The 72,089-nt window shown below is 44.6% G+C and overlaps 2 protein-coding genes across 2 annotated transcripts; both read left to right on the top strand.

Annotated features, from left to right (window-relative positions):
• The first annotated feature begins 4,924 nt into the window (after positions 1–4,924).
• Positions 4,925–22,574, top strand: LOC142814128 (uncharacterized). Its single transcript, XM_075892058.1, has 6 exons — positions 4,925–5,038; positions 6,341–6,445; positions 8,643–8,906; positions 13,405–13,609; positions 17,437–17,593; positions 22,407–22,574. Exons 1-6 carry the CDS (start codon positions 4,999–5,001, stop codon positions 22,572–22,574), a joined length of 939 nt encoding a protein of 312 aa, XP_075748173.1. The 5' UTR covers positions 4,925–4,998.
• Positions 22,575–24,152: 1,578 nt separating this feature from the next.
• On the top strand, positions 24,153–35,272 carry LOC142813860 (uncharacterized). The gene is made up of 4 exons (XM_075891821.1): positions 24,153–24,278; positions 25,296–25,466; positions 26,456–26,569; positions 34,746–35,272. The coding sequence occupies exons 1-4, from the start codon at positions 24,261–24,263 to the stop codon at positions 34,887–34,889; spliced, it is 447 nt and encodes a 148-aa protein (XP_075747936.1). The 5' UTR covers positions 24,153–24,260; the 3' UTR covers positions 34,890–35,272.
• The last annotated feature ends 36,817 nt before the right edge of the window (positions 35,273–72,089 follow it).

The raw sequence follows: 72,089 nt of genomic DNA on the forward strand, positions 1-72,089 counted from the left end.
TGCTGGGATCTTCACTGCCGCGTGTGTGAATGGCAGCGTGCCTTAGCACTGATCAGATTACCACGTATGCGCATATATATTGTGCACTTTGAGTGTCATTATAATTTTTTTTGTGTAGCTTTGCCCAATAAAGATATCAATCACTTTCAGCGTTGATTTATTTCTTCATAATTGCAGCCACATGCTAATATTTCAGAAACGGTCATTCGAGAAAAAATAATTTAATGTATTAAAAATCACTCATTACAGTAACATTTCGCAAAATAATGTACTTTCCTTTCAAAGTGTAACATTCCAAAGAAATGGTTTTAATGTGCTTTATACGCAGTGGTGAAAATTCAGAAAGGTGCACAAGGGGGACAAAAATAAGGGCGGCCATTTTATCTTTAAAATATGTGTTCTTTTCATATACACAAGAATCAAAACATGCTTTCAAATAAAACTTTAAAAAACTAGCATGGGGTCCAAGCCCGAGTATAGCTGCATTGTTCCATTCCGTCTTCTTTGAACCAGTTGAGAATATTTTGCGATTTCTATTGTCTCACACAGCCGAGTGGTATTGAACAGAGGTAGAATCTAAAAATAATCAGCCGTTAAGCATAGTTGAATATACTTAAGTGTCTAGTAAGTCAAACGTCGCAGGGGGGGGGGGGGGCACTTGCAAAAGATTTCCCTCAGCCCTAACACAAGGGGAGCCCGGACCCATCTGACCCTTGCATGATATACGCCTGTGCTCATATGTATTTCTGTTTGGTCGGCAGAGACATTGTTGTGCCAATAAAGGGCGCTTCAGATTCAGAACACGTATACGTTCCTATATGTGTAGTAAACAAATATATGTAGAACAGTTCGCTATATAGGTACCTGTTTTATTTTTCAACAATTCAGCCATGGCCTTCCGATAAAACATTGCATTTGAACGGCAGAAGCATCGTTTCTGCAGCCTTATCTTCTACCATCAATTTACCCTCTTATTGGTAAAACGTTAGCGGTATCACGGCATCTTGCTTATGAAAACTAGCTTATTACGTGTACGGTAGTGCCTTACGCTTTTGAGTATTGGTGGCGTTTGCAATTTCATTTTTTTTTTCAAAACTAGGGAACGGTTATGTTTGCTTGGCCTTTCATGAAAATAAAATGGCACGTTGGGTGGCTAGTTAGAGTAACGTTTGCTCCGTGAATGACATCACTGGCGAATTGCTGTAACGACAGTATTTAGGAAACATATACATTGCTCTTTAAACTTTTATATGAAAGAACAGTTTAAGTCAATAATAACTATGCCCGTCTTTATTTATCAATTCATTGTCGATCTTTTCGCTGCTCACCAATTTTGGCTAAACCACTTTTTATTTTTTTAATGAAGCACCTAGACAAAAGCACCTGCCACATTAGGAAAGTTTTTTAAAAACATAGAAAATCATGTGCAATGTTAACTTGATTTAGCCAACAAGCTTGCTCTTGTGGAGAACTCATAGCTGTTCTTCGGTCATGTGTCTGCTCAAATGTTTGCACCTCATGATAGAAGACGGAGTTTTGGTCACCATTTTCTCCTTGTGTCGTTTTGTTTTCTCGCTGTAAAACACGAATGTTAATGTATTCTATTCCTATTCAGTTATTATCATTTTATTAACGTTTTGGTTTTTCTCATATAATATGCGTCGCAGCATTATCGTTGTTTAGATAAGGGAATGCTTTAGCTCGAGGGATCCTACATAAACAAAAACGAGAAGTTGCTTTTCTCGGTAACCGGCGCACCGATTTGGACGAGGTTTGTTTTTGAAATCTAGCTACTGCGAATGTAAGTTTTCTTTTATACAACACTCTTCTACGCCTTTAAAAGTTATTGAAAGAAGGAACAGTTTGAAAACTAAAATATCAAATTTACAGTTTTGCAGCAAAAAAATGCAAACAAAAATGATATATCACTATATATGCTGTTGCGGACCGGGGTCTGCCCAGTCTTTTTTGGTAGCGTGGTGTAGCTTCGGGTTGAGGGAACGAACGCTGACAAGATGGGGATACGAAAAACAAACAGGTTTATGGTACTATTTACACTTGTTTACAGCATAGAGAGGTTGAGAGTTTCACAAACCACGAGCGTGGTGGTTGAAGCGTTACACAGTTCAGAGCCACGTCCTGCACTCTGCAGCGTCGTTTTAAACCCTTTCGGGCTCCTCCTCCTTGATTGCGACGTCAATCACACACACACAGGACACAGCCCACAGAGCATAATTCAGTAGCACATGGTCCGCCGAATAGTTATTGCCCCTCTTGACGCAATGCTCTGAGGATAGGGGAAATGGGGTTCCTTCCCGGAACAATTTGGCGGTTCGGTTGCTTCTTCCGCCTTTCCCAGGAAGGGCAGCCAGGGAGTAAACACTTGAATCGCGGAGACACGACCTGTGCTGTTGGTCTGCTTCGCCGTCTCGCTAAACAAGCCTGCCTGGAGGAATCGCTTGTAGGCTCACGGACCGTCTTCTAATCCCTTTGTCGCTCCCTGCCGCTGGACGCTGGTTCCGAGAGAACTGGGGTTCCAGGCGTGAGAGCGCTGCCCGGCTACGTTTCTCAGCGACAGCATGGCGCCTACTGACGACGGTCATAACAATGCGCAAACAAAAAAATCCTTGAGAAGTCGCTGCGTCGAAGAAGACAATACCACTTGTCGTAACATAGGCTCTATAACAATGCCCCGTGTTTAAGAAATTTTTCATCGCTTCAAGCCTCCATCTTAATATTTTTATTTTGCATCATTTATACGCGTACACATTAGGCACAAATTAATGCTTTTAAATCCAACATAAAAAAATTACCGCGAATTTATGAGCATAATTATTCCTTAGCTCTTTTAAACAGTGAAGAAGTTTTAATAGAGCTTAATGTATCGAAACGTTTTTTTTTTAAAGCGGGAATCATCGATCGCGTTTTTAAAAGACTTACATTGTTTTCACTCTCTATTTCTGGGTGATTGTACACACGACCTCTGTACTATGAACAGAGGTCGTGTGTGTATTAAAAGGTGTTGACGAAACATTCGCGCCATTTCCATATATCTCCATCATATTTTTATTACCACGAGCACTACGATTCATTTTCCGTGCAGATATTTCACGTCTCCCACATGTTTTCGATACTTATATGTTTTACCCGCCACATGGCACGGAATCTTAGGCCTCTATACAGCCACATACAATTATCATGGTTCGCACCCCTTACCATAGTTCACATCCATCCTAAATCATGGATTGTTGTTCTTCTTTCATCTTTCTCATGACGCTTTCGGTCAAGCATGACCCTTGCGCTACTAAAAGCCAAATATATTTAATATATCAGAACTGAATTCCTCTTACATATGCAGTTGGCAGAATAGCAGTGTTTGCATATGGCGAAGAGTTACATACTTATAGCCGCGGGGCTCGTATGTTTTGAAGTTTACTAAGTTGTACAAGTTTTGTAAACCATTTAACGTACGTAACCTCTGGTAATGCAGTGTGTTAAAATATACCAGCCTCGTAAATGCTGCTAATTTAATTAAACTAGGCTCTGTTGTTGTGTTATAACTATATTTCTTCATTTTACGTGTGCTTGAATATAAAAATAGGAGGTGAAGTACAATTGAAGCTTTCAAGCTTACATAATTTGAGATAATCGGGTACAGTGTCGTGCTAAATGTTGACGGCTTTTAGCACAACACTGCTTAACACACTCTGCTTAACAAGTTTAACTATAAACATGTCACTGCTGCTCCTAGTGTGTGAAGAAGTGAACAATCTACATTATACTCCTCCATGTCTCGTAGAACAGTGAACGATTAGAGAAAAGAAATAAAGTCAATGTTTGCGAAGCATGATGACGTCTAAATTAGGCTGTAACATTATCCAAAGTGTTTGCTATACTCGTTTTCGCAAACATTTGGGCCTCATTAATTTTCGGGCACTAAAAAAACTCTTGAAAAGTGTAATTGTGGCGAATATGCACTCACACAGTTCACAAGAGCCAGGTTTTTTTTTGTTTGTTGTTGCACTTTTTTTTTGCTGCGAATCAACAGGGAGTCGGTAAGTAGACGAAACATCTTACTTATGGTACATTACATCATTGCAGCAATGAGACCAGTCCTTCTCATTCATGTTGCTGGCTTTTCATAGTAACGTCTAGAGAGAGAGAGAGAGAGAGAGAGAGGTAATGATGCAAAGAAAGGCAGGGAGGTTAACCAGACGCACATCCGGTTTGCTACACTGCACTGGGGAAGGGATAAAGGGGAGAAAAGAGGTTGCAGAGAGATGAGAAGGTACACACAATCACGAGCACACTCGGGGAGCACACACAGTCTACAGGCGGTCGCTCAGGTTTGTTGACTTTAGGTAAAGTAGCAGTGCTTTAGTTGCTTTCTGCGCAACTGAGGCAGATGCCCAAGGTCCTAGAATATTCTGCCCACAAAATGGTCTGGAGTCAAGTTGATTCAGAATCATCCGGAGCTGGCATCGCTGTGTGTCGTAACAAGCGCAGCTGCAGAGGACGTGTTCGATGGTCTCTTCAGCTCCGCAGTAGTCGCATGTAGGAGTGTCTGCCATACCAATGCGAAAGGAGTACACCTTTGTAAATGCAACACCCAACCAAAGGCGGCATAACAGTGTCGCATCGGAGCGGGAAAGTTGTGATGGTAGCTTTAGCTTGAGCGAAGGATCCAGTCCATAAAATTGACACCTAGTAACGTCTAAATGATAATTGTAAGATATATGCTGAAGAATCAATCAGGCTTGAATAGAAAAAGCTTACTGTTACGTCTTTTAAATGACGCGGAATATATGTACAAGCTCTGATGCCTCATGCTTGCTTCAGTGACGTCGCTCGTCAGAATCGTCTAAGAGGCTCTGACAGGACCACATTGAGTTGTACTCTGTGCGAACGCCGTGTCGCAGGCTGCACGGCAGAAGTAGCCCGGCCTCGCTAACCATCATTTTCATTGTCCTGGTTGCGGCGATTGCGCTGGCTGCGAGGATGATTTCACCAGCCACAGCGTCAGAAACTGCGACTTCCGGTAAGCCAACATTTGTGACAAAATAAACGTAAACAACTTGTTGATATAAGTTCTAATATTGCGAGTGAAGTGTTTGATTGTTGATCTGAGTCATCATCAGGTGGGTCCGTAGGCAGAATTTTTTTTTCTGGGAGGGGAGGACACTTGCGGAAGACCTTGACAACAGGAGAAAAAAATCTATTTGAATCTGTTTGTATCACATATTTTCTGTACCACCTTTCCCCTCCATGAGACTTTTGGTGTGTGCGTGTGGGGGGGGGGGGGGGGAGACTAGGGCATATTTATGAATACGAGCCTGTCAACGGGGTATCAGTATGAACTGCTAGAATAAATTCAGCTATGCGTGGTGGGGGCTCGAAGCCCATGACGTTTTGTGAAATATATAGCTCAAGGCTGCGGCTTCGGGTATGACAGTTATATATAGACCGAATAATCAAATATGCTTGAAACATAGCTAGTAAATAGGTGTATGCATATATATGTGTATAAATATGTGCATAAGTTCAGCAAAGGACAAATCTACAGCGACAAGTGAGGAAAGTTTCATATTTCCTGTCTTAGCTGTTCATAAAAAAAGAGAGAGAAAAAAAAGGAAAGACACACATATGATTAAAAACAAAATCCAGAATGTGACGTACTTCATAGGCTGTTTGGACTTTCAACAAAATAGATGAAATAAATAAAATCACAAAAAACTTAACTAAATGAAGGGCAATGATTATATAAATATAATGATTCATACCACGTATAAATACATTATTGGACTTTAACGTGAAAGAAGCTTTGATGAGCTCTGCAGTGTTCTTGATTACTTCTTTCTCAGCTAGATTTCATGAGGTCATGAAGTGTCCTATGCTGTAACTAGAATATTAATTACTGTTGGGGGCCCGGAGTGCACGTCAAGGCAAGGCGAATTAAAAAAAAAAAACGTCGAAAAAAGTGGCTGTGCTGTGTATGACTGCTTAAAGGTCGCCTATAGGCATACAGCCTTTGTTTGAATTTTAAAGAGCTCATGCTTAGGTGAGGCACTGTGCATAAAACATGTGCATAGCATGCTAAACGTTTGTTTAATTACTGTTATTCCTGTGCTATTGCTTGAACGCTTTACCTAGACTTCATGAAGGCGTAACGCTCAGGGAAAAATATATTCATAAGTTCTGTGTGGCAGCACATGCTATCGAATATAAATTAAAAGGCACAATGTTTTGTATTAAGTTTGATGCTACAAATATCTTGCAAAACTGCAAAACAAGAAGCCCTATTCAAGTCAACCGACATAATTACGCTATTTTGTACATGCAGGGGACGATAGAGAAACTGTAGCTGATCGGTATTTTCACGTGAGTAAACGCAAAAACAAGGGTGAGGCACCTCCTGAAAATCGAGAGAAAACTGAAGCCCTCCCCGGTAAGTACATTTCCATCGCAAGTGCATTTTGCAACTTCCTGAGAGTGAAGCGCGAACAGTATACATCTGAGCTGTCGTTTGTACTTTATTATTGTGTCCATTGTTGTACGCTGTTACACGAAGCCACGGTTACTATCGCAATGGGAGATAAAAATTTTTTGTTCTAAAGTAAAAAGTAAAAACAGCGCAAAATAGAAGAGATGAACTACGAAGAAATAATAGGCAGGACAATCGCTCGTCATGTCTGTTATTTCTTCGTACTTCGTTGATTGATTTGTACGGTTTAACGTCCCAAAACCCCGATATGATTATGAGAGACGCCGTAGTGGAGGGCTCCGGAAATTTCGACCACCTGGGGTTCTTTAACGTGCGCCCAAATCTGAGCACACGGGCCTACAACATTTCCGCCTCCATCGGAAATGCAGCCGCCGCAGCCGGGATTCGAACCCGCGACCTGCGGGTCAGCAGCCGAGTACCTTAGCCACTAGACCACCGCGGCGGGGCTTCTTCGTACTTCGTCTCTTCTAGGTTGCGCTGCTTTTACCTTTTACAGCGTTTGACCAACTAGCCCAGCGAAACACACCTATGGTGTTTTGAAATACCGGTATTTTACCGGATACTGCGGTAATTTTTTCAGGAAACTTTCTCAGACACTCTGAAATTCCACCATATTATCCGGTTTCATTATTCCGAGTTTCAAGCCAATTAGAGAGGCCGCGTAGCAGCTTTCTGGGCAAATCAGTGTTGACCGACGACAAAATTTGACAGTATGGCGGAATTTTAACGATGTCGAGATTTGTACCCAGGTCGACAGCGCCTCTCAAGTGAGCTTTGAATTATATTTATTAATAGAACCACGTGGAACGAGATGCCTTTAGTCGTAAATTTGTCACGTGACACATGGTAATGCGTTATTATCGGAAATATGCGCCGTTATGACGTCGTGAGAGATATATGAAATGACACCACTTTATCGATAAAAATTGTCGTCGTCAGCACACGGTTTCACACGACGTCCCCGAAAGAAATTGTTTTCAGGCACTTCTAGACATCTTTCCGCGCCATTTCAAAGATGCGACCCCGAATAAGCATTAGCTCCCTTGTTACACATGCACATATCTGCGTCCATAGGTCCGCAGTGCTAGCACCCGGAGCACAATAAAAAAAAAAGAAAAAGAACGGTAACCTTGACTCTTAAAACGCTGAAGCTTCTGCGCCAGTCCTGTTCACGATAGACAGCGATAAGCGAGAGTAGCAGATGGTAATTGCCATGGCGACGAGACTATGTTCACCATTAAAAAACACATTATTGTCTCGCAGAAATTATGGTGTTGGCGTCTTTGGTTGTGAGCGAAAAAGCATTGACCGTGAGCGCAAATTCGAGGTAGATGCAATGAAGTAAGAACCAAAGGGGGTTAGCCCCTTGGTCTTCCTTGCGGCACTAACCCCCGTGTTCAGAAACGCTCCTGGACTCGACTTTCACCCTTCACTTGACTGAGTTAAGCACTGCACCACCGCTCGGCTGAAAATGATGCTGCGCCACTCAAGAATCGCAGCAGAATATCGCTGATATGCAGTGACGTGCAGTGTCTAGAGACGGCGCTCCCATCGGCTTTCTCAAGTGAAGGTGAAGCGTTGAGTGAAAGGACGTTCTAGAATACGGGGGTGCAGTATGTTTTCACCGAGAAACGGAGCTACGCTAGCGATTGGGTGTGTGTGCGCGTGCGCGTGTAAGCGTGCGTGTGGATATCGTTGTCGTGTTCATCTCTTGAATGCGAAACCTGCGCATTTCATTTTTTTTCTTTTGTGTGACTTTTTGATGCGGCGCTTTTTCGGCGGTGATCATATCAGCACGCATGCTGACGTGAGTTAGCCATAAAGACCGGGTGGGCAAACACTGACTCTATGCATTGCCTGGGCGTGCGCATGTCCTTAATCTCTCTTGTGTCGGTGTTTGCCCGCCAAAGTTTTTTCACGTGAATATGTATCAATCGCCGAGCAGCTAATCATAAGCTTTCTAAGCAACTTAACCTCCCTTCCTCCGCATTCTTCCCGGTCAGCCCTTCGCGCGCGAATGTGAATACATCATGACGAGGTACAAATGCGTGTGGATAGCGTGAAGGAACCGGTCTACCACATATTCTCATGTTTCGTTGGAGCTTCTTGAGTTTATTCTGTAACTGATGATTGCCTTCAGATATTCCCGAGTCTAGTGCGGAGGAAACTACGACCAGTGTTCCAAAAGCAAGGTCAACTAAAGGGGACGTTGAGAGCGCAACGGAAGAGGAAAATCAGAGTGAAACCCATACTTCGAAGACGACCAGCGAAAAAACGACAAGAGCTGTTGCCAAAAGCCGTCCACCCGAAACTCCCTTCGTGACGAAGAAAGAAACGACGGCTGGGTCAAGGACACGGGAAGGCTTTGTTACTCGTACCAAGGACGCTGCAGAGACTGCGAAGGGTGAGGTCTGCTTTTGAGTCCTTTCTCTGCGAGTGGAACTAACGCACATGTAGTGATCTAAACTGTACAGTATGTAAGTCGACGCTACAGAACTCATGTTTGACGTGGCAATATTGCACTTATCATTGATTTTTTTTGCAGGTTAGTAATGCTTTCTAATTTTATTGAGACAGTGGTTCAGAACGTAATAATTGTTGGAATATTACGTCACAAAACAACGTAATGATAATGAGGGAGGCCACAGGGGAAGGCTCCGCATATTTAGAGAACCAGGAGTTTGTTATTTTTATTTTTATTTTTTATTTTTATTTTTACAATACTGCAGGCCTAGGGCGGCCCAAGCAGGAGTGGTTTGTTTGTATATCAATGATGAAAACCAGATTTAAACAAAAAAGAATTACAAATTGAGAGCAAGAAGAAATAAGCAAGAAATAAGCAAAACACCAGAGAACAGGAGAGGACTAATCAAACGAAGCAAGGCAGCAATGATCATAACAGTAGCGTAGCACAGATTTTACACAACTAGATATGGGAAACCAATCACAGGATAAAGGCACCGTTTTTATTCTGCGAGCTGGTTAAACAACTGAAGAACATTATTTGATAAGAAGGTTTCAGATGGTAAGGCATTCCAATCACTTATAGTGCGCGGGAAAAAGGAATGTTTGAATATGTTTGTGCGTGCAAAAATCGAGTTAAATTTAAAAGGGTGAAAGTTCCTGGTGGGTCTATGGGGCAAAAGGTTTAGATAAGGAGCGGGGTTGAGTGCAAGTTTACGGTTCCAAAGCTGATAAAGAAATTTTAGTCTTGTTATTTTACGGCGGCTCTGTAAGGTCATGATGTTGTTTGTTTGCATTAAAGAGGTAGGCGAGTCATGTCGGCGGTAACGATTATACATGAACCGTACAGCCAGCCTCTGAATTTGTTCAAGTTTGTTAATGTCTTTTTTAGTGAACGGGTCCCAAACGATACACGCGTATTCAAGACGAGGCCTGATTAGCGTGTTATATGCAAGAAGTTTAACATGGGAGGGGGATTTTTTTTAGTTTGTGACGTAAGAGGCCGAGCTTACGCCGAGTTGATGCACAGATTTTGTCGATATGCATTGACCAGGTTAGATTATTTGTAAATGTTAAACCGAGATATTTAAAGCTATTGGTTTGAGAAATTTCGACTCCCTTTACAGAGTAATTGAACATAAGAGGACATTTTTTATTAGTTATGCGCATGTACACCGTTTTAGTTTGGTTAAGCTTCATTCCCCAAGTGTCGCACCAATTAGATATTAAATTCAGGCTGTCGTTGAGGGTAATTTGGTCATTAGTTGATTCAACAGCTCTGTACAGAAGACAGTCGTCCGCAAATAAACGAATAGCAACGCTTTCGTGCACACAAGAGGTTATGTCGTTTATATATACCAGAAATAATAAAGGCCCCAGGACACTTCCCTGAGGCACTCCGGAGTTAACTGATCCAAGATCTGAAACGTGACCACCGACATCAACAAATTGTTTTCTATGTTCAAGGTATGAGGCAATCCACTTTATTAGAAGATGCGGGACATTAAGTGTATTAAGTTTAAAGAGAAGACCTGAATGGGAAACCCTGTCGAATGCTTTGCTTAGATCTAGGAATACTGCGTCAACTTGGCCGGACTTATCGAGAACTGAAGAAAAGGTATGCACAATAGAAACGAGTTGAGTGGTAGTAGATAGGCCCTTACGGAAACCATGCTGGAAGGGTGTTAAAATATTGCGGGAATTTAAAAAGTCGACCAGATAGTTGGAAATAATATGCTCCATGAGTTTGCTGCAGGAATTGAGAAGCGAAATAGGGCGATAGTTAGTAACGATGGCTCGATCGCCAGTTTTAAAAACAGGAACTGTACGTGCAATACGCCACTTGGCGGGGAATGCCACTTATCGTGCTCCTAAATAAAAGTGCACGGGCTTCCAGCCTTCCGACTTCATCAAAATGCGACCGCCGTGGTCGGGGCTCAATAAACTGTGCCATCTAATACTGTAAACAAAGCATAACAGCCATGCGACTATATAAAAAAGATGCGATAATACACAACAGATATCTCCCGTATATTCACCAGCCGAGAGCTTATTTCATACTGACCTCACGTGAACAAACTGCCGGAATCACGAATCGTGCAGCAAAGACAGCAAAAGCCGGGAGAGAATGACGCGCTCGTTCTTCGTATTTCCAAAGGTGGTTCAGGGGCCCTTTGAGGTGTCTACAAACGTGTCAGATTTAAAGAGGAAAAACGTGCTTAAATCGTGAAAAACCATGTGAAGCACCTAACTTCAAACATGCTGTCATACAGAGCATATCATGAGATGGAACACGGTCACTCACCAAGCCTGATGAAATTATCTGACGTTTTGGGAGCGCATATGAGTGTATTGTTCACTGAACAGTCCAGCAGTGCAGCTCAGTGGACAAGGAACCCGCATGGCGTCCCGAAACGCCAGATAATTTCATCAGACTTTGTCAGTGACCGTGTTCTATCTAATCCGATGCCTGAACAGACGAACTTTCATCGAACCCCTCGACTAGAAGATATCCTGTGTCACGTGTTAGTACGTCTCTTGTATTTTTGACGTACGCGCATTCACGATGCCACTGGCCATGACGAGTTCACAATCCGTTCTCGTAACTGTCGTACAGCGCGTGAGCATCTTTACCGAATGTGGACTGCGCACTCATACGGCCGTGGAATTGTATTTAGTTGCCAAAGTAGTTAATGAATCATGAATGAACGTAGCAAACGACTCGTAACGGGAATACTGCGGCGAAACATTGATGCCCAGCGGCCGTCATAAAGTACAACTGTTCGATTTGGACTGGTTTAGTAAGCTCACCGCTCTACATGATATATGGCGTAATACCCGCGCGCATACATGTAATAGCGTAACTCGCGCCATGCAAACATTCAGACAATATCAAGACAACCTCAGAGCTTCGAGTAGCTTGGCAAAACAGAAATTAACCACCGCTAGGGTGCTTTTCAGTTTAGTTTGTTCTCTATGAAATACCTAATGAGTTTTCTGTGCATGTTTTTGTGGAAACAGTGTACTGTTCGAAGGGTGTCATTGTTGAGGCAATTGAAACTAAATGGCGCAAGCTTCGTGTATAATCAAAGATCGAGTACAGGCAGTGCTTTGGGTCATTCTTTTTGTCACGTTGTATCAGAACACCCAACACTGTTTACACAGAATATATGCATAGCTACTACATAAATACAATCGCATTATAAATGAACTAAGCATGGTTGACGATTTCAACTTTATGAGTGGCTGTGGTTGATGATATGTGGGGTTTAATGTCCCAACACCACCACATCATTATGAGAGACGCCGTAGTGGAGGGCTCTGAAAATTTCTACCACCTGGGGTTCTTTAACGTGCACCCAAATCTGAGCACATGGGCCCGCAGCATTTTCGCCTCGATCAAAAATGCAGCCGCCGCAGCCGGGATTCGATCCCGCGAACTGCAGGTCAGCAGCCGAGTACCTCAGCCACTAGACCACTGCGGTGGGGCAGTGGGTGTGGTTTTAGACTCGACCAGCACTGCCGAGGTATGTAAGAATGCATTTGCTGATGTTGTAAGGCCTCGCGCTTGGCCACGAGCGCGAGTAAAGGTTGGTCATTGTTGTAAACACGACCATGCCAGCCATGAGCGATGGCTGATGACCAGCATTTATTTTTTTTTTATATGTGGGGTTTAACGTCCCAAAACCACCATATGATTATGAGAGACGCCGTAGTGGAGGGCTCCGGAAATTTTGACCACCTGGGGTTCTTTAACGTGCACCCGATGACCAGCATAAAATTAGGCATAAGACATCGCTTTAGGATACCGGCCCTGGCTAATCGTGGCCTTGTTATATCGTGAAACTCGCTTAGATTGTAGAGCGCTCCGTCACCGTGGTCTAGTGGCTAAGGTATTGGATGCTGACGAGCAGGTCGCGGGATGTAATACCGGTTGCGGCGGCTACATTTTCGATGGATGCGAAAATGCTGGATGCTCGTGTGCTCAGCTTTGGGTGCACGTTAAAGAACTTCAGGTGGTAGAAATTTCCGAAGCCCTCCACTTCAACGTCTCTCATAATAATATGGTGGTTTCGGGACATTGAACCCCGCTTATCAATCAATTAGATTGTAGAGCATTTCTTTTCGCGCTTCTACTTTGATTTTGTCATTGTTTTTGCGATTTGATCATATCGTTCTTATTTACTTTCATTATTTTTATTTTTATCTACTATACAATAGATGAAGACAATAGGAGCATATGAAACCGGAAAATAGTCAACCAATCTTGGCAAACAATGAGAAAAGTTTATTTACCTCCTTCCTGAAAAAATGCAGGTCTTGTCTCCACCAGGAGCAGTTAATGATCAACTGATGGAGACAACACCGGCACAATGATGAAAAAGTATGCTCAGGCTGAATTTAATTGACTTCTCGTTTCTAATCTGGCTACGCGACAGGCATGCTCCTGTGCACAGCGGGTGACTTTGCCGTTGAAAAGGACATGTTTCCTACGGACGGGCTGTGCGAGCTGCTCTTCTACACGGATGTTCGGTTTCTTGGAGATGACTTCCGAGGCCGTTACAACGAGAAGAGCTGGAGAACGTTCAGGCGCTTGGCACCGGCCTCTCGAAAGACGGGCTTCGGCATGTCCGTCAGCTATCGGTGCGTTAAGCGGTAGAGTTGGGTTTGATGACTGTTCACACTGCATGATCGCTCTCTAGTTCGTATAGACACACCCATGAAGGGCGTAACTTTTCCTGTCGAAGACGATGCGAAAGCGGCGCATATTGAGAAACGGAGGAAGGCGGCTCGAGTGTTAAGGGCCTATAAGTTGTAACACAATAATAGGTTGTACAGTTGTACAAAATAGGTTGTACAAGATAGGTTGTACAGGAGCCGGTTTTTGCTCTGCGGGGCGAAACCTCGCGGCAGTTTCGGGCTTTGAAGTGCTGTGTCAGAAGCATGTGAGGCCTAGCTGTCAGACTGACCACATTAGAGCCCGAAAATGTCACGAGGTTTTGTCCCGCGGAGCCAGTGAGTGAGTATGAACTTTATTAAGGTCCTGAGAGGAAAGAAAGCGGTGCCGAAAGCCCCGCCATCAATCCGGCGGCTCCACCCAGGTCGGGACCGGTAGACAGAGTCTCTCGGCGACGGCCCGGGCCCTCTGGACAGCCTTGAGCTGGCCCGCGGAGCCAAAACTGGCTCCTGACGCGCTCTACCCAGACGCGGCTGCGGCTGTACACCCCATATGGCGTAACTGCCCCTGCCACGGACGAAGTGATAACCACACAGTGAAATGGAGAAGGGTGGCTTGAGCGTGTATAAATAAGGTCGTCTTACTAAAACCACTTGCCATTTACGGCGTGATGGTCTCAATCATCAACGAAGCGGTAATCACAAGGGAAACAAAGAGATGAGGAGAATGTAGGAGTTTTATTGACATATATAGGGTCTATTTTCTTCTGTACACTGTAAGCAAAAGTTAGCCGAGATGGGAGTTTCTCCAGCACATGAACCCACAAAACTCCCCTGCCCCAATTATTTACTCCCTGGTAGGGAGTGAACTCGGCACATGTCATCGTAAAACGCCCCCTACTTAATCACAGAGTTTATGAACGACATGACCTTGTTAAACTCCCCAGGGAGTTTCAGGTCACGTTGGGACAAACTCCCTATAGGAGCTTTAAAAACCCTCTTTGGGCGTGACGTGTTTGTGTGTGTGTGTGTGTGTGTGTGTGTGTGTGTGTGTGTGTGTGTGTGTGTGTGTGTGTGTGTGTCTGTGTCTGTGTGTGTGTGTGTGTGTGTGTGTGTGTGTGTGTGTGTGTGTGTGTGTGTGTGTGTGTGTGTGTGTGTACGGGCATATGTTTGCACGTCGGTGTGAAACACATGTGCTTTGTGTGGCTAACCGTGTAAGCATCTGTCAACAGCCAACGAAATTATCAGTGCAGCGAAGAATAGCAACGACCGGTTGGTATTTACTGGGAACATTTCAATATATTTCGCACCGTTAAACCACGTTGCACATCGGTCCGATTCCTCAACGAAACGTCGTGAATGCCGCGTTTCAAAGGGCCGAGTAACAAAAAACTTCGAAGAATAAATTAATGGTAGCAAAAGTAAGCTGTTACGATCGTCAGCGGCTGCTCCTGGAGTTTCACCATCAGAAACTTCGAAGTGGTCTGAAGTAGGCTTCGCTCGACTACGGCAGGCTGGCCGGCAACCGGTCTGAGAGTTGCGCCGGCGACGCGCTCGCCCCGTCTCCGCCGATAGTGGCTTCTCGGAGTGTCACCGGTATTTCACCGGCTGTAACATCTAAGTGGTAAGAAGGCCTCGCTATGCCGTCGGTATCAAGCCGGCATCGTATCGAACTCGCACTGCGCGCCGGCCACCGCGGCAAGCGCTACGAGCTAGCACCGACCACCGGCGATGCAAAGAATGTGTTTCACAAAAAATGAAGGCTGCTGGGATGTATAACAGTCTTCTGCGCCTTGCGACCGCAGCTGTCAATGACTAACTACAAGGCGAGCGCCGAACGAGGCGGAGTACGATCGTCAGCGATTGCACCGTAAAACTTCGAAGCGGTTCGAAGTAGGCTTCGCTCGACTACGGCAGGCTGGCCGGCAACCGGTCTGAGAGTTGCGCCGGCGACGCGCTCGCCCCGTCTCCGCCGATAGTGACTTCTCGGAGTGTCACCGGTATTTCACCGGCTGCAACATATAAGCGGTAGGAAGGCCTCGCTATGGCGTCGTTATCAAGCCGGCATCGTATCGAGCTCGCACTGCGCACCGGCCGCCGTGGCGAGCTCTGCGAGGTATACATGCAATGCATGCGAGCAAAGGGAACAGCGGCTGCGAACCGTCTCATTCGTTTAAGTCTATCGCTCCGTAGCTTAAACTGCGTGGATAGCGGGCACCTACCTCTGTGCATGGGAAAAACGAGACGTAAACTGCAAATCAGCAAGCATTTTGTGATCGCCAGCTGTCATTCATCGAATCGCCGTGCTACAGTATAACCGTGCCGTACTCGTGAGTGAGGCCTAGTCGTCGAACGCGGTAGCGGCGGTCTACCTCGGTTCATCGCTGGAGCTGCTAAATGTGCCTCGTTAATGTGCTCATTCAAGGCCGCGCGCACTTTGTGTATGATTCCGTGCATTTTACGGGTCCACAAACAGTACTGCTAATGCAAATTCAGCCCGTACGACAGAGCGTCAACTGATGAAACTTTTTCGCTATAGTAAAAAAATAATAAATATTAGGCAGGCTTAGGATAAAAGGCATGTGTGTTGAAGTGCTTACATCAGACCACCGCAAGTTCATACTTACGCCGTGCGTATTTATTGCCTAATTAACAGCAAAAAAAGGCTTTCACCAGGGCGACATGGGAGGTAAAAATGTGGTGCATATATATACCCGGTGACTATATGGTAGGTGTGTACTGCGTGTGGCAAGCTGTGGTGAGTGCGAGTGTTGTGGAACCTTGTGATAATGTTTGTGTACTGTAATCATTGTTGTACTCATTAAATGTTATGTAATTAAAGTTACGCTAGCGCATGGTACGGCTGCTGACGTAATTTTTTTCTTTGTCGATGCAAAAAATTTACTCCCATACTGACCTGAAAAAGTTCCCCAATGGATGTAAATAAAAACCCCCCTGGCACCATGCAAAAACCCCCTACGGATGGGGAGTAAATTTTTTACTCCCAACGGAGGGGTTTGTAAAACTCCCATCTGGGTGTGCGCTAGAGGACAAGGTCATTTACTCCCATCTCGGCTTATTTCTGTTTACAGTGTACTTGCATTTGCTGACTTTTATTTGCGTTGTGGTAAAACATAATTTTGATGTGTGTGTGTGTGTGTTTTACTACCGTAACAAGTTTCGGACGTGCACACTCTCAGAACCTTTTTTAAAGCACAAGAAGGTTCAATTTATTTTGACAAACAACACAATCTGTAGTATATTTGTCTTTTTTATGATTTACTCGTTCTTATCTTTTTGCTAAAAATGAAAGGCAACATGACAACACAGCACAGGAAAGAAGGAAAGACGTCAGGATCTTCGCAGTAAATTGTCAGAATGTGCGCTACCATGATATCTGTATATGTATGGCCAAACATGCGGGGCGCTGTCAGTCTCATGCGCATTGACACCCAGGATATCTTTGTCAGATTTAGCACTAGATGTTTCTTTGAGAAATGCTTCTCTTATTGGTTGTAACATCCCGGTATCGAGTCTGAAGCTTCCTAATCATTAAACCAGATTGATCTTAGTAGTTTGTTTTACTCTAGTCTCTGCATGCTACCACAGTCGGATGCACTGGGCAAAACGCAGTGTGGCTGTGAACAAAACCTTTCATACCTTTGTTGTTTTCTTTCTTTACTCTCTCATGTCACAACATATTAGATTAAATATGATGCAAAGTTCCTGCCTTCGCGATTTGGTCTGTATGCTGTCTTGCTTGTGCGACGGGGAATATCTGCGCGCCGTTTCAGTGAGGCCGATGATGTGAGGAAAGCTATGAGTTCAACCGGGAGAAAGAAGCTTCTGCAGCTGTACAAAGGAAAAATACGACACCATGGCATTCTGAGAGCAACTTGCGACTCCAAAACGCTTAAATCAGACTTGACTGATAAGCTAAGGCTAATAAATGTAAGTAGACTGCTTTGATATCTCCGCATATCTCTTAGCAGCAATTCTGAATAAAAACTATATGGTGGCATTTTATGACCATCTAACTCGGCATTATAGCGGTATGTATCGTTTTACACGTATGTTCTAGTTTTAGCTCTGTAATATAGTTCATAGTATTTAAAAAACCTGACTGGAAGTTTATTATAAATTTAAAATAGTAATCGATATCGTAGCGCTTGCGTAAAATGTCATGTTTTTATTATGAGCTGTAGTAGAGACACATATATAAGGAAACATAATGCACACTTTTCTTTTATATACCGTTAGTATATTATTTCGCGCTAAGATTACCGGCACTGGCCTGTCGATCGTTCAATTTTCGCAGGAATTATGAATAGTTTTCAAGGTTTCTTTTGCTTAACTTACTGCTACAGACTTGCTGAAAAAGCACATTTCGTGATTTCACAATTATTAATTCAGCTTCAGAGCTGCTCTACGCCAACTTGCTTTGTTGAGGCGCGTGTATATTTCTCATAAAATGCTGGATGTGTATTTACTATGTCATCCATGGATAAATACGGGCATGCTAATAAGGTCACTTTATTGAACTTAGGCGACAGTGTGTACAGCAAATAAGGTAAAAGGAGGGTTAATATTTTAGTGCGTTTACTATTTTCCTGCTTGACGGTTATTAATTGTTTGTGAAAGTAAAATAATGCACTTAATACAGCAGAATTTGCTTTGTTTTATCAGAAATCAAACTTGACAAGGTTGTATTTAATCGTTCCTGAAGCAGCAATGGAAATGGCGAAACCTCAATAACAACCAACCAATAATGAAGCCGGAAAGTACGGGAAATTTTATTTGGATTCGCAGGTCGTGGGTTCGAATCCCGGCTCCCGTGGCTGGATTTCCGATGGAGGCGGAAATGTTGTAGGCCCGTGTGCTCAGATTTGGGTGCACGTTAAAGAACCCCAGGCGGTCGAAATTTCCGGAGCCCTCCACTACGGCGTCTCTCATAATCATATTGTGGTTTTGGGACGTTAAACCCCACAAATCAATCAAATTTTATTTGCACTGCTTTAAGCGTATTGTAGTAATGAGTATGTAATACACATAATTACTCATTTCAAGTGCTTGTATCATTGATGCAGTACTCTCGAAACGGTACAATTAACGTTCCACCCCCTTGGCTTCACTGTCTGTTGTTCTTGATTAAGGTGGACGAAAATGGTCCGTGCAGCTAGAAATCGTAGCCTCGTCACACCAGCAGCATTGATGACAAGTAACGGACAATAATGCCAGGGAAAGCATAAGGGATGTTATTAGAAGTAACTCTAATGTAAATTCGAAGCAAAAAGTGGACAATGCTGTGTGGCGGTCATCTTCCCGTCCATTTTATGTGCATTTGAACGTGAGAGCGTCAGTCAGCGCCACGTGACTGCATGACTGACGCTTCCTCGTTTAAATGTACATACATACCCTTTAAGAAGGACGGGAGATGGCCGTAACTCAGTGGTAGAGCCCCGCACGCGTTATTCGAAGGTCGGAAGTTCGAATCCTGCCGGTAGCAAGTTATCTTTTCGTCCACTTTTCTTTCTTCACATTTACATTACAATTACTTCTAATAACATCCCTTATACTTGTGTCTAACAAAAAAAGCGAGCCTTTCAATTTATACTTTCCTTCATTCACAGCTTTGATAGCAACACGACCTTTACTTTGAAGCTGTTATAGCACAATTCATCGCAACGTGACGGCCGTGGAAAATGGCGCATGTGTTCTGCCATACCCGTTCTTATGTTATACGATGTAGACTGGCGTTACAACTACACTATAACCAGTTCCTTCACTTTTTGACACCAATATCTGCTTATGCCACTCACAATGTCCAAAACCTGAGCTGCACTTGGTGGCTAATGGTGTAGTGTGTACTACTTGTATAACCACGTGATGGCGCTGCATTCTGTCTGTTGGCATCGGGCAAACGGCAGCGAAAGCGGTGGCTGGTCAGTGCAAAGTATCGCGGCAAGTCAGCCCGCACTTTACAGCTTATACGTCCTGTATTGTATAGTGTGTAGCCACTGAAGGTTACAAAGAACGCCGCGTATACCTGCTGCGTGTCTGAGCTAAGCCCAATGCTACAGCACATCCTTCGTCCTACTCGAGTCAGCGTAACCATCATGACACATGGATTGTATACCTAAGATCGGCATTGGCATCTAGAATGCAGTAAACTGAAGCTGAAACACACTGACAGCCAAAATTAGGCTACAACAATTAAATGAATAAAATAAATAAATAAATAAATAAATAAATAAATAAATAAATAAACACATAAAAGGTATAGACTACTCAGCCTCGTTCCACTTACACGCTCGCCTTCACTACCTGCTCGGGATGGCTTCTAGTCAACTCTTCCTATTTGTAAAAGCCGCTGCCGAGGTTAAGTATTCTTTCCCCTATTAACAATGCTTCCGTAAAGTAAGAGAAATAGTTCGGACAGCTTGCACTAAGCCGCGCACACTTGGGCACAGCGAAGCACGGGCTCGTCGTACTCCCCATCGACTGACACGCCTACGGCTTCCTCGTCGAGAGTACACACTTTCTTAGGACGCCCCGTAGAGAGACAATCGGACGCAGCCAAGCCAAGTGGTGTGCTATCTGGCTGCGAGACAGCTTGGCAGTAAGCGCTCGGGGTTATACTGCTTCAGATAGCTTTTTTTTTCGTCTGTCATGAACCGGGCCCGCTTGTGGCGCTAGATCTCGCAAACCGAACCGCAATAAAAGTTGTTTTATAACCACTGGACTTGAGCTGTTACAGTGCCTCTAGCCAATCAGTTTTACATGTATTACAGAAGGGAGTATGGTATGATTATACTAATACTTTTTGGTGTTTCACGCCCCGAAACCACGATATCATGATGATAGAAGCCATAGTGGAGAGCTCTGGTGATTTCGACCACCTGGGGTTCTTTAACGTGTAACGTGCACCTCAATTTTAGTACATGGGCCTCTAGAATTTCATCTCCATCAAAATGCTGTTTCCGCGGCTGGGATTCAATACCGCGACCTTCGCTTCAGCTATCAAGTGGTATACGATGACTAGAACCATGCACTATACAGCGGGTTGGGCTTACTTCATACGTGCGTGTCACTATTCACAAAGAAGTAATCAACTAATCACTTTCTATTTGACGTTGTTCGAATAATAAATGCACTTTTCTATTGCTAGGCGATCATGCACGCTATAAGTGATATTAAAACAGACAGCGGTGCTTACAAAGAAAAATGCTCTTAACAAGCTCATGTCACTTCGCCTAAACGCTGAAAAAAGTTAAAAAAAAACAATTTTTTTTTTTCATCAGCAAGATTGCGTCAAGTGCCATGACGGGCTGTACTCTCTGGAAACATTTTAGTTGTCTCTCCACGTGTTGCTAGTGTACGCGACTCGTCTTTTCTTGCCACCGCTAAGTGCAGTTCATCACGATTAACGTGCTTAATTATGCATTTGCAGCTGCGTAATGGAATCTTCAATTCCAATGTCAATGCACGCCCAGGAAATCGACTTTATTTGCGCGAACTTCTAGCTTAAAATCTGTTCTCTCTCAGATAAGTAAGCGAGTTATTAATTTCACCTCTTGGCTAAGCATTTTAGAGAGTTCCGCAGAGCTCTGTTAAGTTGTCCATATCCATACAGACCTACGTGAAAGTCGTATAGGGCCAGAATTTTGAGGAGTGCAAGTATCCTTCGAACACAATTATATGTGCCAAAAATTATTTCATACATCATATATGAATTTTAAGCGACTGTTATTTGTTTCACGACTTTTCCTTTTTTTGCATGCACCTATTACTTGTTTAGAATGCTCTCTTAAACATTTTCCTACGCACATGTTTTTTTTTTACTGGAGAGCAATTTACTTCGGCAGGAATAGTTGCTGACATTTCACCTTCTCCAATTACCTCAGACTGTAACAACTCGTCAGACGAATATACAAAACGTACTCATGATACATCAAGAACGGACTGGTATATGAATGATTCGAGTATGGGCTGAGGGTGGCGGAGGTGGTAAATAAGGGAAGCCGACGTACGCAAGTTCTGTAACAAAGTACAGTCACGTGTTTCAGCTGGAATACATTATTCGCTACACTCTTAATCAGGCACGGCTTAAATTCTGGTCATGATAAGGGAACTAGAAGAATGTACAATTTCCTGGCTGTAACTAGCGCTTTAAGCGGGACGGGATTATAATAGTGTAAACAAGCAAGGAAAATTGATAACCACCGTAGCACGAAGTTACTAAAAAATCCTGATGGATTTCTCAAAGAAAGGTTCTTAGTTGTCGGAAAACTCATTCTGGTTTTTACGTGCTTCGAGTTGTTGATGAATCGGTTCTCGCGTTGCCGCCTGGCTAGCTTTATCGTTGGCTCAACTGAAAGAGCGACCGCACAGAAAAATCGTGGTTCACGGGTTTGATCCCCATACCAGGACGTCTTTTGGCAACTAAGGAACTTTCTCCAGGAGAAGTCCATATAGATTTTCCAGCGGCTTTTTGCTTCAAACGAGTGGTTACCAATCTTAACTTCTCAACCCTTAAGTCACCGTGCGGGATTTCGTAAAACTGATTTGAAAAAAGTTCTTCACTTTAACTCCATCAGAGTTAAGTATATGGAAGACTTCGTAAATACATAAACTTGTACGTATGATGTTGCTCGTCCAGAATGAATAAGCAGCCGTGGTAAATGCGATGCCGTTTTTATTCGCGAAACCAATGAGTTCGTCTCGATGTTATTTTTTCGCAATCAATATCACTTCTTGTCCGCAGGAACTCAAGGAGTTCCAGAACAACCTGCATGGTTCGCAGACAGGAAGCGTTAGCACACCCGAGTTGGTGTTGGGCATCCGATTTTCTGACTATCTGGACGAGGCGGAGGTGGCGCATCACCCGTCGGCAATAGAGGACCTGACAAGGAAAGACATATTTTGTCTGTAGACATTCGTTAACACTGACTGATTGATTTGTAAGGTTTAACGTCCCAAAACCACCATATGGTTATGAGAGACGCCGTAGTGGAGGGCTCCGGAAATTTCGACCACCTGGGGTTTTTTAACGTGCACCCAAATCTGAGCACACGGGCCTACAGCATTTTCACCACCATCAGAAATGCAGCCGCCGCAGCCGGGATTCGATCCCGTGACCTGCGGGTCAGCATACGAGTATCTTAGCCACTAGACCACCGTAGTGGGACAACACTACCAGTGTATATTTGCACACGGTGAATTAATTAATAAATAATTAAATCACGAACTTGTAATGCTACCAAATATTTATTAATTAAACATTTAAATAAACAGATTGTGAAATCAATCAAAAAAGTATTGCTGCGGCATTGCGTGGCTATGCTTCAAAACCTTGCCATAAAAAACTCTCTCTATATATATAGCCTGAGTGTCGGCCCAGCAGTATTGAGAATATTAGAAAACCTGTCAAGAAATATAAAACTAGGTTTTATGGTAATGATGTCGGATGTATCTCGATATTGCATATAAGTAAGCGGAAGTATTTGAAGTATTTGAAGCTTTTAAACACCTCCGGGAGAACGTGTGAAACACGTAATAAAATAGTGGCTGTATTCATTATTGCGGAATGTGCAGTAGTACTTTGATTTCATGGAAGTGGTATTTAATAAACGTTCTGATCAGAGAGGTAATACTACAGCACTGTAGTTCATTGTTTACTGGTAAGTTCCTTAAAAATTAGCTGGATAACCTCTCCATCCTTTCTCCTTCCTTCATACTCCTCTTTCAGAATTTATAGAGGAAACAATATAAAAAAAGCTGTCCAAAGGAAGGAAACAACACGAAAAATTAGAAACCAGACAAAGAAGGAGACATGCAGAGTGCTGACTTACAACATAAATTTTATTCTTCAAACTACGCATATATACCTATGCAGTAATTGAAAGAAGAAGAAACAACAGTGATAGTCAAAGATAGATATAAAATGAACATCTTAAAGCCGTTCTCAAAGTGCGGGCAAATAACTTCTGTTCGTGTCCTTCTTTGTCTGGCTTCTCGTTTTTCGTGCTGTTTCCTTCCAATATGTCATATATACCAACACGCTCAAGCAACAACTTTAGCTGTTTAAAGAAATGATTATACAGTAACTCTGTTGGGCAAATCTAATTTCCGCAATTTCAATAGAACGCAGTCTTCACAGAGGACAATATTATGACGTTTCAATAAAAAAAAAGCTATTTATGCTGTTTTGACTGAGTAAACACAGTTTGTACCACTTCTTGTTTTTATGATAGTCGTCAAATGACGCACAAATTTGCAGTTCCTCTTTTTCTGCGCACGTTCGTGCTTGTGGCTGTGCAAGATCTACACGCCGGCTGAATTTTCTACCTTTCAATAAAGAGTTTTTTTGGTCTCTCTCTTTAATACAGTTCTAATGACTCACTCCTCTTTTGTGTGTTGTTGAAATCTTAACTGCTTATGTGTAGTACGATAAGTTGAACCTTGCTTCTCCAAGTGAAATAATGAATGTTATTGTTTGCTTTGCAGACATCTTCCCATCAGCATTTTAGTTGTCCAAACACACATTGATCGTCGGGTGGGAAGCGTTCCCGTGATTGGCACTTTGTTGGGCAAGTTAGAAGGTACACGTGGCAAGTCCATGAACGTGCCAACGTTGGTGAGTACGCTGTTATCACGAAAGGTGTCGACGTTCAGCTTTTGCGGATGAGTGAAAACGTAGAGTATATGTAAAGTATGCCCAGCAGTACGCTGCATCAATATGTAATTGCAGCCGAGATCCTCAGTTCTGACAGCATCTTGTGATGCAGTTCTCGCTGGAAGCTTGTTGACAACACTGCATTGTGGTGAAGATGCTTGGTAGCGGCAGATTTAGGCAAAAGTAGCTTCATTCAGAGATGCTTTACGAGGTTGAAGTCACTTTTGCATTTTATTTGTTCAATCGTATACAAATACAAAGCTTCGTGGCACCATGTGATGATGTTTACCATATATTTGGAATAAGATAGGTATAGTAAAGGTGATTCCAATGTGTTTTTTAGATGCGAAACGCGCAAGAATTTGTCATTACAAAATTTTTCGAAATTCGTTCTTGCAATGTTCTCGTTTGATCATATATTTAAGAAAACATGTGCATTGATATGTAGCCCATATTTTGATTGAAAGCACAGGCGATGGGAGCGGGGTTGATATTGTTGCAACAGAGCTTGGGCGCCAGTATTTCGTTTTTTTCCCCTTTACTGCTGCGTTCACATTTCCACGAGCTGATTAGAGACGATGTTCATGATGGGTTGCCATAGCTCGGAAACGTCTGGACGAAGGACAAAATGAACGCGACTCATATATGAAATAATGTTACAAATGGGTATTTGTTATTGGGGCACATCCTTATAAACGACACCATGCGTCGGCACTATAATCTTCGGGCATTGGGATATCGTATTACCTCTGAGTGTGTAGATGTACATTTCACAAAGTGGTTCGGTTTAAGAACAACTTTGAGAATTTAGCGGCTTCAAAAGAAGCTTTTGTGACTCCCTTCAGTACTGTCCCTCACGACTAACGGTTATAATTTATGTTTGAGAAATAATTACCGTCATTACTGCAGTAAATACAAGAAATAATATTCATAATGAGCATTTATGCACTAACGCAAGTGTGTCTGATGCTTTCTTAGACCAATGCGATCTCTAGTCTCAAGGCTGCCAATATTACGGGCGACGTGAGAGTGCTGCTGTCGTTCACTATGATCGTTGGACACTTCCATCTGAACCATAGCTTTAGCCTACCCGCACGACCCTCAACCAACTGGGAAGCGATGTCGTGGACCATGGATGGTTTTCAAAAGGTACACAGCTTAATGTCAGTGAAATTTGCTGTACAAGGGCTGTAAAAGTGCTGTATAAATGATTTATAAGGGCAATACTGCATGCATTACCATAGAAGAACTGTATTTAACTGAGAAAATTGACTGAAAAGTTGTCTAAATACTGCATAAGGGCTGCATAGAAAAGCTATATGTACTGTATAAATGCTGTATGAGGGCTGTACTGCATAAGTAACGTAAATAAGCATGGATGCTTTTCAAAGCTTGGTGCTGCTTGAAACACAGCTTGGGGCTTGTAGGCGATAGTACAAAGGCTGTAGAAGTTTAGTATATGCATTTTAATGTGGCATTACTGCATAAGTTACTGTGAAAAGGACTGTATTTATACTAATGGGTCGTGTAAATACTTTATAAGGGCTGCCTAAGTACTTTATAAATACTGTGTGCGACGTTAAAATTCTTATGTTAGGGTGTTACTGCGTAAATTATTGCAGAAAGGCTGCATGCAAATGTGCATGGATAGTTTTAAAAAGGTACACAGCCTGGGGCTTGGAGAAGTTACTTTATAAGGGATGTATGAGTATACTGTATAAGGTCTACATAAGTGATCTGTAAAGACGTTGCTACATTAGTTACTCTAGAAAGGCTGCATATAACTGAGCATGTCTACTAAAGAGCTTTCATGTAGAGCCAGCCACATTAATTGACATATGCTGGTTATGGTTCCTGTAGTGTTTAATGCCATGATTAGCTGCAGTCCACACCCTGATTTTTGCTCCTGTTGCATGAATTTTTAATCAACAGCTTCCGTTGTAAACTTGCTTCGCCATCTAAAGGTTTCTAAGCGACTCTCGTATTATGCAATATGGCAGTTTTCCAAGGTTGGCGCTCACTAATGAAAACAAGTTTTTTCGTTATGAAAACGCAAAAGACACTGTTTACCACACCGCAGAGATCATTTTTCCTTAAAGCTGAAAGTTTTATCGAGGCCATGTTTTTAAAACCGGCAGACATGCAAGAACAACGCTACTTTTGATGTTGTCGGAGACGGAATTCTACGATACGAGGGAATAAAGGGCACGGAAGTCTTCTGTTTTGAAGACATCTCCACAATCACCCAAAAGGTGAGTATGCTGCAACAGGTGGGTGGTGGTCGATTCTTAACGCTCCATCCGCTGCGTGTCTCGAGTAATGTAAGACACACTGTTATTTTATTCTATTTACTCAGTTGTTGACCATGTATATTATCGTAAATGAAGGCAGCACACACACACACACACACACACACACACACACACACACACACACACACACACACACACACACACACACACACACACACACACACACACACACACACACACACACACACACACACACACACACACACACATATATATATATATATATATATATATATATATATATATATATATATATATATATATATATATATATATATATATATATATATATATATATATATATATATATATATATTGCCACGTTCCATTTCCCAAGTTTTCATTATCGTCCCAAAACACCACACGATTCTCAGCGCAAACCGCCCCTGCCGTTTTCGAGAAGGTTTCGGACTGTAGTAGATCATTTCGATAAGATCACGCCCACTGTGCGAACGGTACAGATTGTTCTGGAACCTACGCCACCGCCAGCGATAAGGCTAGAACATTCGACGGCAAGAGTATAAATGCCGACGCGCTTCGCCGCTTGTCAGTTGTTGAACGAAGGCCGATGCTCCGTTCGCCGCTATCAGTCCGAGACTGCTATCTGTGCGAGACTGCTGCTGTAATCGGACTTTCCGTTTACTGGGCACAGGTTCGCCCAAATAAACAGTTAAATCCCAACACGAAGTCTCCTGTCTTCGGCCACGTCACGACCCCGTGACATCTGGTGGAGGTGCTGCTTCGTTCATGTACCGGACGCCCCCGTCAAGCCGTGAACCCAGCCCACGTCGCGGAGAAGACACCGACGCCAACCAAGAGCAGCGAACAAGCCGCCGACAGTAAGGTCTCCCACCGGAGTACGGGCTTCTACAAGACAAGCCGCGGAAAGCCAAGGCCATGACCTCTACTGCAGCGACTATGACAACCGGAGCGTCCCAGCCCGCGATCGTCATTCATCAACCCAGGGAACCACCAACGTTTCATGGGTCATCGTTTGAAGACCCGGAAACCTGGCTAGAAACATACGACCGTGTGGCCGCCCTCAACCACTGGGACAACGAAGAAAAGCTCCGTCGTGTGTACTTCTACCTGGAAGACACCGCAAGGACCTGGCTAGAGAATCGGGAGTCCACTCTCCGAACGTGGGATGTCTTCTGCGGCGCATTTCTGCAAACGTTCGCGAGCGTCGCTCGCAAAGAGAGGGCCGCTGCTCTACTAGAGACCCGGGTTCAGCTACCAAATGAAAAGGTTGGAATTTTTACAGAGGAGATGACCCGCCTATTTCGTCACGCTGACCCAGACATGCCTGAGGAGAAGAAAGTTCGTTTCCTCATGCGAGGGGTCAAACAGGAGCTGTTCGCGGGACTAGTGAGGAATCCACCGAACACTGTCCAAGAATTTGTATCCGAGGCGACCACCATCGAAAAAACCCTGGACATGCGCACCAGACAGTACAATCGTCGCCTGACTCCAGAATGCGCTGCTGCTCAAGCCAGTGACTCCGACAACCTGCGTGAAACGATCCGAGCGATCGTGCGGGAAGAGCTGCGCAAACTGTTGCCTTCGGCGCAACCTCAAGTGGATTCGATCGCCGACATTGTGCGAGAAGAAGTTCGGCAATCGCTTCGAATTCCCCAAACACCGCTGCCCGAGCCAGAAACTATGAGCTACGCCGCTACAGTGCGCCACAACGCTCCTCCCCGTCCACGCCGAAACGCCGCCCCGTCGCACTTCCGTCGCCAGGCACCACCGCCGCCACCACCCCCACCGACGACCTACCGTTCGCCAGCGGGCCAGCGCAGTGCACCGAGGAAAACCGACGTTTGGCGCACTCCTGATCACCGCCCACTGTGGTACCACTGCGGCGAGGCCGGGCACACTTACCGCCGTTGCCAGTACCGACAGATGGGACTGCGTGGCTTCGCCGTCGATGCACCACGTCCGCAGCCAGGCGAACGGCCACGTGACATCGCCGACTACCTGACAGCAACTCAATGGACACCACGAAGTCCTTCCCGTTTGCCGTCGCCCAGCCGCCGCATGTCACCGCACCCCCGGCAGTACTCCGGCACAACGCGGGGCCGGTCTTCTAGCCCGTATCCGGGAAACTAAGGGCAGCAACCGGTGGAGGTGCGGTTGCTGTGCGACGAACTACCGAAGATCCTCCGACGACGACGACGCCGCGACGGAGCTTTCCGAACACAACGCCAACCAGGCAAAGCCCTGACTGCGAAAGCTCACTTACCGAAGGTGGCCTGACGACGCAACATGGAAGCAGCGGAACAAGCCGACGCAGCCGTGACCCGACGCCACGCCCTAACTGTAATGCGAGACGGTGAACTAGCGACCTCGACGTTCTTATCGACGGCCACAGTGTGACCGCTCTCGTCGATACTGGAGCTGACTATTCTGTCATCAGTGGGTCGTTCGCCGCGAAGTTAAAGAAAGTTAGGACAGCTTGGAAAGGCCCTGAGATCCGCACAGCTGGAGGTCATCTCGTAACGCCTGCAGGAATCTGCACAGAGAGAGTCACCATTAACGGCCGTATTTATCCTACAGACTTCGTAGTCCTACAGCGTTGCTCGAGAGATGTCATCCTTGGCATGGACTCCTTATGCCTCCATGGTGCTGTCATCAACCTAAAAACAAAGTCGATAACGTTATCCACAGAAGAAGCACTACCGCCGCGCACGCCGTCAGGACACCATGCCTTGAATGTGCTGGAAGAACAAGTCACTATTCCGCCTCGCTCAAGCATCATTATTTCAGTCGGCGCTCCTAAATCACCTGACTTGGAAGGCGTCGTTGAAGGCAGTCAGCATCTGTTGGTTACCCGAAATATTTGCGTCGCAAGAGGAATGGCATAGCTGCGGGGAGGCAAAACAACGGTTATGCTCACGAATTTCAGCAATGAGTACAAACATGTGAACAAAGGAACAATGGTCGCATACATCGAAGAAATTGTCGAAGCCACCAGTGCTTTCGCCCTCGCCGATTCTGCGGAACTTGCTCAGAGGAACCAAGCCCCTCCCATAGCTTTCGACGTCAATCCCAGACTTCCGAACGATAAGCAAGAACAGCTCAAGGCCCTGCTCCTGCAATACGAAGATTGCTTTTCGTCGTCATCGAAAATTCGGCAGACCCCAATCACGAAACATCGCATCATAACCGAAGAAAATGCCAGACCACTCCGTCAGAGTCCGTACAGGGTTTCGACGCGACAACGTGAGGCCATGAAGAGACAAGTTGATGAAATGCTTCGGGATGACATTATCCAGCCGTCCAAGAGCCCATGGGCATCCCCCGTGGTGTTAGTGAAGAAAAAGGACGGGACCCTACGTTTCTGCGTCGATTATCGCCGCCTGAACAAAATCACAAGAAAGGACGTGTATCCTCTCCCACGAATAGACGACGCACTTGATCGGCTCCATAACGCCAAGTACTTTTCGTCAATGGACCTCAAGACTGGCTATTGGCAAATCGAAGTCGACCAAAGAGACCGAGAGAAGACCGCGTTTATAACACCGGACGGCCTCTTCGAGTTTAAGGTGATGCCCTTCGGCCTTTGCTCAGCGCCTGCAACTTTTCAACGCGTTATGGATACAGTACTGGCAGGATTGAAGTGGCAGACTTGCCTTGTGTACTCGGACGACGTCGTCGTGTTTTCCTCGAGTTTCGACGAGCATCTTCGGCGCCTTGAAGCTGTACTTCAAGCCATCAAGACGTCCGGACTCACACTGAAGCCAGAAAAGTGCAGATTTGCGTATGAGGAGCTCTTGTTTCTGGGGCACGTTATCAGCAAGTCTGGAGTTCGTCCCGATCCACGGAAAACAGCCGCCATCGCCGACTTCCCGCCACCCACTGACAAGAAGGCCGTGCGCCGATTTCTGGGCCTGTGCGCCTATTATAGGCGGTTCGTGAGAAACTTCGCCCGCATCGCCGATCCTCTCACTAACCTTACCAAGGCCGACGTGGAGTTTAAGTGGGAAACGCCGCAGGAACACGCTTTCCAGGAGCTTAAACATCGCCTCCAGACGCCTCCGTTACTTGCCCATTTCGACGAATTCGCCGAGACAGAAATACATACTGACGCAAGCAGCGTAGGTCTTGGCGCCGTTCTTGTGCAGAGGGCTGACGGACTTGAAAGGGTTATTAGTTACGCCAGCCGATCGCTATCCAAAGCAGAAGCAAATTATTCCACAACAGAAAAGGAGTGCCTCGCCATCATCTGGGCTACGTCGAAATTTCGCCCCTACCTCTACGGCAGGCCCTTCAAAGTTGTGAGCGACCACCACGCCTTGTGTTGGCTAGCCACCTTGAAGGACCCTTCAGGTCGCCTCGCACGATGGAGCCTGAGACTTCAAGAATATGACATTACTGTCATTTACAAGTCCGGCAAAAACACTCCGACGCCGACTGTCTCTCTCGTGCGCCTGTCGACCAACCGCTACCAGACGACCCGGATGACGACTACTTCTTGGGAACGATAACTACAGACGACTTCGCTGAACGACAGCGGGCCAACCCGGAACTTAAGGCCCTAATAGAATACCTCGAAGGCAGGACCGCCGAAGTCCCCAAGGTATTCAAGCGCGCACTTGCGTCGTTCTTCCTACGAAACGGTCTTCTACAAAAGAAAAACTTTTCACCGCTTCGAGCCCAGTACCTCCTTGTGGTGCCTTCAGCTCTGCGACCAGAACTCCTGCAGGCCCTGCACGACGATTCGACGGCAGGGCACCTCGGTGTTTCTCGCACGCTCGCGAGGATACAAGAAAGGTACTACTGGCCACGTCTTACCACCGACGTCACTCGTTATGTGAGGACATGCCGGGACTGTCAGCGACGCAAGACACCGCCGACAAGGCCAGCGGGACTTCTGCAGCCAATTCATCCACCTTGCCGACCTTTCCAGCAGATTGGTATGGACCTACTAGGGCCGTTCCCGACGTCGGCTTTCGGAAACAAGGGGATCGTGGTAGCTACCGACTACCTCACCCGCTACGCCGAGACAAAAGCCCTGCCAAAAGGCAGTGCATCCGAGGTAGCTAAGTTCTTCGTCGAAAATATCGTCCTAGGTCACGGCGCCCCGGAGGTCCTTATCACCGACAGAGGAACGGCATTCACTACCGACTTAACTCAAGCGATCTTGGCATACAGCCAAACAAACCACCGCCGGACGACAGCGTACCACCCACAGACCAACGGCCTCACCGAGCGGCTTAACAAGACGATCGCCGACATGCTGTCAATGTACGTCGATGTCGAACACAAGACGTGGGACGCCATTCTTCCGTATGTGACCTTCGCATACAACACGGCGGTGCAGGAGACGACGCAGATATCTCCATACAAATTGGTCTACGGAAGGAGCCCGGCAACGACGCTCGATGCCATGTTACCCAACGTCACTGACGAAGAAAGCCTCGATGTGAGCGAGTACCTTGAACGTGCCAAAGAAGCCCGACAACTTGCGCGTCTTCGTATCAAGAATCAACAGACGACAGACAGCCACCGTTACAACCTTCGACGACGCTTCGTGGAATACCAGCCCGGTGAACGTGTTTGGGTGTGGACGCCGATACGCCGACGTGGACTAAGTGAAAAGCTTCTGCGACGCTACTTCGGACCGTACAGGGTGGTTCGACGTCTCGGCCCACTTGATTACGAGGTTGTCCCCGACGGCATCACGAACTCTCAACGACGTCGATCGCGACCTGAAGTCGTGCATGTCGCGCGCCTCAAGCCGTTTCATGCGCGTTAACAAACTGAAACCGTGCTTTTTTGTATTATTGTTTCATCGTAATTTATTCATTGTACTTTCTTGCATTATTATTGTACCTTCATCTTTAGTTAAAGCATCGGGACGATGCCTTTTTTCAGAGGGGGGCAATGCCACGTTCCATTTCCCAAGTTTTCATTATCGTCCCAAAACACCACACGATTCTCAGCGCAAACCGCCCCTGCAGTTTTCGAGAAGGTTTCGGACTGTAGTAGATCATTTCGATAAGATCACGCCCACTGTGCGAACGGTACAGATTGTTCTGGAACCTACGCCACCGCCAGCGATAAGGCTAGAACATTCGACGGCAAGAGTATAAATGCCGACGCGCTTCACCGCTTGTCAGTTGTTGAACGAAGGCCGACGCTCCGTTCGCCGCTATCTGTCCGAGACTGCTATCTGTGCGAGACTGCTGCTGTAATCGGACTTTCCGTATACCGGGCACAGGTTCGCCCAAATAAACAGTTAAATCCCAACACGGTCTCCTGTCTTCGGCCACGTCACGACCCCGTGACAATATATATATATATATATATATATATATATATATATATATATATATATATATATATATATATATATATATATATATATATATATATATATATATATATATATATATATATATATATATATATATATATATATATACTACTCCCACCTTTGGCCCACCCCATTCGACCCTCTATAGTGCAAACATATGCAGGACCCCTCAAGAAACTAACTCATCACGGGTGTCCCCCACAAGTAAAATAATGTTAGCGCCGCCACTGAGTTTGAACATCGAGGGGCCGCGGTTTGAACATGAAGCTGTACAAACTATTCCAAATTGCTACACCGTGCGAAAATGTTTCGAAGTAAATGGCCATGAAAAATCGTTTCGGATTCTGCAGCGACTTGACAAAAACGTTCTTGGTGCATCAGTATACGTCAGTGGCTTACGCTGACATTAACTGCTGATCGACAAATATTATGCTGCGACAGAAATAATGAAAGTTCTCGTGTGTTTTTGCAGTATATAGAAGACTTATGACTAAAAACGTGTCAAAGACGTCACTATTATAATTGATTATCGCTACAACTAGACGTTGGAACATTCTCGGACAGTACTCCTGACATGTACTACATTTGTATCTTCGATGCTTTATGAAATACACAGCGCAGGTAACTAATTATTGGGACACATGGAGGAAACACACACAGCACTACCTTGCAACAATTTGTTAGATCATTTCTTCCTCACATACATACAGGGAACAAGCCACTTAGATGCCCGTGTCAATAGTAGACGCTTCCCGGCATCTTGGAAATTAAAAGCGAATGCATTCCACCTATTCATTCAATGACATGATTAACGACGAATTGATACACTCATCACACAACCTCTGAATCTTCATGCTTCTGTTATTTCCACACATGTTTGTCCCCACGCTTGCTTACTACGCCAGTTTCTTGAAAGATTGGTTTACCCGTGCAGCCCTCGCAATGTAGAGCGGGAAGGCCTCCCTATATAGCCTTTCGTGACGTCGCTTAGCATGCTCCCCGAATCTCTCAATGATACATCGGTCAGCTGTGCCCATATAATGCTTCTCACAACTTAGCGGTATAGCCCACACTATACTAACTGAGCAATTTTGAAACTGAACTCGGTGTTTCATTATACAAGAATTTGCCTCATCCCCATCTCTGTTAGGTTAGGTTAGCCAACGCAAGCCCCGCCGCGGTGGTCTAGTGGCTAAGGTACTCGGCTGCTGACCCGCAGGGCGCGGGTTCGAATCCCGGCTGCGGCGGCTGCATTTCCGATGGAGGCGGAAATGTTGTAGGCCCGTGTGCTCAGATTTGGGTGCACGTTAAAGAACCCCAGGTGGTCTAAATTTCCGGAGCCCTCCACTACGGCGTCTCTCATAATCATATAGTGGTTTTGGGACGTTAAACCCCACATATCATTATCATTAGCCAACGCAAGGAGTCTAACTTCAGCCGAGCATGATTAGCGTCGGGATGCTTAAGCAAGGCCATTGCATCCTGATTTATTTTGTACTCGGTATGTTCGTGTAATCATTTTGCAGGAACGAGTTTAATGTCCGACAGATACTGTTTTTATGTTCTTCCTGCATCTTTTTGATGGTTGTCATCGTAAGAACACTGACGTCGTAATCGATAAACGTTGGTTTTTCGTAACGTTCACACTGTCCCACCTTAAACTAGAAACACTCAATCAAAGTAAGTGATCGTTAACATGTTTATAGTGTGTTAGAATAACTTATTGCAAATAAGTTAAGCGCTATGAAGCACCTTTGCGTTGGCTGGACTCTACACCTCTCTGCGTTTCTGCAGGTGAAGCAAGTGAACCTCGACTACAAGGTAATGCGAAGCTGGGCAGTATTCGACACGGAGTTCGAAGACTATAAGAATGTTTGTGGCAAAGGAACTTTTCACAGAATCTCCAAACTGAAAGAATATCTTCAGACACTTTTTTAGTACATTGTCAACCTCCGAAAGGGACGATGGTGTAAATACGTTCAAAATGGGAAGTCTACATATCGGAGAAAGGAGAGCGCATGCTGGTATGATTTCCAAGTGTGATTTATTTTTTACGTGCGGATTCCTTCAATGTTTACTCGCGTTTATGTGTCAGCCAAAATAGCTACAGTTACAAAGGGCCTTTTGGACTCTGGCTCAAGTGAGAATATTTTACTAAACGGCTCTCGCTATTAAACACACGCAAATCTTAAGACATGCTAGTACATTATTCAGAACTAGACAATAAAGCCAAGGAATGTATAGGCGATGGGGCTTGTAGTGATTGTAATGTAAACGTGAAGAAACAAAGTGGACGAAAACAAAAAAGAATACTTGCCACCAGCAGGGACCGAACGTGCGACTTTCGGATAACGCGTCCGATGCTCTACCAGTTGAGATATGGTGATGGTCCCCCTACTGTCTACCTATTTTAGTACTGTTACGTGCATCTTCAGTGAGACAATAAATACGGCTGTCAGTGACCCAATTAAGTTAGATTTGATAATTAACTTTTCAGGTACTGCAGCAAGTGGGCATATTTGTATTTAAAAGTTGCCCCACCGCGGTGGTCTAGTGGCTAAGGTACTCGGCTGCTGACCCGCAGGTTGCGGGATTGAATCCCGGCGGCGGTGGCTGCATTTTCGATGGAGGCGAAAATGCTGTAGGGCCGTGTGCTCAGATTTGGGTGCACGTTAAAGAACCCCAGGTGGTCGAAATTTCCGGAGCACTCTACTACGGCGTCTCTCATAATCATATGGTGGTTTTGGGACGTTAAACCCCATTGTTACAAGCTGCCACTCTAGCGTCGCCAGCGCGAAGTCGGCGACGGGAATGACAGCAGGTTGGTTCGTTCCGTACGCAAGCAGAGACAGTGAAGAGATCAGAGACGTGGGAAAACAAAACAAACTTTACTCTAGTGATATTGCAGCAACACGGGATCTAATACAACACTTCAATACAACTAACAAAATATATCGACACTTGATACAATTAAAGAAATATATAACAGAAACAATAAATCAGCTTACGAGAGAGAACTATTACAAGCTACACAAACTAACAACAATAGAACTACGGATGAGAAAGTTCGAAGATATAAACAGGTGAAGGCATACGTGTGATGACCGGCAGCGTTGTGTCCCCGACGATCGGATGCGAGAAGTCGAAGAGAGTTCTGGCACGACTGCGATGTCGGCGGTGTTGCAACGCTGGTGGCTCCGGGAGGCTAGTGCTTGCAGGTGACTTCGAGCAGGTTGAGCTAACTCGAGGCGAATTCCCGATGTCTACGTTGCAGACGTTAATATCGCGTCACAACTAGACGAACGGCTAAGTTTAGGTGGCCAGCCGATACAGAGCCACACTAAAAACTTCTAGAAGAGATGCTTGTTGATCTGTTTCTACACCATCTTGGTCAGCGACTAGTCTGCCTAGCAGGGCAAAATCCTGCGCTTAAATCCCCCTCGTGTCTCCTCGCTCTCTTCCTTGGGGACAAGAGACCTCTACCTGGGTCCAATCATGCGCGTTTAATTGATGGGAAACTCCGCCCCAAAATATTTTGACCCCACCCCTTTTTAATTGGGAGAGGGTCCTCAACTAGCGAGAGTGACAACCTGTCGGGTTGTTGTCATACGGCTTGGCCACCAGAGCGTTTCCCACGCTTTTCGCCGTGGGAACGGTCAACCATTTAGCTCTCAGCCGGCGTGTCTCGTAGTCTAATCCTTTTTCGGGGTATACCGCGGCCTTCTACGACCTTGCAGACGCCGCCACAGTTACAAAAGGATTAACCGTCGGCGGCGACGTTCTAAGAAGAGCACCCCATTTTGCACTTCTCGGCTCCCTTTCAGGCGCCGCCGTTTCTCACGGTCAGTCGGGGAGTACGGCGCCCGTTAATTGCCGTGACGCGGTGTCGCCAAAAATGGCCGTCCGTGACACCCATATATTAATCAATATCTGAATGGCTTCCAGTAGGTTAGTTAGGCTGGCTGCTGAATGATTGATGCATATTCTCTTGAAAGTGCACAAGAAAATTTTATGCGTGAAGCCTGGTGTCCCTGTCGGCCAGATGTAAGCGTCGTTTGAGAAAGCAAAGTTTCTTCAGCGTTCTACAAGTGATATATTTTACGTGGTCAGTCCAAGTTTGATTCAAATTGATAAGGACGCCGAGGTATCTAACCATTGTAACGGTGTCTACTATTATTCCATTTAGTATTTTTCTACTATTGGACAGTCTCTATGAAGGTACCTGCATGGCATCTTGTCTCTCTTGGCCGGCAAGACTGAAACTCGCCTTCGAAACACAAATGACTTCAAAGCAAGACGAATAGTTTAGATGTGGACACAGATGAGGTACTTGTTTTTCTTATTTTCGATTCCCTTTTTGTAAGCGTTTCCATTGACCTTTTTGTACAGAAACTTCCATGCATTTTCAGAAATAATCACACTAAAAAGACACAGCCCGTTCACACACGCAAACATTCCCACATACGAGCACCAAACACGGACAGCACTTACTTCAACCAAATGAACTTTCCACTAGCCCAAAAACAGGTTCTCTCACAATACACTTCCAATAAATTCTTGTACAATGGTGAATTCCACAGATAATTATTACGTACCACTATTGGAACATCATTTTCAGTAATGACTGCAAATATAACAACAGAAGCAATTGACACAAGACATCGGCATAATTTCTGCTATGAGCCGATGTATTTCTGGGATGCATCCATGACAGCTTCTGCGCTGCAAAAAAGAATGTTCAACCTTTCCTAGGTTGCATAATGTCATCGGGATCGCCACTAGGTTCCCTGTGGCGGAAGAAAAAGACGGTTGCCTCCCTTTTTTGGATGCACTTGTAAAGCGGGCCCCCACAAGTCCCATGCCCAGCCGTGGTGGTCTAGTAGCTAAGGTACTCGAATGCTGACCCGCAGGTCACGGCATCAAATCTCGGCTGCGGCGGCTGCATTTTCGATGGAGGTGAAAATGTTGTAGGCCCATGTGTTCAGATTTGGGGGTACGATAAAGAACGCCACGTGGCCGAAATTTCTGGAACCCTTCTCTACGGATTTCTCATAATTATATGGTGGTTTTGGGACGTTTGACCCCACACAATCAATCAATCAATCAATCAATCAATCAATCAATCAATCAATCAATCAATCAATCAATCAATCAGTTAAACAATCAATCACATGCCCCGTCAATGGCGCGTACCGAAAGCGAAACCACCCTTGTAGATACTTTCACTTAAGTCAGTTAATCCGGTAGCTCACAAGCTTTCAGTGGTTCGTTCTTAGGTTCAAAGAGCCTTTCGCCCCTGTGCCTATGCAAGCAGCCTGCAGGAGGAGCTCCAGATCATTGAAAGTGAGCTAATCAAGAATGAGCAGCTAAAATATTTTATGAAAAAAAAAACAACCACCAACTTCACCATGCATAACTGCAGCGTTCAGCAGTCAAGCCATGCACATTATAGAGCCAACACTCTAAGCGGACGGTGGTTCCGTGCATTCGAAGTGTGAGTGAAGTCATTGTTCTCGATTGATTGATTTGTGGGGTTTAACGTCCCAAAACCACCATTTGATTATGAGAGACGCCGTAGTGGAGGGCTCCGGAAATTTTGACCACCTGGGGTTCTTTAACGTGCACCCAAATCTGAGCACACGGGCCTACAACATTTCCGCCTCCATCGGAAATGCAGCCGCCGCAGCAAGTCATTGTTCTCGTCCTCAAAAAACGTGGTCTGCAGATCACGCATGGGCCAGCAAGCAATAGGCTTAAGTTGATTTGCTAACTGAGAAGGATCCTCTCCCTCGGCAACGTATCACTGGTGCGGTATACATCGGTATACATAAGCGGAAATTTCTGGCGGCGTCTGACGCAGCCCAAGAAGGACGTCACGAAGGAGACAAGTGCACTCACAGGGCATGCCGAGAAGAGGGGACACGAGATAAGCTAAGGCAACGCGCGCATCGTGGCCACTGAGAAGAGTTTGGCAATGAAGCTCAATTTTCAATCACTAATAATTCAGACATGCAACACAATCAGCAGTCCATCTGACCGACTAAACCACATATACTTCCGAACTTGCGCTCATGCACTCAACGCCACGTAGAAACCTGCTACTCAGTCATCATTCAATTGTAAAGAAAGTGTCCGTATGGATACCGAAACGTCTTTTTGTTTAAGGATACCTCTATTTGACCAGACGGTATTCCGCCGAACTCTTGACTATGCCTGTCATAAATTAAAAAAAAAACCCTTTCAGCAGAAATAAATTACATGCTTCTGCTCGAACACCAATACAAATACCGAAAATGTTCTTTTTTCCCCTGAGAAAATTCGAACGCGTAGCTAAACATGAAACGCTGATCGACCCCATGATGTTTTCTTGGTCGTCTGCAGTTTATGCCGTCTCTCTGTTTCTCTTTCTGTGTTCGTGAAAGAAGAGAGGAAACGAAACTGTAGGAGATATCCGTATAAAGCCGCTGGGACAAATATAACATAAACATAAGAAAAAGAGGAAAAGGTTAGGTTGGTGGTCGGTACGAGTGGAGTAAAAAAATACATCCTCGCCATGTGTGGCAAATTTACTAGCTTCCCGAAATAGCAGTTTCTTCGCCATTAATGCCACGTGTGCTGTATATTCTTGGAAGTCGTCAGATTGAGCCATTGTTCTTGCATTTGTTCGTGGTAGCCTCTCGCATTGCTTAACAGGCCAGGGCTTCGGTGGTGTGGGCGCACTGTATTTAGATTCCCACCGGTCCCCTTCCAGCTTCACGGTAATAAGTTAACTTCGTCTTCTCGGGTGTAGTATTTATCAGCTTAAGCACGTGTCTTGTGTAGGCTATTATGTTTTTTTATTACATGTACCGCTGTAATGTGCCCGACAACTCTGCCTTTTACGTGAACATGAAGCGCCGGCTCGTTAACAAGCCTTCCTACAGAAATAGTCTCGCCAAGAAAGGCTCATGTACATGTGCACAATCAAGCTCCTTCAACATACTTAACTTTGTGGATATGGTGGTTATTTTGTTTATCAATAAGAACTACGCATATAAACACTAGCACATTAAAGTTGTTTTTAATAGTAAACACTGGCAGACACCGTCAAAATCTGGGACGTAATAGCTATTAGTGCGGTAACTTCAATGTGGTGTCACCACCCATATATTTTTTTGCGTGCTTGCTCGCTAACTTACCGAGCGTCCTCTGGCAGCAAGCGAGGCAGTTTTGATTAACTGAAACAGTGATATACCAATACGTCTTGACTGATCCTTCAACCTCCCTACATATCACCTTCCTTCCGTTTCTTTTTCTCATTAAAGATAAAGTACTACATGTGGACAAGCCAACCTGTATAGTTCTAATTCATGTTAGCACGTTTTCTACGCCCTAGAGCTTGCCTCTCGGCGTAGAAGTTAATTATGAGGCTGGTCGTGTTACAGTGTCATGAATAGCTCCGCGATTGTTTCAAGTTGCTTACATAAGCCATCTGGTAAGGAGCATAATGTGGTTAATCTATGAGCATCGTATTTCCGATAACGAATAGTGCTGACCTGGAATACATTCACGACTCCCATGTGCGCAAGGATCAGAAAAAAAAAAAGAAAATAAGGAGTGCATATTAAGTAGAAACACGAACATAAATAAAAAATGACAGGCAGTAGTTAGTTTTTCAGCTGCAGGACAAAGTCTTTTGGGTTTTGCTTAACTTGCAAAAATGGGCTGCTTGCGCAAGCTATTGTATAACAAACCATTTTTCATCTCAGTAATTTGTTTTCATGACTGACAGCTGACGTAAAGCCGCTGTACGGTGCCATTTATTCATTAGAAGAAAAAAAGCAAGCTTGGAGAAAAACTGGTACGAAAATTGGCCCTTTATCTGCATGTTACACTGCAAATGTCGTCGAAAGACAATAGTATTACGTCTGGAGAGAGTGGACAAAACGTTTATTTGATGTTCTGCGTAAGAAAATTTGTGAATGGTACTCTGGAGGCGCTGCGTCAGAGTGCCTCGAGTGTGCAGAGGAGGCGAACGAGCGCATCGCGTCACATTACATGTGAGACACGAGCGCTATCTGGAAGTTATTTTGGAAAACGAAGCGCGCGGCGTGCACGCCCGTCTTGGAGGCAATAAGGTGTAGAACGCAACGCGACGGGTAGGTGCCGCCACCATGTCGTCTTAGCACAGCATTGGAAACACTTGCCTTTTTGTGCAAGCGTTGCATTATCAGCACAGTGTGATAAACACTAAGGTCCTTAGAATTACTTTTGTATGCTTTTTCTAGTATAAAGACACACATACAGAATATTGACGTGTTGTTATGGTGCCTCAGATATGTGCAATAATTGCTTTTTAATTGACAGTCGCACAAGCATGAACGCTAAAGCTTGAGCAATATTGGTGGGCGCTGCGGATGGGGTCCGCTGTTTCGGGTATTGTTTGATGTCGTTTGGGGCACCATCAATGGCGGACAAACAGACAAATGTACAGACAGACGTCAGCCCAAAATTTTTGCGCCGAAGGTCTCCAAGAAAGACTATCGTGTTTAAAAAAGGTTTCTATACAGCGCAAACGTACGCTCATGCGAACAGGCGCACACATGCGCTGGCGCATTATGGCCGATATTTATTTATTTATTTATTTATTTATTTATTTATAATTAAATAAATAATTATGGTTCGTTTGCGTTGGTACCGTATCCTCGAGGCTGAAGTACTTACTGAAACATTAAGAGGAATTGTGTATACCGTTGAAACATTGGAGAAACACCATATATTATAGCATTAAGCATATATGACAACATTACAGGACTGGCGAAGTGAAAGCTGGGTTTTCTGAGAAGGAAACTCCGTAATGCAATGCCCTCTGTTAAATTGTTGGCGTATAAGACTATTGTTAGACCAACGCTGGAGTACGCATCTATCATCTGGGATCCGCATACTAAAACTGAAATTAACAAACTTGAACGAGTACAAAGATTGGCCGCGAGGTTTATTTATTCAAATTACATGAGAACACAGTCTGTATCACTTTTGCTTGCTAGGGCTGACATTCAATCGTTAGCTACACGTAGAAAAATAGCTCGCTTAAAATTTATTTATGACCTGTATCATAAGAACTACAAGCTGGATCCCAGTGTATACCTGCGCCCCCCAGGACGAGTGTCGGCTCGTACCAATCACTCATTTTCTGTCCAAGCTTATGTACCGCGGGTGGATGTATTTAAGTTTTCGTTTCTGGTGCGATCTATTGTTGACTGGAATGCGCTTCCTCCCGAGGTACTTACAGGATGTAGATCCTCACAGGATTTTCAACGACGGCTGGACTTGTTTTTTGCCTAACATTGTTTGTGTATTGTTCACCTGTTCACCTCCCACCCCTGCTACAGCCCGCAAGGGCTAGCAGTATTGTAAATAAATAAATAAATAAATAAATAAATAAATAAATAAATAAATAAATAAATAAATAAATAAATAAATAAATAAATAAATATATACTTTACGAATAATAGATTTTAAAAGGTACTTGACATTCCCCGAACAACGTTTGCCAGGTAGTCGCTCATTTGTACAAAAAATTTGTAGAGCGATAAATTGTAAAGTTTATATAATGAGGTGACCTCTACCAAGCGTGCGCGATTAGCTCTGGTAAACTGGTGGTAAATACTAAATTCTCTCTGTGTGGACATCTCACCTGTCTCCTTGGTAACTTCAAGATTACATTCAATCCATGCTCATGAATTTGCATGTCAGTGATTATATCCGTGATAACATATTTGTACCTTTTTATGGACATCGAGCGTTGACGACAATATTCCATCGGTGCGGGGAGATTTTTAAAATAAAGTGCATCTAGCAAAGACATCATCACGCCCTCTCTACAGCACACATAATCACACACATCAACGCCTACAAAGGGCTCACATTTGTATTTGATCAGGCTGCATACCAGATTACCTGCGCCAAACTCTGTGACTGAGCATCACCTCCACACGAAAGGATAACTGCGCCTCTGGCAAGAGTCATAATGTCATATTCGTTTCTTCCTCTTGTGTCAGAAATATTAATATGATAGCGTTAAGAGCTCGTTACGCAGGAATTCCACTGTCAGCGTCGTTGGTTGTGAGCCAGAAAAAGTGCTGTCCGTGAGAGGAAACTTGAGAAGGATGTAGGATAAATAAAGAATAAGAATGTATGGTTACACCTAGAACTAAACCCAGGTCATCTGCATAGCAAAAAAGTGTTCTACCACAGATTCACGTCATTGCTCGAAACGTCCTCGAAAAAAAAAACACTGTATAATTGTCATGTAGTTGGATGAATCTCCCTAATGCCTGCAACATTACGTGGCAGAATTGTAGAATCACACCAGCTGGCAAAACGTGTGAATTGCGCTTCAATTGGGTGTTCAAAGGGTACACCTCTTACAAATAGCTGACAGGTATTTAATCTTCACCTTCATCAAAAGCATCAACAAAGTCAACAGCTGCATGGGTTCACTTGTTGCCTTACAAACGCGTAGTGGCGCTTTCTCTAATTCACAAAATCCACTGTGAGCTTTGCCAATTTGCATACTTCTGTTTTTTTTCAGAGCTACATATTGTTTATTCTGTGAAATTATTGTTAAAACAAGAGCGAAGCCGCCTCACTTGTTTAGAACGTGCAAGCAAAGAAATAAGCTAGTAATATTGTCACCCACCTGAAGCCTTTCACACGGTCCGGAGGCAGCAGGGACGCCTGGAAGAGAAATGTTGCCGAGTGTCGATGCTAATGGAAAATTTGGAATGCGATGAGAGAGAATATACACGACGATGTTTTATGGATGCCTTAGGCTCTTACATTTGAGTGCAAACACGCATCGCTTTATACAAGAATTGCCGAAAATAGGTAGTTACGAAATCTATTAAGGCACTCTGTATATTTTTTCTTTTATCATAGCGTGGTCACCATCGTCATTGTCATAAAAGAGTAAGAGAAAAAGAACGATATAGATACAGAATTTGTCTGATCGCAATATTGTTCGTTTTCACGTTTCACCGCCATAAGCACAACCCCTCTTACTTTTGTATTTAGTTTGAAGAGCCTTTGCACTTTGTTCATTCAGAACACACGTACGCATCCATTATTCTCCTTCGTCGCTGTCTGTCAGTGATAGCGGCAACAAGCAAGCTCTAATGCTTATGAGGTGATCCTTTGCCTTGACTATTATATTGCTCTTATCACGGTGCACACTACAAAGGCCATGAATAGACTGAAAGGAAAGTCTCTGCTCATCAATGCGTCGCTCGCATACGATACCACGCATGGAGCTCCACAGCGAGCGAATGAATCTCAAAGGGAGCTTTGCTATTCATCTTCCCACCTTATCTTTTCTGGCTCAATGCGGCATTTATGGCTCAGTGACATGTCAGAAGTAAATGATTTGTTTGTCATAATGTCACAGAGTTCTTCATACCGTGACAAATTCTAAAAAAAAAGAAAGAATTGAAAAATACACACGAGTAAATCTACTGAAAGCAGTGTACTTACAAAGCCGTTGGCGATGTGTTTACTAGATATACTGGCACCACACGTGCATTGCCTGTATACCTTAACTATTTCATGCACAGAACTTCATTTTGGGAGAGTTTTATTGAAAAAAAAAAGGTGAAACTTTTGGCGGAAACTGATGTTTTCACAAAAAAAAAACAAAAAAGTTCGCAATTTTAGGTCAAAAGATATGAGGTGGTCACCTAGCTGAAGCAACCACTATGCAGTTAGGGTCCACTCTACTGGTCACTTACGGTGCAAGTACAACTCCTCATTCATATAGTCATTAGCGTTAGCTGCTCGTAAAATATGCTCTCCTGCACTATCAACGTTGTAGCAATGGTGTATAGGACTCGTTCTCTAGATTTTTTGCCGACCGGTTGTGCCCCCGCGATCTCCGACGACAGCGCAGCTCTAGCCGACTGGCTCGCCCTATGCCATCTCTTGCCGCTGACAAGAGCTCTTGCTGAGTGGTGCCCCGTCCTCGGACTCCTGCGACCATGTCCATCTTTCCTATCTCCTCTTTACTTCCCTCATTTTCTGTGGTTCGTTGTCCCTACGCCTCGCTCTCTCCTTCCTCTCTTTATCTATTTACCTTTTAATCATATCCTTTTAGTCCCTCCTTTACTCCCATTCCTAGTGAGCTACTGTTGAGGTGTCGCACTCTGATGCAGACAGTTACGGGGCTCACTTTTCTCTTCTTTTCTCTTTAAGAATCACATAAGCAATGGCATATACCGGCACAGAACAGAACAAGAACAGCCTGCCCAGCATGCGGGCGTTGTCTCTTGGTTCTCTCTGTCGCAGTTGTTACAATGGCGCAGTCGTGATGCAGGGAGTCATCGTCGCTAGACGTCAACACACCTATATATATATATATTTATTTACAGATAATATGTTAATATATATATATATATATATATATATATATATATATATATATATATATATATATATATATATATATATATATATATATATATATATATATATATATATATATATATATATATATATAGCGTTTCATGCTTGGATGACGAGCTCGCGTGCAGCGAAGCGGCATTTTTTCAGGTTAAGCTGCAGGCCAGCGTTGGTCAGACAAGTCAAAACGTGCCTGAGGCGAAGGAGGTGCGTAGGAAAGTCATGGGAGAAAACCACGACATCGTCGAGATAACATAGGCACATATTCCATTTGAGGCCACGTAGCGTATTATCCATAAGACGTTCAAACGTGGCAGGTGCGTTACAAAGCCCAAAGGCACGATGTTCAATTCGTATAGTCCGTCTAGTGTAATAAATGCCATTTTTTGGCGATTGGCTTCAGCCATTGGGACCTGCCAGTAGCCAGACCACAACTCTAGCGACGAGAAGAATGCCGCTCCGTGAAGGGTGTCAATGGCGTCATCAATGCGCGGCAAAGGATATACGTCCTTGCGGGTTATCTTATTCAAACGACGATAGTCCACGCAAAATCGGATAGATCCGTCTTTCTTACGCACCAGGACGACGGGAGACGCCCAGGGACTGTGAGATGGTCGAATGACGTCTCTATGAAGCATATCTTCGACTTGATCGTTGATCACGCGGCACTCTTCAGCGGAGACACGGTATGGTCTTTGACGCAGTGGCTGGTGTAGGCTGGTGTCAACATGATGTTTGACTTGTGACGTGTGGCCCAGTTGAGGTTGCGACACATCGAAAGAACTCCTGAACTCATGCAGAAGATCCAGCAGGGCGGCATGTTCGGTGGGTGTGAGAGTGTCGGTGATGGCGCTGGAAAACGTATCATTGGACGACTCCCCGAGTGCCGACAGTAGTTTTGGGTGGTCGCAGTAGTCATCCGGGACATCAACCAAAGACGAAGGGTCGAGATCCTGCACGCGGTCGAGACATTCCCCCGCAAGCAAAGTGACAGGTGTGGAAAGCGGATTGCTTACGAACATGTTGCTTCTTCCGGCGGCAAGGTCAATTGTTGCGAAAGGCAGCGGCAAAGCTCGACGACATTTGAAGATATCGGAAGGCATAAAATGGACTGTAGCGTCAGCGTAGGCGTTGCATGAAACGGGAACAAGTGCGAAATTTCCAGGCGGAATATCGGTATCTTCATGAACGAGCAACTTCGGCGGCTGATGAAGAGCGTCCAGTAATGGGACAACACACAAGGGTGAAAACTCAACTTCGGCGCGTGCGAGGCCTATGACGGCATTATGGCGGGATAGGAAGTGCCACCCGAGGATGACGTCATGTGAACAGACAGCGAGAACAATAAACTCCACGATGTAAAGAATGCCTTCGATGGACACTCTTGCAGTGCAGGCTGCAAGAGGCGTTACTTGCTGTGCGCTTGCGGTGTGAAGCGACAGTGCCGAAAGCGGCGTCGTAACTTTGCGTAATAAACGGCAGAGATTAGCGCCAATAACAGAAACAGCGGCGCCGGTGTCCACAAGGGCGAAAGTACAATAACCTTCAACAGTTACTGCGACCACGTTAGCAGGAGAGGAGCGAGGGCTTAGACAGTTCGAAAACGGCGCAGTTCTTGCCTCTTGAACTGCGGTGCTTAGTTTTCCTGGTCGGAGGGTCCGGGCCGGCGACGCATGGGGGAGGGTGATCACCGACGAGGAGAGGGTGCGCGTTGCGGCTGGAAGTCAAGGTGGTCAGTAGGGGCATAGCGAGGTGACGAGACCGGCCCGTATTGGGCGAGGGGTTGGCTGCCGGGTTGCGACGACCGGACATAGTTGCCGAACGTCTGAGGTCGACGGCGGCAGTAGCGGGCAACGGTGTCCGGAAGTGAAGCAGGCGTAGCAAATCGGTCGGTTATCGGGCGTCCTCCAAGGATTGGCGACTGGTGCTGCCGCCCAAGGTGCAGTATAAGCAGCCGGGTGTGCGGGCTGTGAGCGCGTGGTGTAGGGAGGTTGCGCGAGCCTACGTACAGCGTCTGCATATGTGAGCGGCGTGGCTACGGGCTGCATCTCTTGCGAACAGGCGACCGGAGGAGCCACAGGCTGCGCTGCATAAGTTAGGGGCGCGGCCACAGGCTGAACGGCTGGCGGATGGGCGACAGGAGCGCCTACCGGCTGTGCGACCCGGGCAGTGACCACAGCTAGATAGAGGTGGCTCGTAGTGCGCAAGGGGAACAGCTTGTGCAACCTCTTCCGATATAGCAGTGCGAAGCGGGGCAGGTAGACGGGTGGTGGTGATTGATTGATTGATTTGTGGGGTTTAACGTCCCAAAACCACCATATGATTATGAGAGACGCCGTAGTGGAGGGCTCCGGAAATTTCGACCACCTGGGGTTCTTTAACGTGCACCCAAATCTGAGTACACGGGCCTACAACATTTCCGCCTCCATCGTAAATGCAGCCGCCACAACCGGGATTTGAACCCGCGACCTGTGGGTAAGCAGCCGAGTACCTTAGCCACTAGACCACCGTGGCGGGGCAGACGGGTGGTGGTCTCGTGAGTAAAGGGCACTAGGGAAAGTTGGCGGGCGACTTCCTCACGGACGAAGGCTCGGACTTGCTGAAGCGATGGTGAATTGTTAGGCATGGAGTCGAAACTGGACAGCGACTCACCACCAGGCTGAGGCTGCCGAGTCAGAGTGCGTTGCTTCTTCAACTCGTCGTAGCTCTGACACAAGCTGACGACTTCAGAAACTGTGCTTGGATTCCTAGCCAAGAGCATTTGAAAGCGCCATCGTCGATGCCCTTCAGGATGTGTTTGACCTTGTCCGACTCGGGCATGGTGTCATTCGCGCGTCGACAAAGGTCGACGACATCCTCAATATAGCTGGTAAAATTTTCTCCAGTCTGCTGAGAGCGGACGCGCAAGCGCTGTTCTGCTCGCTGCTTGCGGACAGCCGGCCGACCGAACACTTCGGCACATGACGTCTTGAAGACGCTCCATGTGGGAATGTTGTGTTTGTGGTTGTTAAACCACAATTCTGCGACGCCAGTGAAATAAAACATGACGTGGCCCAGCTTGTCGGCTTCATCCCACTTGTTATTGGCGCTCACCAGCTCGCAGTGCTCGAGCCAGTCTTCCACGTCGGTCCCATCCGCACCGCTGAAGACCTTGGGGTCCCGTAGCCTAGGATGGCCGGGACAGTTGAACTGGGGCGACGACGCCGATGCGTTGGCGTTGTCAGTCATGACGGGTGGTAGCGTGCGGCTTCGCAGCTCCAGGCTGTAGCGACGGGGATAAACAGCACCCTCCACCAAATGTGAAGAGGTTTATTAGTCGTTAACGACAACGGCAAGACAGCGTAATGAACCGTCCAGCAGAGACCGGCACAGCAGCGAACCGAAGCACGAGCAGAGAGAGCCTGGCGTTGGCCATGCTGCTCGCTGCAGGCAAATCTTCTTCTTCACAGTACCGTATTCCTCGACACCATACATTGCATGCCATACATATGTAGAGTGGCGTCTTTTTATGGAAATTTGAAGAAAAATGGTGACTTTTCGCGAAATTTCTCTCATCGTTAGGCGAATTTCACTCGAAAGTCAGTGGCAACCCTGGCCTACATAAGGCTTCACAATACAGCATGTAATATTGCAGTAACATTACGCGGTGAAAGCTTACATGGCCATCGGGCGTCGGAACAGGTGAATATTATAACGACTTCATTTTTCAAAGCCTGCCACCATCACAAAAGGCTCGGGTGTATTCCTTTAAAACGACGTAGAGGGTGCATAACAAGTTCAAAAACATTTCAAGTGCGCAATCGCTCGTGGTTTAAGGCATGCTACCCATTCAACAGAACGTAGCCATATGCGAAATATTCCATCTAGCAGCTTCTAAATCTTCTTTCCCCCTTTTTTCTGTGATAAACATTTTTTGAATCCAATACTTCACCGACACATGTCACTTTCAGCTTTATTGATTACATTGTAGTAACCCACAATTTAAACTTCTCGACTAACGTCATAAAAATAAAACGTGTGCACTGAGTGGTTGAATTGCACACTAGGTACATGATATCGCTAGCGTTGATCTATTAAAGGCGAAGCTTAAGGATCCCCCGTTTCATTGAAGAAGAGCATCGCTTGTGAAAAAAGAACCACAAGAATGAGTACAGTGATTGCATATGTATAGTAACATGAACTATTGAAAACAATGTTTCCCACTGTGTAATGTGAACCTACCTATCATATTCGTAAAACGAATAGAACGAAGCATTTCTTGAAATGATATTTTTGACGATGCTTCAAGGCTCGTGTTTTAAAATTGCAGAAACCAACTGCCCAACTGCCATATTGTGCTTAGTGCTTACAGTACTCTGGTAACATTGTAATGAAGTAAAAAAGGAGTAAAGGATATCAACTTACGGTACGCAATCATCAGCTAAGAAGCAAATTTTGACACTAACAAAACTTGCTGATATAATTCTGTAATCTGTTTAGCGTAACAACACAGAAAAATTTTGTTCCTTGCTCTTGTTTTGGCCTGACGTAACCGAAGCTTAGTTATAAGGGCAGGAAAAAAAAAAAAAACACGCTGAGCAGTTCTCTGGGACGTCATCTTCGAAATTATTTGGCATGCACCGAAGAGCTCATTCTGAGACCTGAAATGGGCTCAGTCAAGTCAGAAACTTTCTATAACTTGAAGAAGTCAAGCGCGTTGTTACGCAAAGCAACTGCAGTTAATGTCGGCTGAGAGTCGACTGTTCTCACGCGTTTTCATTATTTCTTTTACTTGCGATTAGTTGTGTAGCCTACTCTCTTTCATCTTTAGCTCTTAGACCGAATCTGTTCGCCCATGAAGACAGCTTATCAGCTAGAATATTTTCTCACAGTGCTGGTAAGGCCGGCTCGACGCCAGCGTTATACTAAGAAAAAAGGCGTAAGTGAAGAAAAAAAAATGAATGCTTTAAGCGCGACAGAGTTCCTCGAGTTCCCTAAATGAAGTCTGGTACAAAACATCTTTCTAACTAAGTCGTTCAGATGAGGCTTATGCACTGTTCTGTGACGTCGAGACTAGCATGAGCGGTATGCGCTCCACTAGGCAAACCTCTCCGGATTTCATTAAGAGAGGTATTCTTCATCCGTGACGTCAGTCCTGCGTGCCGAACGTTAAACATAAAAAGTAAGGAGCTACCCTCAGACGATACTTTTACTGTACTTCACCCAGTTTAAAAGATAAGCTACAACTCAAATCATAATGGTGAAAACATTATAAAATGCTGCTGCCAATGCGAATTCGATATGTCGAAAGAACATTCTAGTGTCAATGCTTCACGAGTGAGCCTAGCTGATATTAGTTAAATTGAGTTAGATTTCTCTTACAGGGTGCCAAAAAATAAAAAATATTCTCAAAAAATCTTTTTCCTCTAAGATATACTTATAACAATAAAGAAATAAACTGTTATAGATGAAAGAGCGTTAAGTACAGAGACTAGAGGTAAGAGAATAAATGCGACTTCTGAGTGAAGATGTATCTAGTCTGCTTCAGTAGAAATTTGCTTGAAACGTAAGAAAACCTGAACCAAGTGAATAGACATTCCATGGACAACCGAGAGGACGAAGTATAAAAGTCCAAACTTGCCCACAAGAAGCGAATTCACATGCTTTGTTTGCAGAGGCGATTGTGGCCGCAAAAGCCAATAACAGCTCGCCGGGGCTCATTATTTCTTTCGGGAGGATCTCGTTTTGTCACCATCGACAGGAACGGTTCTTGAAACACTGTCGTAACCCCTCGTTTCCGTGTTTTCTGGCAACTCGTTCATTTGTATGCTACGTATGTTGAGTTCCTTTATATTGTTTTTACCGAAAGAGCAAGACGGGCAGAAAAAAAAAAAACAGTCTGGTTGGGACGTCGGAATGCCGATCTAATAAAGCTATAGAGGCACCGTGGTCGGACGGGCTTCGAAGTAATGAGAAAAGAAGACGGATATTCAATGTCGACTTTGGGTAGACTTATCAGCCAGTGACAGCTTGCGTTTCAAAGCTTTCAACGTGCGAACTATGACAGTATCATTAGCGAACAAATCTGACCACGTCAAATGTGCAGTGGCTGACTGAGCCTATGGCTCATTGTTCTGCAGATAACTATGCCCACACAGTTCTGAAACAGAAAATTTGGAGGATGTTACTGACCTTCAGGAATGCGAACAGTAAATGTGCTTAAAAAAAAGAAGGCATGCATTCATTTGCCATGTAGGGCATACTTTATCGACATTGCTCGTGAATATTAGTTTTATTTATTTGTAATTAACATTCTGCCAAACTTTATATAAAATCCAGTAACACTAACACGGACCTCTGGCGATGTACCGCTCTTTGACACATATACATTTCATGCCTATATTTGGATAAATGGGCGATTCTTATTGCTGATTTGCCACAGGACACATTAAAGCCACGCTCAAACTGTTTAACGAGTTTATGGGGCCGCCCAGATGTCGTTCAGCACTACTGCATAGAAGGCCCTGCTTTTATTAGTCGTTGGCGTATTTCCTTCACCTCTATTTTCTCACTCACTCACTCACTCACTCACTCACTCACTCACTCACTCACTCACTCACTCACTCACTCACTCACTCACTCACTCAACAAACATCATTAAGGTCCTAAGGACCTGCGAAGTCGTAGTTGCGGGCTGCGCCCACAACGAAGCCGGAAGACCATGGTCCTCTGTCTCTTCTCTTATAGTAGAGCAGGACCACTCTACAGCATCACTCTTTCCGTAGCTCCCAGTGATGGAAAGCGTGATTTTTTGTCCACTTCTGTTCATTTCAACACACGTCAAAATTAGCACTTTTTATTTATATGCTTTCTATGCTCTAATTTTCTTTGATTCACTTGGTTCTTATACTTGCGCGCGATGAGGATTTTATAGCTACATTCGCCAGCGTTCGGATTTTCATTGCAACAGATGTTCTTCACAATGAGTTGGAATCTTGTATTCCATGTTTATCTACGCAAATAAAAGTGTAAATAATGTTAATGAAACAGGTGAAATGATTATGACTGCTTAACAAGCATTTTTCGTGAACATAACTTTGCAAACTTTTTCGCCAAAACGTTTGGCTGAAGTTCAGTGCACGTATTGCTGATGCTCTGTTCAGTTTTCACCGCATCAGCGCTGTTGCAAAACGGCGAACAAGCAAGCCTTGTTTTCCGCTCTGATGAAGAGCAGTGCTTATTCGGGCATTTCCGATGGAGGCGGAAATGTCGTAGGCCCGTATGCTCAGATTTGGGTGCACGTTAAAGAACCCCAGGTGGTCGAAATTTCCGGAGCCCTCCACTACGGCGTCTCTCATAATCATATGGTGGTTTTGGGACGTTAAACCCCACAAATCAATCAATCAAGCAGTGCTTATTCGCAACACAAGTAGACTGAAACACTATGCGCCGGTCGGGTTGATCTTTCTAGATTAGACGACGTCCATCTGGGAGACATGAGTTGCGTGATGCGTTAGAGGATACACTTCTTGTCATTTGTGGCTGTGATCTGTGGCAACTATCTTCGAAGAACTACAGCGCGCACTGTGCAAAGCGGCACGCGAGTGGTCGTTGTTCTCCGCAATGCTTTCTGGGACAAAATACGAGTGAAAGACTAGATGATCACAATATTTGCGTAGCCCTCACCGCCAGTATCAATTTGATCTGCTGGTATTGGAGCGCACCTCTGCTTGTAATCGGACGAACAGAATCATTAACACATCACTCGATGAGCGCTTAGCGTGGCAGGTATTCATTAGAATTATTACTGTGCGACGTTCACTAGAGGCCAGCTAGCGAGATATGTTGATCAAAATCGCGTTTCAGGGTAGAAGTCCACTTACTGGGGCAGATTTGTGCAACCTTGAGCAACTAGCAAGACATTTGAACACATGTGAGAGGCAGCAGTAGTGGGTGAAATGAAAAATACATTTCTCATCGGGGGCAACTGTCGGGTTGGCGCTAGTGCGACAAAGAAATCGACTGACCATGCCTGATTAGAATGCATTTACAAAAAATGTAGGAGATAGTTCAAGGCAGGAAATAGTACCGTGGTGGACTATTACCGACTAACACAAACTTTCATCGTAAAAGTTGTTCGTGTTTTGCTCTTATGCGTTTCTCGTAAGACCAACTCACAAAGACCCCACTTCGAAGATTCTCGAGAACAAACCTGTGAAAACCCCGCTTATGCTTCTCTTGTGAGATTACATTTTTCTTTCGCTTCATTGATTAAATTATTTAAGTGCCTTACTGCAAAATTAATTCACGAAGAAGATTGTTTGTACTGTTTTCATGAAGATGACGCTGCACGCACCTGCTCCTAGATAAATGTGTCTAGGGCGCGTAATATGAGTAATGACGCTAGTTGATTACGCGCCAAAAGCTCTTAGTGCAGTGGCCAAGAAAGGCGATGAGCTGTGAATATCTGAGAGCCTGTTCCTGAAATGAAGGGGCTCCGAATAAAGAGTGCCGAAGCCTATAATAAATTTCTGTTAAGAAATAAAACACATTTTTTTAATTATTTATGCTCATACCCACAACGCCAGCCAGGCACTACAGCGAGGGGGTTACACAGAAGATATATACATCATATATTTCAAAAACATTGACAAAAAAACAGAATGAGAACTATCATTACTATGGAGAAATAGTGGTATACATTGTTGTCAATATACATGAATGACATAGAGATCATCTAACACAGACGAAGATAGAAAAAAAAAACAACGGTGAAATTACACAGTACCGACATAAAAATACAAAAAACTATGTGCTAAGAGCTAAACACTGCATCGAATTTGACTGCAGCCGCAGACAGATTGAGATGTCAAAGAGTGGCCGCAAAAGCTTCGTTAACTAGTATGCTGACCATGTCACCAGGCAGATGATTCCATTCAGAAACTGTTTTGGGGAAAAAGTGCATTTAAAAAGATTAGTCCTGCAGCTATATTCTCTAATCTTAAGCTCATAATATATTCGTCTTGATATATACTGAGGCTGAAGAATGTAATGCACCGAGATTTATTACACTTCTGCTTTCACTGAATCTCCCCAAGTAGTGATAGATTTTCTTGAGACGTCGAAACTCCAATAATTGCTTTATTTCAGGCATAAAATGGTTGAACCGCTCTAATTCCACATGCATCGTGAATTGTTATTTAGATTGAAATATTTTTGTGTACTAAAAATTAGTACGACTATGTGATAAACAGTAGAGTTATAACTATGTGCTAAACAAATAATGATATCGTGTTCGCGTTTGCGAATCAGCTACTGCGGCCCGTACCACAGGGTTCATACCGGCACGATTCGTATAAGCACGGCCGCAGCGCTTCGCCAAGAAGCATGTACAGTTGACTGTGTCGACAAACGCATGGAGTCAAGACAACCGGAAGTAGACGGTGTTTCGAGCAGCACGTCGGCGATGACGTATATGCCGCACAATATTGGGAGGGGCTATTGTGATCTATAGGAAGGGCGCCCAGCGAGAGTGAAAAGGGGTTTTGGGAGAGGGTACCAAAGGAGTGTAGCAAAGAACAGGACAAAAGGAGTGACCACCGTGTTTCGAAAAATTCTTTTACACATCCGTGGTCATGGTACACTTGTGCACCCCCCCCCCTCCCCCTCCCAATAACTGAATTTTGACCTTGGAGTGGTTTAGGGGCCGTTTAAGTCCTTGCCAGTGTATTGTAGCTTGTAAAAGTGTCAGCGTAGCCTATGTTTTTGTACGCTTGGCGTGCCCTTTTCTTTGTTTTCAACCACAGCCCAAAAAAAAAGCTCGGCAAACAAGCTGCCTTGAAGTGAAGTATATTGGGATACGAAAACTGCTTTCTCTAATGACAGCCACTTCGTAAACACCTACAAAAAAGCTTATCAGGGCATTGAGGTGATGTAAAGGTGACAATGAGGAGGTAAGAAAAGGTTAATTAGAAATTTATATGCTTGTCGAGCGCTATAGCGTATGCGATCGTTTTCACTGTAAGCATGTTACACCATTGAAGTGTCCGTTATTTGTTGCATATATAGTTCATGAAATAAAGCATTCAATAAAGAAGGTGTAAAGACATCGTAGAAGTTCGAACCACACGCTCGTAGGAATATAGTGAAAACTCGTTAATTTGACGGGACAATAATATTGTTCGATTTAAGCTGAGTTTGAAATAACGAGCAGGTGTTAGAGAGATCGCGTCACACTGCGTAGAAAAGAAAACAAACAGAGATGACACCTCTGGACTGGTTCCCGCAAATTAGGTGATACTGCTCGTTTGCGGTAGAAATATTGTAAGTTATGTTTCTGCTCTGACAGCAAAGAGAATTTATTGGTCAGCCCATGATATGCCAGCAACGAGCAGCAACGCATTAACGGGAGCATTGAGTCCTAATGGTCAAATATACGAGTCTATATGTGCTCCAAAACACATTCATTTACATGGCAGAGTCAACGCAATTCAAGCTTAAGGTATTTCTTTCTTAGTTTATTTAAAACATTACTGAAATTGTTCAAAGGAACACGGCTAAAGGCAAACATTGCCTGCGTGGATCCGATGCCACCCATACAGCAGTATAGCAGCGGACAGACGAGATTTACAACCATAATCGCATACATAGAAATCAACCACTCTAACATGTTTTACACAGATGAAAGTAGTGCGTAGCTTGAGTTGTCATTCTGGGCGGATTTCTGCAAGGAAAGACTAAAGTCAGGGGGCTTTCAGTTTGAATTACACGTTGTAGTTAACGACCCATTCGAATCATCCAGTTTCCCCTCTAGAAATATACAGGGTTGTGCCGGTACGAGGGTGTTAGTTTTATTAATTGTGAGCTCGAATAAACAGAGTTCGAATTAACGAGCTTTTAGTGTAACTTTAGGCACTTTTACTTTGCAACATGACAGTTTTGACGAGATTCGAAACCACGTGATAGTTAAACACGTGTCAAGCTCTGCAGAGGAGCACGCTTTCCAGGTCGTTCCAATAACGCCCCTCAGTCATCCCGTTTCTTCTGCTGGCTAATCCCACGCTGTTGCTTCTGCCCTCACCCTCCCCCTTTATTCACTCTATTCGTTGGCTTGTTTGACCGACCCTATTGAAGGTACACTCGGGCAGGGCAATCTGATGTCCCATTTGTATCTTGCATCCCTGTCAAAGAGAACGATTGCCATTCCGACGCTGAAACCTGAGCTTTCCTGTCTGTACGCCAACAGTCTTAGCAAAAAAAGTTTTTAATTGCTTGTTTTTGATGCTCCTTACTAGCCACATTTAGAAGCTTCTTCAACAATTCGTAGACACGTGTGCGCTCCATACTTTTATACTTTCATCGAAGCGCGTGCTCACGTGTATAAAAAAAAAAAGGATCTTCCCTTTTGAAGAGAGTGGTGTGTCTGGCAAGCCAGAATTCGGGAAAAGAAAAAAAAAAGCAGGACAACCAACTCTGTGCAAGAGAAAAATGAATGCAGAAAGATGTTCTTTCATCGAGCCGGTGGCAAATTGGAACACGCACTGATATATTCGTTTCGTACGGAGGAAAAATAACAAAAAATAGCAGGCAGCCTGGGAAGACGCAGCTTAATGTGTGACGCAAATGTTTGTTTTTATTTCGTAAGATCATTATCGCGATGCGTTGAAATTCAAGCAATCACGACACGTGTATCACAGGAGCTGTCCGTTGACGGCGATGAACTTGATTTTGTGACACTCATATGGATTTACACTGGAATGCGCTCTGGTGTTGTTGAACAAATAACTGATAATACAACCTGACCTCGCATGTTTGACCTTGTTCATAATAGCAGCTGGCGTGCGGCAGCGAACAACCGAAAAGTGGCTTGCAAACTTGGTGGGCTGTAAATGACACTGCGCACAGCAGAGTCACTTCGGCCAGCATAGAAAAGTGAACCACTGGCGCTAAGGTGAACAGAACAGCTCATTTGTGACTGCTAGAATTCATAATACGTCAGAAATACCTTCGCGCACTATCAGAAAGAAACAGTTTGCTTCCACCTGCGCCAACGAGCGGTGCTCCTTAATACTAATCATATTTGAGGTCTTAGGTCCCAAAACCACGATATCATTATTGCCACACGTGGTCCTTTATTTTTATGTTTTATCTTTCCTCTTTCTTCCCTCTAATCTTTGTTTCCTCTGTTTCTTCTCTCCTCCCGAAAGAGTGAGCAGGCATTGTGCCCCTTCAGGTGGCAGTCGCCAGCTTGCTCTCTCCCTCTTTCCTCTGTGTCCTTGTGTATCTGTGTATGCAAATCAAATAAATTAATGAATAATACCGCCTCATTACAAGCGTATTTGCTGCTTTGCTCAAACCATGCCAAATAACTGAGAGCCATTTAGACAATCTCGGAACCTTCCGATGAGATTACGCGCACAGCGCGAATATTAGAGTTTGTTATGAAACACACGTGGCTACTGGTGATAACACTGGGATCTGAGAGGGCTCATGCGTAAATGCCGATGCGCTTCACTGCTTCACAGATTATGGACGACCGACGCTCTGTTCACCGCTATCAGGGTACAGTGTGCATTGCTTGTACGGTGACATTTCCTTTCTTGGGCCCAAGTTCCCGCAGATAAGAAGTTTCGTCTTAAACCCACCGGCTGGTGTTTTCTCCAACGTCACGACCACATGACAAAATGAGAGACGTAGTAGTGCAGGGCTCCGGAAATCGAAAGGCGACTGCCGCGCCGCGATCGTTCCGGGTTATCAGCCGAGTACCACAACCACTGCTCCACCACAGTGGGCGGGGGTCGCGCTCTCCTTGTGCCAGCAGCCACGTGCCCCCACTGACGCTTTCGAGTACGTTGAATCGAGGTTTGAACACCGTGCACGCTTGAAACCACGAAACCGTGCAGACTCAAAGAATGCCTGCTGTGGATTTGTTCTCCATACTGCGCTATGATACCCGTCTGCGACGCTTGAGTTGCGACCTCCAGAGAAGGCGCTCTGAAAAGCAGCAGAGGACCCCTTCTTCGCAGCAGCCTTCTTCACAGCGGTTTTCATCTCACAGCAAGTAAGCTTATAGCTTGCCATCAGGAGCTGTCCGAGCATCGCATGCTTTAGAAAAATTAACTGTCCTGTTTCACCTATTCACTTTCTTAAGGCTTATCGATTCACTACAACATTACGCGCAGCTAATTCTGTCGTGCGGATAGGCCCGAGATTTTGTGGGCAGCTGCGGCTGCGTCGGGTTTTCACCATGCCTGAATTCAAGTGAAAGGGCCAAGCACTGAATGGCGGCACGTGTACAGTTTAGCGAACACTCAGTCGGGCTTTTGAGACGTATGAACCCAGATAATATTAAAAAGGACACTGAAGGGGTTTTGAACTCGCGAATTCGTCTTCGCTGATTCGGTATCTGCGACATTTTACAATATATGCCTGTGAAGGTTTTTTCTTTCGCGACGATCGATTAAACAACGGCACTACAAGGGAGCAAACTTAGGCCGAGGTAACGCCTCGTGAGCGCTGGGGAGGTGGACGGTTTAGCGAGAAACGCGAAGGGGTGATTTCATAGGGAGGAACGAGCAGGATGGCTGCGCCTGTCTGTTTCGGTTTATTCCGCGGTTCTGCTGCGTCGCGAAGAAGTATCACTTGTGCCCGTTCGCAAAGATTATTAGCGATCACACTTTTTTAGATTAGAGATTTTCGCCGTCCGACATTCAGTAGTTGTCTCTGCCCTATTGAAGCAAACGAGCGATGTACTCGGGCCCTGTGCAGCATTTTCAGTGTTATTGAGGTCCCTTTCATAAGTTTTATCGGAATCTGAAGATGGCTGCATTTCAGTTAGACGAAAAGACACCAAACCCATGAGAGCAAGTGTGCTGTGCTTCAAGTACGCTCGAAGCGCGTCTCTGATGCAGCCGGTGGGATTGACAATCAAGTCGTGACTGACCAGTGATGCGCTTCCTTCCACGCCTTAGAAGGCCCTTGCCACCACCACGAGTTGCCTCCGCGAAAAGAACAAAAACTGCATGAGCAAGCTTATCGTGAAAGCATGTGTACACAAATACCCGTACCCATGATGCAAGGTCCTTCGGTGTTAAATGCTTTATTATGACTTACGACGAGACCTCGAAAATAGGTACTCTACACGACAGTCTCTTACTTATGACGCAGATAATGTACTACTTGCATTTTAATACACCATAATTGTAAGACTGACAAGAATTTTGAAACAGGGGCGCTATTGTAAACAGAACTGCAATATATCAGCCAAGCCATCTATGCCCAAGATTGCAGCGTCATTCGAAAGACATGTTACCACTGCGGCAAAAAGCAGCTGTCTCGTAACTTTTATTCTCCCACCATTGCATGCTTCTTGCCCGCTGCGAAGTGTGATACCAGTTGCGTCATTAGTACTCTACTTTGAGCAGTGAGTGATACTAGGGAGATAAACCACGAAATTGAGGGCCTATATAGTTTCTCGTTTCTGAAGAGCTTTGCTCGCACGTGGTTCTTTTTTTGTTGTGTTTTTTTTTCTCGTGGGGACAACCACATCACTTTTTTCTATGCTCGTGCAAATTAGCCGCCCTTTTTTTCGTGTTAGGCCTTACTTTTTTGTTCTTTCGTTCTTTCTCGACTAGCGTCGTTATCGTGTCAATGAGAATAGGAGCAATACGCTGGGATCTCACACGAGCGTGTCCTGTCCTGATAGAGAGTTTTTATTTTGGGCGCACAACGAGCGAGAGAAAGCAACACTGCGCATGCGCTGAATGCGTGCGTTTCCGCGCGCAAGAGAGGCGCACGCTAGATCTCGGCGCTGTCACTGCGCTCGCTACGGCCATTGCGTACCTTACCGGCGACTGTCTCGCGAGATCGCGACGGCTACGCGCGTCAACGGCATGGCTGCTGCGAAAAAAGGCCGCGCTATATACTGCAGTTCATTTTTTCGCCTATAGACGACGCAGAGCAGCACTCGACTTCAATGCTGCATGCAGCTCACGCCGATGCACACTCCACGTTTCATTTGTTGCGTACGGCAAACTAACGCTGTGCGCGACAGCCTCAGTCGTTGCGTAACGGACCCAACGCGCCGCGCGTTGTGTTCGTTAGCTGAACTGAATACTTATATCTGTTTGAAAGCCTTCGTACTAGGTTGCAGAATGGATTCTGGAAACTGAAGATACGTACGATACAAAACACAAAGTAACAAGCATCACAACTACAGAGCGAACACCGTGCGACTGAACACCACTCGCATGTGCGTTGTTTACGCTCTTTCGAGGTGATGCAAAAACTGGCATGCTCTATTTTATAGAGCATATCGCCAGGCAAATTTAGGCCTAAAGTGGTGAACCTCTGAAATTGTAAACTTGTGTGCGAGCGTTCAATAGCTTACCGCGTTACTTATGCTTGCTGCGCAATTGAAATAGTTGCGTTCGAGCAACAGGGCATAATTTTTGAAATCGAAGATACTCTCAGTTTTTTTGTTTTAATGCGCAACATGTTTTCTGATTGAGCTGATGCATCGTTTTTGATCCCGTTATTTTCTTGCTTTAAGTCGAGAGCTTTTTTTCTTTCTCGGCGTCCATCGAAGAGCTGCCTCTATACTTGAGCTTGGATGTATTGCATCGGTCGTGGCATGGTGTTAGATTATTTCGTGCTTTCTCGATAGAACTCGAAGTTTCGCAGCCTTAAATAATAATAAAAAGCACTAGGGAAAACTAAGCCTACCCTGTGACTCTTTTGCCGTGATGTCAAAGAAGAAAACAACGCTCAGTGGCAGTCAAGATATTGCGGACCACAAGAGCACGTGTCGGACAGCACCGCTGCGCCTTCTGACGGCTGCCTGCGAAGCTCAAAAGCGTGCATTCAGCACGCGCGGCTTTTTCGATCGCTCCCTTCAACAGCGTGCGCACCGGAACGCTATAGAAGCGCAATCGGTCACTCCGGCTGTTAGCGCACGAACATTATCACAAACTCTCATTTCCAAAAAAAAACTGACGCCGTATGCACATTTTAGACAGAGTGGAGCGTCTGGGACTAAGCACTGCCCGTACAAATTACGTTTTACAGCGACAGCTGTTATCAGATCACTACTCGGGACATGCGCAGTTGTCCGCCACCGGTGTCCGTAACCACATCACGTGCAATTAGAAAAAGAAGCTGGCACTAATGACACAGTGGGGCTCGAACGCGGGTCCACTGGGTGCCAGACCAATATTCTACCACTGAGCTACGCCGGTGCTTATGACTTGTTGGCAACCTTGCTTTACGTAGGCTTGATGTCGGGGGAAGTGATTCCTAAATGAAAAGAAAAGAAAAGCGAGCCCCGTAACTGCCTCTCATGGGGAGTACACCTCAACAGCAGCTGACGAAGGATGGGTGTAAGGTGGGATTAAAAGGATAGGATTAAAAGGTACAGATATAAAGAAAGAGGAAGGAGAGAGCCTGGCGCAGGGGCAGTGACATACGGAAGTAAGGAGAAAATAGGAAAGATGGACATGGTAACAGGAGTCCGACGACGGGGAACCATTTAGCGAGAGCTCGTGTCAGCGGCGGCAGGAGATGGCGTAGGGCGAGCCCAGTCGGCCAGAGCTGCGCTGTCGTCGGAGATTGTGGGGGCAAAACCGGTCGGCACGAAATCCAGAGAGCGAGTGATGTCGGGAAAGCAATCACGTTGTACGACTTATAAAGCGCTTTATAGCAGTGAAAGAACAACCAGTCGTCGCACAATGCGAATAGCGTAAGGAGTGGGCCGTCCAATGCTCCAACCAATTACATAAGCTTGTTATTGTTCCCCTAATAACTGTGGCGCATACCCACTTCAGCCATAATTCCTCATGGTTTCAGCCACTGTATGAACAATTGGCACAAAATTTCTTGTTGGTGTTCAGCGGATACGATGATTCTGAGAAGAGTGACGAAAAATGGCATAGTGAATGCCAGCCTACTACCCCAAAATTATTATTAATGCCCTAGTGGGTATCAAGCAGGTGTGCTTGCAGTAGTTACCTAATGAGTTTTTTAAAAAAGGCTCCGAAAGGTCGCTTTTCAAGTTGTTGCAGTGACTATTATGCACCTTCTGCGCAGACCTGGAGTTTTTTTCGTCACGTTAGCGTTGCTCGGTGTTTCCAAGGGGACAGCAGGAGTGACACCTTGTGCTTCTTCGGGCGTTTCGGTGCGCACGCTCTTAAAGAGTGAACGAGCAGGCTGGCAGGTAAAAAAGGGCGCGAGTGTGCAGTGCGTGTTCTCTAGCTTTCTGTTCCAGTTCCCATAATCCACAATATTTTGACTGCCACTGTACATGACTGTAACCTAAATGATTTGTTTTTGGGAACTTATACATACCAGTTAAGCACCAAAAGAGATAAAAAATTATAAATCAATTTCAGCTCACAAGAATATGTTGTTTTCTTTTCCAATATTCATCAAAACTTTTGATAGATTGAATGTATCATGGCATTGCTAGTATATATAATATAGTTTTGTTTCTTAACACATTATCTAAGAACACAAAGGCATATATCATATCAACTCGCTTTCTGCTGAAAGCCATGGAATATGGTTAGAATGAAACTGTGGCTGCTGTTTGAATAAACGAGCCACGAAGTATAAAGAATGAAATGATCTGTTCTCAAAATGGTCGCATTCATTTTTTATCTGTACTGCTTTGACGATGAGCGCTCGAAAAGAACTGACACATGAAACTTCAACAGAAAGCTTTAAAACATGGCACTTACATTGTTGCATAAAAACGCTTAGCTCAGTGTTTATAAAAGAGGCTGGCTCTGGCGCATTATTTTCTTTCAAAGTAATTTTGCAATGCTGGCTATCCATGACCTTGGTGTCATTGAAGTACCTGAATGCGACAAGGTTTCAAAAATTGTTTTAATTTCTGGGAGCTTATGCATATTAAACAAAAGAACACGATTTTACAATATCTTTTTCCAAGCTTAGATGGTAATCCTATCGTCCCTAACGAGCTGCATATCTTTCAAATGTTCTATAGCGGAATGTGGGTGTCCTTCCATTTTAAGCTGCATTCATTTGTAAAAACGCTCATGGATTTTCTCTGCGTCTAGCTTCTCAGATTTCTTCTACCATGTCAAAGTTGTCCAGTACAAGTGAATCTGTTTTTTATATTACCGAGGAATGGAATATGTAACCGGAGTCCACATTCAGATGTTCTTTGTTGATGGCAAATAAAGGAAATATAAGCTGCTTTTTTGTGAGTTTCATGTTGCTACATGTACATTTATTTTGTATTTGTTTCCAAGATATTCACGACAATGCTTATGCTTACCCTTTGCTTTTGTTCATTATTTGTTTTGTACCACTCTTTTTGTTTTAACTTTCCAGCAGTCGTTTCATAGTTTTTTCTTTATTTTCGTTGTTCCTAACTACCGTACAAAGCGTCATCAGGATTTTGTAACTAACTTTGCCTGATGAGTATTTTGTACTTTCAACCTTATAACGGCCCTTGTAAGAACCAACAACAATGACTGAGCGATTGCATTGAGTCTGGACACATCCCACACGCCAGTGGTGAAGTGTGCGCAAAGTTTGTTCCTTGAAGGAATATCTTACCCTGGCACGTAGGCAGCCCTCGTTTATAACCTAAGGTGGGCGCACATTGCGAACAGTGGTTGTTCTTCGTACGTGTGCTTTTTCTTGAATTGATGATGCTGAAAACTGTCGGCGTAAACTTGAGAATCGCGACAGGCCTGTTGTTGTGATGAAACTTCGTTCTACTGTAGTCGTTGCTGTCTGCTCCTATGAGAGAGTTCTGCGAATTGCGAACTCTGTGTATTCCATGCGGAATAAATACGAAAAATAACAGAATAACGAAAGCTAAGTTATAAGACTTGATTACCAAGAAAAGTACAATGACATAATGAATAGAAATAAAATGTGAAACAGGGAACAGCTGCTGTGCGTTTTAAAAAATATGAAGGGAAACACTAAACTGTGGTTTGTTTCTAACTGCACACTTCAGTAAATAAATTTGTAGACGGTGCTCATCTTCGACTTACGTTTTCAGCACGTGGCTCGTGGTTGAGATAAGCTCCGCCAGGAGCCGACACTATCCCAGCTGCTATCAATATTTCAATTACCTCAATGAACTAATGCTCATTGAATAAGGTGGGTTAGCAGTTAATAGGTACTTATATCAAGCCAAATAGTGATTCGATATTATGTTTTCTATACAGCTCTTAACTTTAACTAGCGCCATTTAATATTTTTGAATATATTTTTATGCATATCTATAAAACCGATGTACGACATGCTTGGATTAGAACCTTGACTGCAGTAAACATTCAACGACTTATATTAGGGGCACGCTTTTTTTTGCCTTTTTCTTGTTACAACAATTCCTATGAAAGATGGATGGAAAACGTCTTTTGTGAAACTGGTAGCCTGTCTGGGTCAATCTTTGAGGTAGTGCCCTAAATTAAAAGACCGTAACTGCGATACGAAATAACAAACGAATAATATGAGTATAGCTTCAGTCAGTTTTGAACAAGATGCATAAGTTTGTACAAAACAAAAATCGATTTGAATGAAAAAAAGAAGCTGAAATTTAAGTGCTCGTTTTTTTTAGTTTATCACAATTTTAATGAGCATTATCAGACAATAATACCCAGGAAAGCCGACTTTCCTTGGCATCGTTTTCAGTTTTGTTCTCATTATTATAAATTGACCAAGTTATAATGGCACACAGTTTGCTTATATGCGGTGTCCAGATCAGATTCCCATGAAAAAAAGGTACATCTATAAATTTAGGCAAAGACACGTTCATAACGTCAATACGGACGACAGTAACAACACACCAATTCACTTAAACACAATTTTGTGGCTTTTGTGCGTCGTTTCCAAATGCTTGCGTGCATGTATAATCAAGCAGTGACACATGGATACATTGTATCTGCCTTTTTTGTTTACAATTCCACAGACAAACTTCTTTCTATTAACCAGTTATTAAGGTAGCTTTGTGTCGCTGCTACAGCCTCGAAAACTAGACAACAAATCGCTATCTCCTGTAAGAAACGCATGCAGCTTCTGCATACTTCCGCCGTGAGATTAATTATTTAGGGCCAGCCTATTCAGTCACTCTGATTTTAATCCTCACTTGTTACTACGACTGCACGTGCTCCTAGAACGAGTTAGCAGTTAACAATCTGCATTCTTAGTAATCTGTGCTATGTGGGCGCGTTCTAGCAATAGATTAAGAAATGAGAACAATCGAGATGACACAAAATAACATGTTTAAGTGGTCGAGCTTTTTTCCTACTCTCAAGTACAATACTTAATATTTTATGCCCGCTTCGCATTAGGTCATTCAAACAAGAATCAGTGTTTGATGGAAAAGGGGGTGAGAGAAAAGGTGGATGGTGGCATCTATTTTCCCCAAAAGCGGCAGCTGGGAGAAGGGTGTCTCTAATGACTTATTTATGAAGACGAATGAAACAGCGAACGTGTCTCTACGCGTAGACACGTCTAAGAGTAATAGTAGTAGAGCACTATAGACATGTTCTAGCAGCCCTGTCTCTTGTTCTAGCGGCCCTGTCTGAGATATTTTATCGTGTGCACGGCATTGTGCCTCTACCAGGCCCGTAGTGGCAAGTGGAGAAAATAGCCCCCTGTGCACCATAATCGTGGTGGTCCAGTGGCTAAGGTACTCGGCTGCTGACACTCAGGGGGCGAGATCGAATCACGGCTGCGGTGGCTGCATTTTCAATGGAGGCGAAAATGCTGTGTAGTTCTGAGTGCTCAGATTAGGGTGCACGATAAATTACCCCAGGTGGTCAAAATTACCGGAACCCTCCACTTTCTCATAATCATATGGTGGTTTTGGGGCGTTAAACCCCGCATATCAATCAATCAGCAGAGCTCCCGCAATCCCGCTCCACTGAAATCTTTCCGGCAGATGCTCACCTGGTCCCAGACTGAGCAGGTCTTTCCATACCATGCCTTCGGAGTAAATCAGTTAGAAATCAGTCCTTGAATCTCGTCTCACGAAAGTGTCAACTCTATAAATGGGTACGTGCCACAAAAAGTGGGCGGACTGTATACTCCTCACTGATCCATTATAAAGGAATGAAACGCAACATGTACTTTATAAACTGGCTGTGAAGCCTTCCATCATTGGAACATCACAGTCCTTGTTAAAGACAAGTTCCACAAGTGGAGAACACAGAACGACAAGGCAAAGGCGGAGACCGAATTGGCTAGAGCTAAGTTCTAGCAAAGTTCAACCTGTTTTCAGCAAAGTTGTGCATAGATACAGCAATAAAGAAACATGGAACTGATCATCTTCTGAGTAAATAGTTTTGTGAGGCTTAATGCAAGCTTTGAGCAAGTTCTTTAAGTAATGATTTTAATTGAGACGAATCCTCCTCATAGAAATAACATGTAAAAAAAATTAATCGCAAAACTAAAACCACCGGGCCATCGTGGAACGCGCAGCACAGGGGTCGCAAAAGGTGGAAGAGCAATATTAAAGCATTTTCTAAATAAAATTTCTGGGTAAATGCGGCAAGCACACTTGCAGGATACCCACTCAAGTCATGATTTCGTGCTATAGGGAGGTATTCAATATGCCATATTTCGTCATTCTTCAGAGAAGCATGGTACCCATTAGACACTTGCAAGAAATTTTCTGCAACATTTTTTATGTTCCGGCTGACGACAACGAAGTATGTTGCGTGAAGCATTTATAATGGAATGTACCACTTGACGACCTCTTCGTTACACAATTTGCTTTGTGTGACGCCTGGTTCTTCCTTTGATGTTCTAAAACGCTTCATTACTCATATTAACGAGATTACTTTCCCGACATCAAGCCTCCCTAAGGCCAGTTTGCAACGGAGTTTCAAGCACCAGCATCGCTCTATGGTATACTGGGCTGGGCTCTCATTGTGTCCCCTTAGTGCTTTTAAATGCGAAGCTTTTCTTTGAGTACTCCAGGCACTTCGATCTGTCTGTCTGTCTGTGGGCGAGTATGTGCCACTGGTATGCTGGTATGTGCCCCATGTGATCGACACTATATCTACCCAAAACGGTGAGAACAGACATGGACAATTCTTACGCGTGAGCGTTAAGAAAAAGCTACATTGGCAGCGTTGACCAGACGAATGCAACGACTCAATGTCAGGCTCCCAGAAAGAATCAAACCCAAGCATTTTGCGTGGCAGTCAATTATTCTGCCACAGAGTCATGCCAGGTCTCGGAACTACTTTTCAAATAGACCCTAATGTCACGAAACGTCAATTCTGGTAGGCGCGCTGGCTATCCAATGTTATAAAAATTACATATGTACTCCCATGATGCAGCCGTCACGTCGGGTTGACGTCAATGCAGGGATCCTTCGGTGCAGGGATCCTTCGATAACCAGATCCAGCGACTTGAAGCTGCGAACTTCCCTGACAAGTTGACCGCTGTCTCCGAAGCACTTTTGCAGAAAGCGAAAAAGTCAAGGTACTAGAGCTGCCACAAAGAAACAAAAAAACCGAAATCATAAGACCCGCAGGGATTTCTCATGTTAATAGGGTCTCCAACAATGTGAAAAACGCAGGGGCCTGTACGGGGTACTCATCGCCTTTTCCGCGCCCGTAAAACTGGCTTAGTTGTGCCCGAGATATGCTCGGGAGTAGGCGAGACGGCAGGAATGCGGCAAGAAACATGGCACGACTTACAGGAAAGGCGAGGTGCATGAAATTCCTCTATCTAGTAGCAACTTGTACGTTGGGCAGACCAGGTACTCTATTAAGGAGCCAGAGAACATGAAATAAATATAATGAAGGATTACTTGGCGCATTTGCCTATACACATTGCAAAATTTACAAGTGTCGACCACGTTTTAAAGAGATCAAGATCCTAGGCAGGTATAAAACTGCGCTTGAGTTGATGGAAGCCTATGGCATTGATTTGATACGTGTGGTTTAATGTCCCAAAATATCATATAAATATTTGAGACGCCGTAGTGGAGGACTCCGGAAAATTCAACCACCTGGGATTCTATTACGTGCACCCAAATCTGAGCACACGGGCCTACATTTCCGCCTCCATCGGAAATGCAGCCGCCTCAGACGGGATTCGATCCCGCGACCTGCGGGTCAACAACTGAGTACCTTAGCCACTAGACCACCGCGGCGGGGCAAGCAGAATTGTGTTGAGAAAGAGATTGCTCGATAGCTGATAGCGTAAAGCTGTGTGAAAACTGCACATATCTGTATGTTGTGTACTTCTGGATTTGCGCTCATTATATTTAGTTCGAAGTGCCGCCTGTTCTTGTTGTTCTGTGTTTCTTTACTCTGTGTTTGCGTTATTTCGCGGCTAAAGTATGTCGTTAAGCAAGTACCAACTAGGCCAACAAACAGTCTTGATTAACGTCAATTGTAGTTAAGTGCCACCAGCTGAAGTTGATTTAGGTAGCAGTGTTCAGGGGTATACCGTTCACACAAGCTGCACACACCAGCTTACCGCTTGCGGTGTTGCTAATATCCATCTTGCTGTTGGCATCGTTACGCAGCTGGAAATAACTAGTTATATAAAACATATGCAGCTGTTAAACGGGTGTAGATATTGCCGCGACAGGTTGGCCATGTTCAAGTAGCCCGCCGCTATCATCGTAGCACGAGCACCAGGCAAGACCCAGCTGGCCACGCGTTCGTGCGCTCGGGCTACGAGGAAGAGAAAGACAGTTGGATCTGTGCCACTCTGCTACTCGGATTTCGACGACCATAGTCATTAGATTCGTGGGCACAAGTTCGCCCTAATAAAGACTTGTTTTTTTAGCCTGTCTGCCTCGGCATTGCTACAATATAGTTAGCGCCACTTGGTGAGGTTTCGCTCAGTAAAATTACAGCTGAGTCACCTTCCATGCGCATGCTTCGCATAACATCCGTTCCCAAGGTATGTGGGATCTCCCGAATTTTTGTTTTTATTTATTATTTTATTTTGCGTGATAGTAGTTGGACACCGGTGGCAGCTGACAACTACGGTGCACAAGACCCATGTTGAGATCTCTTATCTAGATTTCGCTGTAAAGCTATAATAAAACTACCAATGAAATAGTATTGAAATAGTGGCGCACATTGACGTATTGCAGTTTTCGATTTTCGCCGAAAATAATTCCAGAAATATAGGTGCTTTCCCTAAGGCACCCCGCAAGTGGTTCAATGAGGGACACCTGTGCCAACGACTACTTCTAGAGATGTCCATTTGTTCTTTACTTTTCATGTCGTACCTTTGTGCAACGTTCAACCTCTCGCTTTAAACGCCTTTACCTTGGTTTTAATAAAACATCATGAAATCTTTCGGATGAGTTATTGATTGACCTTGTCTCTCGTTTGTAAGGTTGCAGATGTCAACTTCTCGTTATAGGAATGCTAGCTCTTGTGGAAGAGACCATGTGAATTCCTTTATTTCACGGAAACCATTCGACTTGAGCTGAATACTATTCAGCGCGTCGGGTTATAGAAAACTAAAGCCTTACATAGTTATGGTGCGACCGACTTTTCTTTAGCTCATGACTTTGCCGTAAAAATTAATGTGCCCAAGTTTCATGCTGGTATTATTACATTGTGAGGTCTATGATATGCATAATGCAAATTGATACGTGTTCATTTTCAAATGCACGGAAATGTAGCTAACTTAGACTAAGTCTTGATGTAGCGGATTTGTAAACGGTCCAAAAATGTTGCTTCAAATATCTTTTGTCATTCAAAAAATATACTGTGGTTTTCTGAGAATTTCACGTGTGTTTGCGTGCACCAAAGTAATATCGACCCGCCAGCTTTATCGACCAAGCGGGACTACAAACAGATGAAGTATTACTCCACAATACTCCGCAAGTTTTGTTGGAATACGTTTTTTTTTTCTTTAAAAAGGTCGCTGCGTGCATATGACGGTCATGGGTGCGGAAAAAAACGGTAGTGGGTGTGAACTGGGAAAACGGATCTCGCGTGAACGTGACGAGACAAAAACTACAGACCCAAAGCACTGGCTTTATATATATTTACTAGAACTCAAGCAGAAACAAAAGTTGGTGGGCTGGGAACACGCACGCAAGCTCGCGCGATAATCATAGAGAAAGAAGAAGACAAGAGCGGACACTCCGCAAAACCTGGCCTCAGGAAGTGCGTCACGACTACGTAACAAACTAGTGCTCTCACCAAACGTCAGAGGGCGCAAGCGCGAAAAAAAAAACAGGTATAATCAATGCAACAGAATCGTTTTTACAAAATAATATTTATACGCCCAAATTTGGTATGTTCTTTATACATAAAAACAATTTATTCAACACACCTCACGCGATTATTTTTCTTCAGCCGTACTGTCATGAACACCATCTACCCAGCGACAAGCCCATGCATGACTGACAGCGAGAAGCTTTTGTCACTTTCGTCAACGTCGGCTGCGTCGGCGTTTTCGTGCGTGAGATAACAGGTGAGGCACGTTTTCAAGCGAAGCTTGTTGAATGACATGTTGTTGGTCTTGTTGGGTCATTTTTTAAGAAAACGGTTACACTTGCGCGAATAAGACACCATGCAACAAACATAGAAAGATGCACACACACACGTTGCGCTCCGAGTGTGCGAGTTTGTTTCTTACGTGGCGTCTCATTCACGCAGTTGTAACCTTTTTCTGAAGCTTGTAAGGACTGGGAGGTTCGCTAAAAAGAAAGTTTGTGGCTCTATGCGGCGGCTAGACGGGAACATTGTGCAACGTATGCAGTATAGCAAAGGCGGCACGGCGTCAAGCCGAGGCGACGCGTGCTGCGTCTGCCGCGGACGCGAGCGTCTGTGCGCTGAGCGTAGCTGGGCAGCTAGGTCATAGGCTCGGTGCAAAATATTGAGAAGCATTCGCTGGGCCTCGCATGCTTCACGAAGCGTTTCCCGAAGGCTCGGAACACGAATAATTCTTGGTGTGCCGGAGGCAAATCTGGACTAGCCAAGTTGCCATCATATTCGTTTTTTCGCTAGCCTTGTGCCACTAGTGCAAGCTGCTCACAAATTTTTTTGACGTTTCCAATATCATTTTACCGCATAAATTTCAACTACGATTTTTCTTCCCAAGGTACTGCTGATACTGCGTACGTACGAAGGTGTTCTAAAGTTCCCAGGCCGCGATACCTTTGCATTACAAGGGATAGCGGCCTGGAAACTTCTGAAGATCTTTGTACGTGGTCTTGACGTATATCTTTGCAAGTCAGAGTTTTATGGGTCAGAGATGTATCACTGGTTTTGTATTGTGCATCGATTAGCTAATCATTCAAAGGGGTTTGTCGGTACAATTATGACGTGCACATATCTTTTTCGTAATTTGACAGCGAAGCATCCACTTACTAACATTTTCAGACCGCGCTGACGCCATGCCGTCAGGCGGTTCAAGCTACGGCAGCTACTGCTGTGTATCGTGGTGCTTCAACAATGGCAGAACCCACAAGAAGCCTGGGACGAGTTTCTTCCGCATACCACGGGACGGCTGGTGTGTTAAAGCTTTTGTATGATTTGCATGTCTTTAGGCTTACTGTTCGTACTTGCTCAGTGAGGGTAACAATAAAAAATCACTATTCAAGCACTTCCCCTTTCAGCTGATAGTTCATTGCCAATGCAGGATGAAAGCAGGGATGCAGTATGCTGGACGCGATGATCTCCTTAGTAAGCCGGCCAGCCTATTGTACGCAACGTACAGGGTTTGTAGCGACCATTTTACTGCTTAAAGTTTCAT

The sequence above is a fragment of the Rhipicephalus microplus genome, chromosome 4 (genome assembly GCF_043290135.1).
Source record: "Rhipicephalus microplus isolate Deutch F79 chromosome 4, USDA_Rmic, whole genome shotgun sequence".
In the NCBI taxonomy this organism is placed as follows: Eukaryota; Metazoa; Arthropoda; class Arachnida; order Ixodida; family Ixodidae; genus Rhipicephalus; species Rhipicephalus microplus.

Coding starts and splice junctions, on each gene's coding strand:
- LOC142814128 (XM_075892058.1), top strand. CDS start 4,999: ATGATTTCACCAGCCACAGCGTCAGAAACTGCGACTTCCG. Junction 8,907..13,404: donor CGCTGCAGAGACTGCGAAGG/GTGAGGTCTGCT, acceptor GCTACGCGACAG/GCATGCTCCTGTGCACAGCG. Junction 17,594..22,406: donor ATAAGCTAAGGCTAATAAAT/GTAAGTAGACTG, acceptor TCTTGTCCGCAG/GAACTCAAGGAGTTCCAGAA.
- LOC142813860 (XM_075891821.1), top strand. Junction 25,467..26,455: donor CCATGGATGGTTTTCAAAAG/GTACACAGCTTA, acceptor TAAAACCGGCAG/ACATGCAAGAACAACGCTAC. Junction 26,570..34,745: donor TCTCCACAATCACCCAAAAG/GTGAGTATGCTG, acceptor GCGTTTCTGCAG/GTGAAGCAAGTGAACCTCGA.